Source organism: Haliotis cracherodii, unplaced genomic scaffold (assembly GCF_022045235.1).
Source record: "Haliotis cracherodii isolate W230 unplaced genomic scaffold, xgHalCrac1.p SCAF_1, whole genome shotgun sequence".
In the NCBI taxonomy this organism is placed as follows: Eukaryota; Metazoa; Mollusca; class Gastropoda; order Lepetellida; family Haliotidae; genus Haliotis; species Haliotis cracherodii.
The window spans coordinates 76,346,461-76,418,549 of record NW_027266264.1 but is presented as its reverse complement, the minus strand read 5'-3'; the positions used below and the strand labels follow the sequence as shown (position 1 = coordinate 76,418,549).

Sequence of the window (72,089 nt, the reverse complement as noted above, 5' to 3'; positions counted from 1 at the left end):
TTTCTGGCGTGCCCAAGGGACGCAACTCTGCACAGCGAATCGCGGCGCCTTAGACGACTGGGCCACCCGTGCCCCCTGTAACGTAAAATACAGCGTTAATAGGGACAGCCTGAATACCCCGTAAAACACAAAACAACTGATACTTACAGAGTGTGTTGATTAGACTGGATCTAAACGTGAAGAGAGGCGACAGCAGTGATAGCTGGCACTTGAAAACAAGACGCTTATATACACCTGTATTCGGTCCACACCCGGAACTGACTAATTACTAGTATATTATCTAATGTAGCACCAATTTGCAACACCTTTTAAGAATTATTGCTGATATGAATTCTGTTATTCTATGCCTCCAGGGACTATGTCCAATGCAATGTATGTATGTAGGTGCGGGTGAGTGATTAGGGAAGTAATTACATCACTGACAAATGACCCGTGATGAAATTGCGTCGATAGGCGTAGATTCGTCTGTTTAAGTATCGCTATAGATCAGCATTACCAGTGTTTTTCTATTCAGTCTTCCTTTGGTAACATAATTCATCACAGGCCATTTCTGACAAGAACAATTCTATCACAATAACCAAGTTAACGGTATTAGTATAATATTGAGACGAAATTATGCGATTCTTTTCACCTCTGAGATGCTTAGTCCATAAAGTAATATTTCCAAAACAAAGGTGATCTCAAACAAACATAGAAAGCAGGTTACCTTCCGAACAATCCTACTTCCATCCACTTTACCTCCATTCTTTCCTTTTACATGACTGTGTTTGATATGCAGGGCTTTCATTATTTTCCCCATTTCTAGGAATCGGCTTGGGATGAGTCGCTGTTGCTGCGCTGTTGCTGCGCTGTTGATCCTTATATTTAATATTCATCTCACCTCTGACATTTAAATAATGATTCGCTGACTTTCATCGCATCTGCTTCTAAACATAAATAAATCTCAAAAACATACTTATACTACAAAGAAAACTATTCTGAGGACAGTTACTAATGATGTCATCATCTTTTCTTTCTATGTATATATACATGTTTGTGAACGCCCTCTGCTAAAACATTCTTGAAATTAAAAAACAACAAGGAGTCGCCATATGTTTTATGCATAGCTTATGGCATACATTTATTAACAACATTGACAAACGAGCATGCTACTCGGCATTTTCATACAGGCATCCAAGCCCTATATGTTTTCTATCAATTCATTTCTTTACAGTTTACAATCTGGATGATAACTGCAAGTTATAATTAGTTTTAATGTCCTAATGCTCTATGACTACTGTCATCAAGAAGAATGTGTGCACATTTGATGTTGACGTGTCAGCTGTGACTTTTCACGCACACCTCTAAGAACATGGGGAAATAACCTGTGGAAATTGTCCCTGCTCAAGGACAGATCTCAGAGTACATCATGAGGTAGTGTGATCTTCAAATGGAACATGCATTTCATAGTTGGTATACTGTGTGACGGTAAAATGCACATTTCGTCCTGGAAGAAATGTATTATTGGATAAAATGAAACAACATCGAATCTCTGAAAGGGTCTTTGGATACTGAAAAAGAGGAGTGTGCTGTGGAAAGTATGGCTAGTGAATGAGTGGGTAAGTAAAGAGGATACGGGAAAAGGATAACTTTAGTAAGGTGTCAAAAACTACAGAATGGGTTGACTATGCAGCTACGGAATAGTACGACTGTATGGGGGGCACATTCTAAATGGTGCGACTGTCCGTTCGTGTCACAAATAAATACCTGTCAAGTTGTTTACAACCTTCCCAAGATTTTCTTTCCGATGACACGACGCGTAATAATAATCCTTACTTTTACAAAGAATGTCGTCCATTGCATTTTTCTGGATTTCTTCCTTGACAGAGTGTGTTGTTACAGTATATAGCTGAAAAAGGACACCGATCTTCATCCATGACGGCTATTTCGGGCTTGGACAAGTATATTCATCAATATTTGCGAAACACAGGATGTCAAAGCATTCACCGAGTTTGAAAGTTTTGGATTTCCTCCTTCCTTCCTTCCTTAGATTGATAGAACTATTTTACCCATCACTAATTGGAAATATATCCTCATGTCTCCTTGCCCGTCCGACGACATGAACAAAGGAGCGAACGTAAGGAAAGTGACAAAACCATAGCATAGTCCGTTGGACGATTCCGACCCGATCAAAGCATGTGTTTGTGAATCACTGTTAATTAGTTATGATCCCAAGGTAGTTCGCGAAAAAGTCAGCGTATCCTGCCCCACACGTGGCATCAATCACAAACACATAACTCTTGCCAATCATTTCAACGTTTACCTTTCCCATTGACCATGTTATGTTTGCAGAATACTGAATGAAAAATAATCGTGTGGGCAGCCGCTTTCGAAGAGAAGATGTGGCATTCAGTAAAGACTGTACAAGCCATGATTGAAAGATATTGTGTAAATTTGGGATGCTTATTAAATATGCCCCCCCCCCCCCCCCCCTCCACGCCAGTAATTATTAACGACCAAGGCCTTTTAGTAAATACACCTGTGTTTGAAGTAGTGCTGAGTGTATACACGGATAGTTTGCAGAAAGTGCCATTCGCTGCAGAATTGTTGTTGCTGTGCTGAGTATCCTGTGGTAGGAAATTGAGCAGGGATAGTCATAGTCCACTATGTGCATGTTGGACTGAATGTACGGAAGTGAACATTATTATAAAGCTGATCAATGTCATTGAGCAATATACAGTATAAGAACCCGGAAGTTCATATTGTGTACAATCAGCTTTCACGTGCGAATTAAGGGCATTTTTCAGAGGAATCCAGTGTCCTATGCTTGTCGTAAGCGCCGACTAATGGGGACCAGATAATAAATGTGTGTGTGTTTCTGTGTATGACTGGACCGATTGTGGTTCATCGTGCCCCATGGACCTGTGTCTCTATTATTTTGAAACTGCCGGATTGTAGTTTGACAATAGATGAATGCAGCGTTAAACAACACTCGCTCACTCACACCCATTCATTCGCTGATACTAGTAAACGAGTAAACATGTTTGTCTTTTATTTGGATAATTTGTAAGTCACTGTACCAATGCAACTCACTTAATAACAAGTGTATTCTTATGCAAAAAAGCCCAACTATATTATGAATGAAAACCAGACATTGTTTTGATGATTGTATTTTATGTGACATAATTTAAACCGGATACAATAAATAATGTGCATATTGATGATGCCGATGAATTGTGACTCGGGAGCGACATTCTTAGTAGTATCCAATACCTGCAACAAAAAGAAGAGGTTTTTGTATAAGAAGATATTCCGTGCAAAGGCATTTCTTACATGTTGTAATCATTTATATATCGCCTCATACCGATAGGATAGATATGTTGCATGTTGCAAATCAAAGCAGAAAATAAATTAGGTGTAATTAAGTTACTTAATATCTGTCAAAGTATAAATTATATTTGAGGGTCAACAATATTCTCGGCATGATTATATTGGCATTTACCTTTTCCGAAGCCTCCAATTCCTCCGTAGAGTCCCCCCATTCCGTAGCCTCCGTATAGCCCACCCATTCCGTAGCCTCCGTACAGACCACCCATTCCGTAGCCTCCGTACAGTCCTCCCATTCCGTAGCCTCCGTACAGACCTCCCATACCGTAGCCTCCGTACAGACCACCCATTCCCAAGCCTCCGTACAGACCTCCCTTTCCGATGCCTCCGTGCAGACCATAGCCAATAGGCTCAGCAAAGGCAGCGACAGCCAGACAGGCAACAAGGGCGATAACTTTCATCATTTTGGAAGGCTGAAAAGGAGTTTTTCATTCATTTTTAAAGTCTTCTTAGACTTGGTACCGTTTTCTATGAGAAAATCACATTTTGTACCAACTGTGGTCGCTATTTTACACTCTTAATAATGTAATCAATATTACAAATAGTAATCAGTAAAAGTGTTGAAATGTTATCACAGCAATAACTGCTGACTAACAGGCATAACACTGTAACGTAAAAGTGAGTGAGTGAGTGAGTTGGGTTTATCGCCGCTTTTAACAGTATTCCAGTTATATCACGGCGTGTCAGCTTAATGTGGGAGGAAAGCCCGAAGTGATGCAGGTCTCAGACGTTTACCACTTCGGTGAAACCCACGTGCACGGGTATGGTGCTGACAAACCTAGAAACATAATCGGGGCGAACCGGGATTCGAACCCACAATCATAGGTTTCTGGCGTGCCCAAGGGACGCAACTCTGCACAGCGAATCGCGGCGCCTTAGACGACTGGGCCACCCGTGCCCCCTGTAACGTAAAATACAGCGTTAATAGGGACAGCCTGAATACCCCGTAAAACACAAAACAACTGATACTTACAGAGTGTGTTGATTAGACTGGATCTAAACGTGAAGAGAGGCGACAGCAGTGATAGCTGGCACTTGAAAACAAGACGCTTATATACACCTGTATTCGGTCCACACCCGGAACTGACTAATTACTAGTATATTATCTAATGTAGCACCAATTTGCAACACCTTTTAAGAATTATTGCTGATATGAATTCTGTTATTCTATGCCTCCAGGGACTATGTCCAATGCAATGTATGTATGTAGGTGCGGGTGAGTGATTAGGGAAGTAATTACATCACTGACAAATGACCCGTGATGAAATTGCGTCGATAGGCGTAGATTCGTCTGTTTAAGTATCGCTATAGATCAGCATTACCAGTGTTTTTCTATTCAGTCTTCCTTTGGTAACATAATTCATCACAGGCCATTTCTGACAAGAACAATTCTATCACAATAACCAAGTTAACGGTATTAGTATAATATTGAGACGAAATTATGCGATTCTTTTCACCTCTGAGATGCTTAGTCCATAAAGTAATATTTCCAAAACAAAGGTGATCTCAAACAAACATAGAAAGCAGGTTACCTTCCGAACAATCCTACTTCCATCCACTTTACCTCCATTCTTTCCTTTTACATGACTGTGTTTGATATGCAGGGCTTTCATTATTTTCCCCATTTCTAGGAATCGGCTTGGGATGAGTCGCTGTTGCTGCGCTGTTGATCCTTATATTTAATATTCATCTCACCTCTGACATTTAAATAATGATTCGCTGAGTTTCATCGCATCTGCTTCTAATCATAAATAAATCTCAAAAACATACTTATACTACAAAGAAAACTATTCTGAGGACAGTTACTAATGATGTCATCATCTTTTCTTTCTATGTATATATACATGTTTGTGAACGCCCTCTGCTAAAACATTCTTGAAATTAAAAAACAACAAGGAGTCGCCATTTGTTTTATGCATAGCTTATGGCATACATTTATTAACAACATTGACAAACGAGCATGCTACTCGGCATTTTCATACAGGCATCCAAGCCCTATATGTTTTCTATCAATTCATTTCTTTACAGTTTACAATCTGGATGATAACTGCAAGTTATAATTAGTTTTAATGTCCTAATGCTCTATGACTACTGTCATCAAGAAGAATGTGTCGCATTCATAGTTGGTATACTGTGTGACGGTAAAATGCACATTTCGTCCTGGAAGAAATGTATTATTGGATAAAATGAAACAACATCGAATCTCTGAAAGGGTCTTTGGATACTGAAAAAGAGGAGTGTGCTGTGGAAAGTATGGCTAGTGAATGAGTGGGTAAGTAAAGAGGATACGGGAAAAGGATAACTTTAGTAAGGTGTCAAAAACTACAGAATGGGTTGACTATGCAGCTACGGAATAGTACGACTGTATGGGGGGCACATTCTAAATGGTGCGACTGTCCGTTCGTGTCACAAATAAATACCTGTCAAGTTGTTTACAACCTTCCCAAGATTTTCTTTCCGATGACACGACGCGTAATAATAATCCTTACTTTTACAAAGAATGTCGTCCATTGCATTTTTCTGGATTTCTTCCTTGACAGAGTGTGTTGTTACAGTATATAGCTGAAAAAGGACACCGATCTTCATCCATGACGGCTATTTCGGGCTTGGACAAGTATATTCATCAATATTTGCGAAACACAGGATGTCAAAGCATTCACCGAGTTTGAAAGTTTTGGATTTCCTCCTTCCTTCCTTCCTTAGATTGATAGAACTATTTTACCCATCACTAATTGGAAATATATCCTCATGTCTCCTTGCCCGTCCGACGACATGAACAAAGGAGCGAACGTAAGGAAAGTGACAAAACCATAGCATAGTCCGTTGGACGATTCCGACCCGATCAAAGCATGTGTTTGTGAATCACTGTTAATTAGTTATGATCCCAAGGTAGTTCGCGAAAAAGTCAGCGTATCCTGCCCCACACGTGGCATCAATCACAAACACATAACTCTTGCCAATCATTTCAACGTTTACCTTTCCCATTGACCATGTTATGTTTGCAGAATACTGAATGAAAAATAATCGTGTGGGCAGCCGCTTTCGAAGAGAAGATGTGGCATTCAGTAAAGACTGTACAAGCCATGATTGAAAGATATTGTGTAACTTTGGGATGCTTATTAAATATGCGCCCCCCCCCCCCCCCCCCCCCCCCCCCCTCCACGCCAGTAATTATTAACGACCAAGGCCTTTTAGTAAATACACCTGTGTTTGAAGTAGTGCTGAGTGTATACACGGATAGTTTGCAGAAAGTGCCATTCGCTGCAGAATTGTTGTTGCTGTGCTGAGTATCCTGTGGTAGGAAATTGAGCAGGGATAGTCATAGTCCACTATGTGCATGTTGGACTGAATGTACGGAAGTGAACATTATTATAAAGCTGATCAATGTCATTGAGCAATATACAGTATAAGAACCCGGAAGTTCATATTGTGTACAATCAGCTTTCACGTGCGAATTAAGGGCATTTTTCAGAGGAATCCAGTGTCCTATGCTTGTCGTAAGCGCCGACTAATGGGGACCAGATAATAAATGTGTGTGTGTTTCTGTGTGTGACTGCACCGATTGTGGTTCATCGTGCCCCATGGACCTGTGTCTCTATTATTTTGAAACTGCCGGATTGTAGTTTGACAATAGATGAATGCAGCGTTAAACAACACTCGCTCACTCACACCCATTCATTCGCTGATACTAGTAAACGAGTAAACATGTTTGTCTTTTATTTGGATAATTTGTAAGTCACTGTACCAATGCAACTCACTTAATAACAAGTGTATTCTTATGCAAAAAAGCCCAACTATATTATGAATGAAAACCAGACATTGTTTTGATGATTGTATTTTATGTGACATAATTTAAACCGGATACAATAAATAATGTGCATATTGATGATGCCGATGAATTGTGACTCGGGAGCGACATTCTTAGTAGTATCCAATACCTGCAACAAAAAAAGGAGGTTTTTGTATAAGAAGATATTCCGTGCAAAGGCATTTCTTACATGTTGTAATCATTTATATATCGCCTCATACCGATAGGATAGATATGTTGCATGTTGCAAATCAAAGCAGAAAATAAATTAGGTGTAATTAAGTTACTTAATATCTGTCAAAGTATAAATTATATTTGAGGGTCAACAATATTCTCGGCATGATTATATTGGCATTTACCTTTTCCGAAGCCTCCAATTCCTCCGTAGAGTCCCCCCATTCCGTAGCCTCCGTATAGCCCACCCATTCCGTAGCCTCCGTACAGACCACCCATTCCGTAGCCTCCGTACAGTCCTCCCATTCCGTAGCCTCCGTACAGACCTCCCATACCGTAGCCTCCGTACAGACCACCCATTCCCAAGCCTCCGTACAGACCTCCCTTTCCGATGCCTCCGTGCAGACCATAGCCAATAGGCTCAGCAAAGGCAGCGACAGCCAGACAGGCAACAAGGGCGATAACTTTCATCATTTTGGAAGGCTGAAAAGGAGTTTTTCATTCATTTTTAAAGTCTTCTTAGACTTGGTACCGTTTTCTATGAGAAAATCACATTTTGTACCAACTGTGGTCGCTATTTTACACTCTTAATAATGTAATCAATATTACAAATAGTAATCAGTAAAAGTGTTGAAATGTTATCACAGCAATAACTGCTGACTAACAGGCATAACACTGTAACGTAAAAGTGAGTGAGTGAGTGAGTTGGGTTTATCGCCGCTTTTAACAGTATTCCAGTTATATCACGGCGTGTCAGCTTAATGTGGGAGGAAAGCCCGAAGTGATGCAGGTCTCAGACGTTTACCACTTCGGTGAAACCCACGTGCACGGGTATGGTGCTGACAAACCTAGAAACATAATCGGGGCGAACCGGGATTCGAACCCACAATCATAGGTTTCTGGCGTGCCCAAGGGACGCAACTCTGCACAGCGAATCGCGGCGCCTTAGACGACTGGGCCACCCGTGCCCCCTGTAACGTAAAATACAGCGTTAATAGGGACAGCCTGAATACCCCGTAAAACACAAAACAACTGATACTTACAGAGTGTGTTGATTAGACTGGATCTAAACGTGAAGAGAGGCGACAGCAGTGATAGCTGGCACTTGAAAACAAGACGCTTATATACACCTGTATTCGGTCCACACCCGGAACTGACTAATTACTAGTATATTATCTAATGTAGCACCAATTTGCAACACCTTTTAAGAATTATTGCTGATATGAATTCTGTTATTCTATGCCTCCAGGGACTATGTCCAATGCAATGTATGTATGTAGGTGCGGGTGAGTGATTAGGGAAGTAATTACATCACTGACAAATGACCCGTGATGAAATTGCGTCGATAGGCGTAGATTCGTCTGTTTAAGTATCGCTATAGATCAGCATTACCAGTGTTTTTCTATTCAGTCTTCCTTTGGTAACATAATTCATCACAGGCCATTTCTGACAAGAACAATTCTATCACAATAACCAAGTTAACGGTATTAGTATAATATTGAGACGAAATTATGCGATTCTTTTCACCTCTGAGATGCTTAGTCCATAAAGTAATATTTCCAAAACAAAGGTGATCTCAAACAAACATAGAAAGCAGGTTACCTTCCGAACAATCCTACTTCCATCCACTTTACCTCCATTCTTTCCTTTTACATGACTGTGTTTGATATGCAGGGCTTTCATTATTTTCCCCATTTCTAGGAATCGGCTTGGGATGAGTCGCTGTTGCTGCGCTGTTGATCCTTATATTTAATATTCATCTCACCTCTGACATTTAAATAATGATTCGCTGAGTTTCTTCGCATCTGCTTCTAATCATAAATAAATCTCAAAAACATACTTATACTACAAAGAAAACTATTCTGAGGACAGTTACTAATGATGTCATCATCTTTTCTTTCTATGTATATATACATGTTTGTGAACGCCCTCTGCTAAAACATTCTTGAAATTAAAAAACAACAAGGAGTCGCCATTTGTTTTATGCATAGCTTATGGCATACATTTATTAACAACATTGACAAACGAGCATGCTACTCGGCATTTTCATACAGGCATCCAAGCCCTATATGTTTTCTATCAATTCATTTCTTTACAGTTTACAATCTGGATGATAACTGCAAGTTATAATTAGTTTTAATGTCCTAATGCTCTATGACTACTGTCATCAAGAAGAATGTGTCGCATTCATAGTTGGTATACTGTGTGACGGTAAAATGCACATTTCGTCCTGGAAGAAATGTATTATTGGATAAAATGAAACAACATCGAATCTCTGAAAGGGTCTTTGGATACTGAAAAAGAGGAGTGTGCTGTGGAAAGTATGGCTAGTGAATGAGTGGGTAAGTAAAGAGGATACGGGAAAAGGATAACTTTAGTAAGGTGTCAAAAACTACAGAATGGGTTGACTATGCAGCTACGGAATAGTACGACTGTATGGGGGGCACATTCTAAATGGTGCGACTGTCCGTTCGTGTCACAAATAAATACCTGTCAAGTTGTTTACAACCTTCCCAAGATTTTCTTTCCGATGACACGACGCGTAATAATAATCCTTACTTTTACAAAGAATGTCGTCCATTGCATTTTTCTGGATTTCTTCCTTGACAGAGTGTGTTGTTACAGTATATAGCTGAAAAAGGACACCGATCTTCATCCATGACGGCTATTTCGGGCTTGGACAAGTATATTCATCAATATTTGCGAAACACAGGATGTCAAAGCATTCACCGAGTTTGAAAGTTTTGGATTTCCTCCTTCCTTCCTTCCTTAGATTGATAGAACTATTTTACCCATCACTAATTGGAAATATATCCTCATGTCTCCTTGCCCGTCCGACGACATGAACAAAGGAGCGAACGTAAGGAAAGTGACAAAACCATAGCATAGTCCGTTGGACGATTCCGACCCGATCAAAGCATGTGTTTGTGAATCACTGTTAATTAGTTATGATCCCAAGGTAGTTCGCGAAAAAGTCAGCGTATCCTGCCCCACACGTGGCATCAATCACAAACACATAACTCTTGCCAATCATTTCAACGTTTACCTTTCCCATTGACCATGTTATGTTTGCAGAATACTGAATGAAAAATAATCGTGTGGGCAGCCGCTTTCGAAGAGAAGATGTGGCATTCAGTAAAGACTGTACAAGCCATGATTGAAAGATATTGTGTAACTTTGGGATGCTTATTAAATATGCGCCCCCCCCCCCCCCCCCCTCCACGCCAGTAATTATTAACGACCAAGGCCTTTTAGTAAATACACCTGTGTTTGAAGTAGTGCTGAGTGTATACACGGATAGTTTGCAGAAAGTGCCATTCGCTGCAGAATTGTTGTTGCTGTGCTGAGTATCCTGTGGTAGGAAATTGAGCAGGGATAGTCATAGTCCACTATGTGCATGTTGGACTGAATGTACGGAAGTGAACATTATTATAAAGCTGATCAATGTCATTGAGCAATATACAGTATAAGAACCCGGAAGTTCATATTGTGTACAATCAGCTTTCACGTGCGAATTAAGGGCATTTTTCAGAGGAATCCAGTGTCCTATGCTTGTCGTAAGCGCCGACTAATGGGGACCAGATAATAAATGTGTGTGTGTTTCTGTGTGTGACTGCACCGATTGTGGTTCATCGTGCCCCATGGACCTGTGTCTCTATTATTTTGAAACTGCCGGATTGTAGTTTGACAATAGATGAATGCAGCGTTAAACAACACTCGCTCACTCACACCCATTCATTCGCTGATACTAGTAAACGAGTAAACATGTTTGTCTTTTATTTGGATAATTTGTAAGTCACTGTACCAATGCAACTCACTTAATAACAAGTGTATTCTTATGCAAAAAAGCCCAACTATATTATGAATGAAAACCAGACATTGTTTTGATGATTGTATTTTATGTGACATAATTTAAACCGGATACAATAAATAATGTGCATATTGATGATGCCGATGAATTGTGACTCGGGAGCGACATTCTTAGTAGTATCCAATACCTGCAACAAAAAGAAGAGGTTTTTGTATAAGAAGATATTCCGTGCAAAGGCATTTCTTACATGTTGTAATCATTTATATATCGCCTCATACCGATAGGATAGATATGTTGCATGTTGCAAATCAAAGCAGAAAATAAATTAGGTGTAATTAAGTTACTTAATATCTGTCAAAGTATAAATTATATTTGAGGGTCAACAATATTCTCGGCATGATTATATTGGCATTTACCTTTTCCGAAGCCTCCAATTCCTCCGTAGAGTCCTCCCATTCCGTAGCCTCCGTATAGACCACCCATTCCGTAGCCTCCGTACAGACCACCCATTCCGTAGCCTCCGTACAGTCCTCCCATTCCGTAGCCTCCGTACAGACCTCCCATACCGTAGCCTCCGTACAGACCACCCATTCCCAAGCCTCCGTACAGACCTCCCTTTCCGATGCCTCCGTGCAGACCATAGCCAATAGGCTCAGCAAAGGCAGCGACAGCCAGACAGGCAACAAGGGCGATAACTTTCATCATTTTGGAAGACTGAAAAGGAGTTTTTCATTCATTATTAAAGTCTTCTTAGACTTGGTACCGTTTTCTATGAGAAAATCACATTTTGTACCAACTGTGGTCGCTATTTTACACTCTTAATAATGTAATCAATATTACAAATAGTAATCAGTAAAAGTGTTGAAATGTTATCACAGCAATAACTGCTGACTAACAGGCATAACACTGTAACGTAAAAGTGAGTGAGTGAGTGAGTTGGGTTTATCGCCGCTTTTAACAGTATTCCAGTTATATCACGGCGTGTCAGCTTAATGTGGGAGGAAAGCCCGAAGTGATGCAGGTCTCAGACGTTTACCACTTCGGTGAAACCCACGTGCACGGGTATGGTGCTGACAAACCTAGAAACATAATCGGGGCGAACCGGGATTCGAACCCACAATCATAGGTTTCTGGCGTGCCCAAGGGACGCAACTCTGCACAGCGAATCGCGGCGCCTTAGACGACTGGGCCACCCGTGCCCCCTGTAACGTAAAATACAGCGTTAATAGGGACAGCCTGAATACCCCGTAAAACACAAAACAACTGATACTTACAGAGTGTGTTGATTAGACTGGATCTAAACGCGAAGAGAGGCGACAGCAGTGATAGCTGGCCCTTGAAAACAAGACGCTTATATACACCTGTATTCGGTCCACATCCGGAACTGACTAATTACTAGTATATTATCTAATGTAGCACCAATTTGCAACACCTTTTAAGAATTATTGCTGATATGAATTCTGTTATTCTATGCCTCCAGGGACTATGTCCAATGCAATGTATGTGTGTAGGTGCGGGTGAGTGATTAGGGAAGTAATTACATCACTGACAAATGACCCGTGATGAAATTGCGTCGATAGGCGTGGATTCGTCTGTATAAGTATCGCTATAGATCAGCATTACCAGTGTTTTTCTATTCAGTCTTCCTTTGGCAACATAATTCATCACAGGCCATTTCTGACAAGAACAATTCTATCACAATAACCAAGTTAACGGTATTAGTATAATATTGAGACGAAATTATGCGATTCTTTTCACCTCTGAGATGCTTAGTCCATAAAGTAATATTTCCAAAACAAAGGTGATCTCAAACAAACATAGAAAGCAGGTTACCTTCCGAACAATCCTACTTCCATCCACTTTACCTCCGTTCTTTCCTTTTACATGACTGTGTTTGATATGCAGGGCTTTCATTATTTTCCCCATTTCTAGGAATCGGCTTGGGATGAGTCGCTGTTGCTGCGCTGTTGATCCTTATATTTAATATTCATCTCACCTCTGACATTTAAATAATGATTCGCTGACTTTCATCGCATCTGCTTCTAATCATAAATAAATCTCAAAAACATACTTATACTACAAAGAAAACTATTCTGAGGACAGTTACTAATGATGTCATCATCTTTTCTTTCTATGTATATATACATGTTTGTGAACGCCCTCTGCTAAAACATTCTTGAAATTATTAAACAACAAGGAGTCGCCATATGTTTTATGCATAGCTTATGGCATACATTTATTAACAACATTGACAAACGAGCATGCTACTCGGCATTTTCATTCAGGCATCCAAGCCCTATATGTTTTCTATCAATTCATTTCTTTACAGTTTACAATCTGGATGATAACTGCAAGTTATAATTAGTTTTAATGTCCTAATGCTCTATGACTACTGTCATCAAGAAGAATGTGTGCACATTTGATGTTGACGTGTCAGCTGTGACTTTTCACGCACACCTCTAAGAACATGGGGAAATAACCTGTGGAAATTGTCCCTGCTCAAGGACAGATCTCAATGTACATCATGACGTAGTGTGATCTTCAAATGGAACATGCATTTCATAGTTGGTATACTGTGTGACGGTAAAATGCACATTTCGTCCTGGAAGAAATGTATTATTGGATAAAATGAAACAACATCGAATCTCTGAAAGGGTCTTTGGATACTGAAAAAGAGGAGTGTGCTGTGGAAAGTATGGCTAGTGAATGAGTGGGTAAGTAAAGAGGATACGGGAAAAGGATAACTTTAGTAAGGTGTCAAAAACTACAGAATGGGTTGACTATGCAGCTACGGAATAGTACGACTGTATGGGGGGCACATTCTAAATGGTGCGACTGTCCGTTCGTGTCACAGATAAATACCTGTCAAGTTGTTTACAACCTTCCCAAGATTTTCTTTCCGATGACACGACGCGTAATAATAATCCTTACTTTTACAAAGAATGTCGTCCATTGCATTTTTCTGGATTTCTTCCTTGACAGAGTGTGTTGTTACAGTATATAGCTGAAAAAGGACCCCGATCTTCATCCATGACGGCTATTCGGGCTTGGACAAGTATGTTCATCAATATTTGCGAAACACAGGGTGTCAAAGCATTCACCGAGTTTGAAAGTTTTGGATTTCCTCCTTCCTTCCTTCCTTCCTTAGATTGATAGAACTATTTTACCCATCACTAATTGGAAATATATCCTCATGTCTCCTTGCCCTTCCGACGACATGAACAAAGGAGCGAACGTAAGAAAAGTGACAAAACCATAGCATAGTCCGTTGGACGATTCCGACCCGATCAAAGCATGTGTTTGTGAATCACTGTTAATTAGTTATGATCCCAAGGTAGTTCGCGAAAAAGTCAGCGTATCCTGCCCCACACGTGGCATCAATCACAAACACATAACTCTTGCCAATCATTTCAACGTTTACCTTTCCCATTGACCATGTTATGTTTGCAGAATACTGAATGAAAAATAATCGTGTGGGCAGCCGCTTTCGAAGAGAAGATGTGGCATTCAGTAAAGACTGTACAAGCCATGATTGGAAGATATTGTGTAAATTTGGGATGCTTATTAAATATGCTCCCCCCCCCCCCCCCCCCCACGCCAGTAATTATTAACGACCAAGCCCTTTTAGTAAATACACCTGTGTTTGAAGTAGTGCTTAGTGTATACACGGATACTTTGCAGAAAGTGCCATTCGCTGCAGAATTGTTGTTGCTGTGCTGAGTATCCTGTGGTCGGAAATTGAGCAGGGATAGTCATAGTCCACTATGTGCATGTTGGATTGAATGTACGGAAGTGAACATTATTATAAAGCTGATCAATGTCATTGAGCAATATACAGTATAAGAACCCGGAAGTTCATATTGTGTACAATCAGCTTTCACGTGCGAATTAAGGGCATTTTTCAGAGGAATCCAGTGTCCTATGCTTGTCGTAAGCGCCGACTAATGGGGACCAGATAATAAATGTGTGTGTGTTTCTGTGTGTGACTGGACCGATTGTGGTTCATCGTGCCCCATGGACCTGTGTCTCTATTATTTTGAAACTGCCGGATTGTAGTTTGACAATAGATGAATGCAGCGTTAAACAACACTCGCTCACTCACACCCATTCATTCGCTGATACTAGTAAACGAGTAAACATGTTTCTCTTTCATTTGGATAATTCGTAAGTCACTGTACCAATGCAACTCACTTAATAACAAGTGTATTCTTATGCAAAAAAGCCCAACTATATTATGAATGAAAACCAGACATTGTTTTGATGATTGTATTTTATGTGACATAATTTAAACCGGATACAATAAATAATGTGCATATTGATGATGCCGATGAATTGTGACTCTGGAGCGACATTCTTAGTAGTATCCAATACCTGCAACAAAAAGAAGAGGTTTTTGTATAAGAAGATATTCCGTGCAAAGGCATTTCTTACATGTTGTAATCATTTATATATCGGCTCATACCGATAGGATAGATATGTTGCATGTTGCAAATCAAAGCAGAAAATAAATTAGGTGTAATTCAGTTACTTAATATCTGTCAAAGTATAAATTATATTTGAGGGTCAACAATATTCTCGGCATGATTATATTGGCATTTACCTTTTCCGAAGCCTCCAATTCCTCCGTAGAGTCCTCCCATTCCGTAGCCTCCGTATAGACCACCCATTCCGTAGCCTCCGTACAGACCACCCATTCCGTAGCCTCCGTACAGTCCTCCCATTCCGTATCCTCCGTACAGACCTCCCATACCGTAGCCTCCGTACAGACCACCCATTCCCAAGCCTCCGTACAGACCTCCCTTTCCGATGCCTCCGTGCAGACCATAGCCAATAGGCTCAGCAAAGGCAGCGACAGCCAGACAGGCAACAAGGGCGATAACTTTCATCATTTTGGAAGGCTGAAAAGGAGTTTTTCATTCATTATTAAAGTCTTCTTAGACTTGGTACCGTTTTCTATGAGAAAATCACATTTTGTACCAACTGTGGTCGCTATTTTACACTCTTAATAATGTAATCAATATTACAAATAGTAATCAGTAAAAGTGTTGAAATGTTATCACAGCAATAACTGCTGACTAACAGGCATAACACTGTAACGTAAAAGTGAGTGAGTGAGTGAGTTGGGTTTAACGCCGCTTTTAACAGTATTCCAGTTATATCACGGCGTGTCAGCTTAATGTGGGAGGAAAGCCCGAAGTGATGCAGGTCTCAGACGTTTACCACTTCGGTGAAACCCACGTGCACGGGTATGGTGCTGACAAACCTAGAAACATAATCGGGGCGAACCGGGATTCGAACCCACAATCATAGGTTTCTGGCGTGCCCAAGGGACGCAACTCTGCACAGCGAATCGCGGCGCCTTAGACGACTGGGCCACCCGTGCCCCCTGTAACGTAAAATACAGCGTTAATAGGGACAGCCTGAATACCTAGTAAAACACAAAACAACTGATGCTTACAGAGTGTGTTGATTGGACTGGATCTAAACGTGAAGAGAGGCGACAGCAGTGATAGCTGGCACTTGAAAACAAGACGCTTATATACACCTGTATTCGGTCCACACCCGGAACTGACTAATTACTAGTATATTATCTAATGTAGCACCAATTTGCAACACCTTTTAAGAATTATTGCTGATATGAATTCTGTTATTCTATGCCTCCAGGGACTATGTCCAATGCAATGTATGTGTGTAGGTGCGGGTGAATGATTAGGGAAGTAATTACATCACTGACAAATGACCCGTGATGAAATTGCGTCGATAGGCGTAGATTTGTCTAACACGTCCTATTTTTATTGTGGAAACCCAAAAGTCCAGAGACTCTACGGTCTTTTCCCAGTCTCGGTCAAAGGAATTTACAAAAATAAGCATGCTGTTTTCATGGGAACATACTAAAAAAAAAAGATTGAAAAAAAAGAGTTGAAAAACTCAATATTTACTGCAATCATGGGCAGGCCCATGGGCGAGAATATTTTCCTTTACTGTTTTTGTTTCAAGTATCAAACACAAAATTTAACTTTTTAACTTTGTTCAACGATTTTATAGCGATATTGAAATAGTTCGCACATGGGCGAGACAAAGGTTTGACCCATGGGCGAGAATAGTTTCCATTACACAAAACTTATGTGTTTGTTTCGCAAATATATTTTAATGCATTCCTTCACATATCATGACACAAAATTTAACTCATTTTAACTTAATTCAGCGATTTAATAGCGATATTGAAATAGTTCGCCCATGGGCGAGAAAAAGGTTTTGCCCATGGGGAGAATATTTTCCTTTGCACAAAACTCATGTTTTTGTTTCGCAAATACTTCACTTGTATTCCATCAAGTGTCATGAAACAAAATTTAACTCATTTCAACGATTTAATTCAACGATTTTATAGCGATATTGAAATAGTTCGCCTATGGGCGAGAAAAATGTTTGGCCCATGGGCGAGCATATTTTCCTTTGCTCAACAGTTTTAGTTTCGCAAATACATTATGGGATTATAAGCATGACACATGATTCAACTCATTTTAACTTAATTCAACTAATTTTTGGCGTTATTAAAATATTTCGCCCATGTTTTCGTCAGTCCCTTTAAAGAATTAACTAATTGCTTACAAAGTATATTGTATCATGTGAAACACATTTTGTATTATATCATTACATTACTATTTTAAAAGGGCCTTTGGTTGGATGTTTCCTTTGCAGAATTTTTACAAATTTCACCTTTCTTCATATTGCAACGATCTTTAATGAACCCGGCCTTATCTCTCAAAACGTTTTGACAGTTTATCATACAATATCATGCGCGTGTGCACCAATTCATTGGCGTTATTTTTCAACGAATTAAAGTTTAGTTTGTTTCTATTTCACTTCCCATTTTATGTCTCGTTGATACATCACACTGGGAAATCAAGTGACAATAGATATGCAATATACAGGTACAGGTGCGCGTATTTTAATGGGAAAAAACCCGATTCGTCTTTCTGAACGTCTAGCTGAGTATCGCACATTCTAACGAAATCTCGAAATAATTATTTCATTATATGCGGTGCAATGTTTACAGGCGATTGAGTAAATATTATGACACTAAAGCAACTTTTAAATGCATTGTCACTTTTGGTATGAAATTGGTAACAGTTCAGAAAAACAGCCTTCTTATGATAATTCTCATATTCTCATTAGTACGTTGTATCTAATTACAGTATCGGCATTATTTACAGGTGATTCTGAAATATCTGCTCTCGGCCAATTACGATCTACCACACCACGCGCGAATAAACAGTTGTGCAGGTGTTGTTGTGGGCAAATACCTAGCCTGTATATGTAAAATTTTTTTGGTGGATACATGTATTACATATTTTCGTTGATATGTGGATATATTAAGCACAAAGACAAAAAAAAGTTTATGAAAGATGAATTAGTGCCTTGATATATTCAACGAGATGTGTATCATCGTTTAATGGGTCATTCAATAAAAGCATGTTTGGAGGAGATATCAAAGGGAGCCGCCCAATATACACAGTGTCGTCCGGTGAACTACCACCCCACCCTGTCCGTAAGAGTTATGTAATCGGTACACAAATATATTTGATGCGGTGTCAGTGTGGAAGGAGTTTGAATTACGTCCGCCACTGGCCAGAGAGGTAATCCTCAAAGTATAGTAACAATCAACATGGTCAATGCCGTACTAATTACCAATCGACGCACGTAACAACGACTGTCAATCTGTCTGCTACAGCTACCATACCATCATCCCTGTCACAACTGGCATATCAACGGCTTATTCAAAATATTAATTGTAGAAACGTCGTTGAGAGACTAACGTATGTCGTAAACAGTCCTCATATTTGATAAAAAAAACTAAATACGTAAACTGGGAATTCAACTGGATGTTATCTTCCTTATATCAGCTAACAGCCCTGTTTGTAAAAATATGTACTAGACATAAGATTTATAGACTAATAAAATCAATTGTAAGACCGCATAGACCATAAAACCGAATTAAATATGTCTTGGTATCATCGCTTGTGTATTAGATGATGGTAATGACCTGAAATGTTTTAACGTTAGATTAGGAAGGAGAGACATTAAAGTGTTTTATAATACTTGGGAACATCAGCAATAAGATGTAGCAACATAAACATGCATGGAATGGAATAGGGAAAATGGTGAAAGGAAATTGAAAAGGATTTTAATACAAAAATATTGAATTAAATAACTTGCCTGAACACAAGGGGTACCCAAACTTGTTTGACAGTTATTCGGGTGTTGTAGACTGTCGAATTGGACTCATGCGTGTACGTAGGGTACACATATCTATTGCAAGTTTTAGTACTCATACACTTTCTCTTTTTGTGTTGATACGGAATGGGTGGTCTATACGGAGGCTACGGAATGGGTGGTCTATACGGAGGCTACGGAATGGGTGGTCTATACGGAGGCTACGGAATGGGAACAGTCTACGGAGGAATTGGAGGTTTCGGAAAAGGTAAATGCCAATTAAATCATGCCGAGAATATTGTTGACCCTAAAATATATCTTATACTTTGACAGATATTAAGTAACTTAATTACACCTAATTTATTTTCTGCTTTGATTTGCTACATGCAACATATCTATCCTATCGGTATGTTATGCCTGTTAGTCAGCAGTTATTGCTGTGATAACATTTCAACACTTTTACTGATTACTATTTGTAATATTGATTACATTATTAAGAGTGTAAAATAGCGACCACAGTTGGTACAAAATGTGATTTTCTCATAGAAAACGGTACCAAGTCTAAGAAGACTTTAATAATGAACGAAAAACTCCTTTTCAGCCTTCCAAAATGATGAAAGTTATCGCCCTTGTTGCCTGTCTGGCTGTCGCTGCCTTTGCTGAGCCTATTGGCTATGGTCTGCACGGAGGCATCGGAAAGGGAGGTCTGTACGGAGGCTTGGGAATGGGTGGTCTGTACGGAGGATACGGAATGGGAGGACTGTACGGAGGCTACGGAATGGGTGGTCTATACGGAGGCTACGGAATGGGTGGTCTATACGGAGGCTACGGAATGGGAGGACTCTACGGAGGAATTGGAGGTTTCGGAAAAGGTAAATGCCAATATAATCATGCCGAGAATATTGTTGACCCTCAAATATAATTTATACTTTGACAGATATCAAGTAACTTAATTACTCCTAATTTATTTTCTGCTTTGATTTGCAACATGCAACAAATCTATCCTATCGGTATGAGGCGATATATAAATGATTACAACATGTAAGAAATGCCTTTGCTCGGAATATCTTCTTATACAAAAACCTCTTCTTTTTGTTGCAGGTATTGGATATGGCTACTACTAAGAATGTCGCTCCAGTCACAATTCATCGGCATCATCAATATGCACATTATTTATTGTATCCGGTTTGAATTATGTCACATAAAATACAATCATCAAAACAATGTCTGGTTTTCATTCATAATATAGTTGGGCTTTTTTGCATAAGAATACACTTGTTATTAAGTGAGTTGCATTGGTACAGTGACTTACGAATTATCCAAATGAAAGAGAAACATGTTTACTCGTTTACTAGTATCAGCGAATGAATGGGTGTGAGTGAGCGAGTGTTGTTTAACGCTGCATTCATCTATTGTCAAACTACAATCCGGCAGTTTCAAAATAATAGAGACACAGGTCCATGGGGCACGATGAACCACAATCGGTCCAGTCACACACAGAAACACACACACATTTATTATCTGGTCCCCATTAGTCGGCGCTTACGACAAGCATAGGACACTGGATTCCTCTGAAAAATGCCCTTAATTCGCACGCGAAAGCTGATTGTACACAATATGAACTTCCGGGTTCTTATACTGTATATTGCTCAATGACATTGATCAGCTTTATAATAATGTTCACTTCCGTACATTCAATCCAACATGCACATAGTGGACTAAGACTATCCCTGCTCAATTTCCGACCACAGGATACTCAGCACAGCAACAACAATTCTGCAGCGAATGGCACTGTTGAGTCCCGTATACCCTCGAAATAGACCCCGAGTTCTGCGTACCAAAAGGGGTTGGCAGCCTCTATATAGCGAGAGAAAGCTTTTGTATTGCGGGGGAACGCGAAAATCAGTGTGAGGGAAAGTGATGGTATCGCGAGAGAAGCTGTTGTTTTACCATGGCAGCTTGGAGCTTCCAAAGTGCATGCACTCGTCCGGGCAGTTTGTTTCATCATGGGTCATTCTCTGAAACAAACAAATAATCCATCAAATAAATCAAGCTGTACATACTCGATTATTTTACAGACCGCCGTTATATAGCTGGAATATTGCTGAGTGCGGCGTTAAACAACAAACAAACAAACAAACAAACAATATTGAGGAGCCTGGGATTTTTGGTTCTGGGTCTGCTGTGTCTCTATTCAAATTGTTTGTTCTTCATGTCGAGCGATATTCCAGCAGCTCCAGCTTTAATTTGGTGTCTACATTCCGAGTCTGTCCGAGATCCCGCCTGCAAGAACGGAGACTGCAAGACGCATCCCTGATTTGAGGAGGATATCGGACCAGACTGTCAGGAACCATCTTCGTGAGGCTGGAATCAGACCCAGAAGACCAGTTATCGTCCCTGTTTTGCAACAGATCCATCGACAGCGACGCTTGCGTTGGTGCCATACCTTACAGCCTTGGAATTTGAGAAACTTGAAACGAGTGTGGTTTAGCGATGAATCACGATTTCTTCTTCACCGGCGAGATGGAAGACAACGTGATTATCGTCTTCGAAATGAGCGTTTTACCCCACATTGTGTACGTGAATTCGATAATTTCGATCGTGTCATGGAGTGTGTGTGTGTGTGTGTGTGTGTGCGTGCGTGCGTGCGTGCGTGCGTGCGTGCGTGTGTGTGGCATATCCTACACCACTATATCTGACTTGGTTGTGGTTTAGGGAAATTTGACAGCAAATCGCAACATGAATCAAATTCTTCAACCCCATCTTCTTTCAATCATTGACCGCCAGAGGGAGCTGTTTCAACAGGACAACGCTCCACCGCACATAGCTCGTGTCACGGTAGACTACCTTCATAATGCCAACATCAACGATTTGCCCTGGCCGTCGAGATCTCCAGATCTTAACCTAATCGAACGCCTCTGGGATGAACTCTATCGACGTGTACGTCAACGTCAGAACACGCTGCAGACATTCCCACAACTGACCAATGCGTTACAAGCAGAAAGGCGTAGAATTCCGCATGACAGAATTCCTACACTTATCCAGTGTCAGTGCCGAGGAGATGCTGCCCAGTTCAACGCAACCTTGCGGCCTTATTTGACATGACAATGAACAGTTGTCAATGCCTTTGTACAATGACAACATGTGACTATCGAGATGCAAATTCTAGTATTTGTATCTATGATATTTAATTAATTATATCGACTTTATTAGGTACAATAAATTTACTAAAAGTCTACCTGTGCGTTATATATTTTTGATTAATGTATTCTACAGTATAATACATGACCTTCGTCAAAAACATAGACTGTGGATGTAAATCAATTTTATATTACTTGGTTGTTATCGTTTCCAGACGTACATGTACCTCGCTAACAATCAATAAGTACAGTCAACAAACACTGATCGATAACTGTTGTGTTATATCGATTTGATAAGAGCCCTCTTGGAATGAACCTCGCACGGACGCACGAACGCACATCCCCTGAAAATCATAGCCGCTACAACCTCAGTTACAAACAAATTCACAAACATTTAATATATAGTCAGCAGTATAAAGTCATTACAGAAACCATCAATGACTCCAATAACACAATGTGGAACTCGTTATCTTTCAGACTGTATTTTACACAATATGTTACACCATTGATTCATGGATCAAATGTACATTTTCTTCATTGAATACACGGATACAAGCTGCCAACTCTCAATCAGCAGCTGGTGGAAACTCAGTCGTAGTCATCATGATTAACTATTAGAATTATTGTCAATTTATCAATTCTTTCGTTGCATAAGTCAGGTTGAGAGGGGAACACTAGGCGACTTGGGGCGCCGACAGCCATGTTGATAGGTGGACGCTAGGCCTTGAGGTAAGTCACAGAAAGGGCATCACTTCCATTATAGGACAAACTGGTACAAGTACATCCTAATGCTACTGCTGGTGCGGATAAACTTTGCGGTCGATGCAGCAAGTACATAATGGCCTTTGCTTATTGACTTTATAACTGTTTTATTTACTGACTTTACCCGTCATTGTATATACCTCTGATATATGTCATGTCACATGTACTGTTTGTTCATTTATATTGATTATGAAAATATGAAGTACATTTGTCAAACATATTGAACATATTCTAAGAAAATATTGAACATTTGACTTAACAAACAGGAGGTGAGTACATTATATTGATGTAAACAGCTTGCATCCATCCATGTGTGTACTGTGTAAGGCATGTCACACGACTCTCGGTGGGTTTGACATCACTTTTAACAGTATTCTAGTAATATAACGGCGCGTCAGCTTAATGTAGGAAGAAAGCCTGTTAATGTAGGATCTCAGTTGTTTACCACTTCGGTGAAACCCACGAGCAGGGGTATGGTGCCGACAAACCTAGAAACATAATCGGGGCGAACCGGGATTCGAACCCACAATCATAGGTTTCTGGCGTGCCCCCCCCCCCCCCCCCCCCCCCCCCCCCCCCCCCCCAGTGGAGCAGTGAGCGAGGGAGGGAGTAAATGTTACCTTATTGATGCAGCTATCGTATATATGTAAATAATCGAATCAGGGCTAGGCAACATAGTTTTCGAGAGCATGTGCAACCTCATTTGTGTCGGCTCTCGACTAGCATGGAGTTCAGTTGGCGTGATTAGGAATCGTGTTACTTGAACATGAAAACTATTTGGGTATACATCTCAATCTGCAGATACGGAAGACAACTGCAGAATGAGGTGGTGTGGTCGACTGCTGTGGAGAATAGAGAGTTCAAGACGAAGTCGACAACGATTTGCCGCCGTTGTCGTCGCGGGACTGGTGGCTCTGTTTATCGTGTTCCGTTCAAAGGGTACGTTGATATCTAGAACAGTCGTACATACGCTGGCTGTAGTTACATTTAATGTAGGAATGTTTCAGGCACAGTGAGCAATGTATCACACATACTACTCAAAACAAGTTAAACATTCTTTCAAATGACTATACCAGTAATTAATTAAGAATCAACTCCAATTTGTTTCTTCGTTTGTTCGAAGTATAAAAGTAAAAAAGCGATGTATACACTAAGCTTTTTTTTTTTGCATTCAGCAATATTCCAGTTATATGACGGCGGTCTGTAAATAATCGAGTCTGGACCAGACAATCAGTCTTTGACATCATGAACATCGATCCACGCAGTTGGGATCGATGACATGCATCAACCAAGTCAGCGATCCTGACCACCCGATCCCGTTAGTCGCCTCTTAACGACAAGACACTAAGCACATAACTCCATTAACGAATTTACCTATTGCAGTAACTTATTATAAATAATAAAACAATAATAACTCCTCATACTGCTATATAATGATTAACGCAAAAACAACTGTAGCCAGTACGAAATTATTAACATTATTCTGCAACACAAGCCACGCCCATTCTCTTATCCGGGTGTTCTTTAACTTCTTTTGAGCGGTATATATATACCGCCGGACTGCAAATAAATCATGCCTGAGCAAGTGCCAGAACTTAAGTTATCAAACTATTCTCGGATCAAACAAGTCAGTCTTATAATTCTTATAGTTTATGCCAAAAATGCCTCTTAAATGCAGATCTGTTAATCATCCAAAACTGGCTTCCATGGCTGAGAAATTGAAATGAAACTGTAACACATTGTGACGTAGTCGGTACCATGATGTCACAATCAAATGACATCACTAGTCTTTCGGCCACTGATGCTGGTTGGCTGTACTTTTACACCCCAAACACTAGTTATTAAAGTTTATAAACTGAAAAATATGGAAGACCGATTTTGTATGATAAACAGTATCTCATCCTTTCTTTTGATATCAAATTTATCAACACTAGTCGATATATTTGATATAAAAGACACTCGGGTGATATTGTCTATGTGGGCATAATGAAACACCAGGAGATAAAGGAACAAATTAGAGAGTCACATTTCGTATGTTAATCAATTCGATATAGCATAGCTTTTTAAATATCACCTTAATATTAAGTAGGTTTTTACTGCTTTTTATTCTAATTACGTTGCTATTCAACGTAGTTATTTACTACATGCATTTACCTTATTTCCAGACCCGTCAACAACTCAATTTACCCGGTTGAGTAAGATGCAGATTAATCAACATAAACTGCTGTTCAAAGAGCTGAAAACAAAAGAAATTATCCAGGTTTGTAAGTACTGAGAGAGTTTGACGTTCGCTGCAATAATCTAGTCATATCATGGCGGAGAATAAGAATAAGCTTTCCACCCATAAGAGTTGCAGCTTTTTATAATTTGCTTGTTTTGTTTATTGTTTAACGCCGCATATATCTGGGCAGCCTGTAAATATTTTCTAAATCAGTGACTGATATTATGAACAAGCATTGGTGGCAAAGTCTTAGGCGTTGAACACAAGCATGGGTAATGTACTTGGAAACCAAGAAACATTATTGAGGCGAACCGGGAATCGACAACCACAATAGGACTATGAGGCAATCTCATGAGATTGGATTATGAGGTTAACGTATCTGGCACGCCTAAGGGACGCAACTGTGCACATGGAATTGCGCCGCATTCGACGTCATTTTGAAATTATGTGACCTTTATATATCAGTTGTTATGTAATAATTAAATACATATAATTTGTTTTTAGAGGTCCACAGAGACATCTCTATACAATGAACGTCAAGAACAGGCCCGAAGCGTCTGTGAATCACGGAACACATCAAGCTCATCGTTCTCAATGACAACGTTCGTATCCAGTTCCTGGTTTGCGGAGGAATACAAACTCTTGTATTGTTTAGTTCCAAAAGTCGGATGCACGTTCTGGAAACGAACCTTACAAGTGTTGCGGCGACACGCTCGTGGCCTGAAAACACCGTATAAACTGTTGTACGAGGAGTGTTCTAGCGGAAGAGTCATTGCCATACAAAACATCATGGAGGCTATTGCTAAAGGTGATAACCTCACAGACATAATTTCCCAAAGATATACAAAGTTCATGTTTACAAGAGATCCATTTCAAAGATTATTTTCGGCCTACATTGATAAATTCCTTACGCCGAATATGTTATTCTGGAATATTGGGAAAGTTATTGTAGAGGACATTCGCGGGGTTCCACAGAAAAACGGTTGGTACGGACACGATGTGTCATTTTCAGAATTTATTGACTACGTTCTAACAACAGAGGATAAATACCTAGATAGTCATTTCAAACCCGCGTCCCAGATATGTGACGTTTGCAATGTCAAGTTTGATGTCATTGGGAAAATGGAGACGTTTAAAACGGATGTGTTCCACATCATCAGCAAAGTGAATGCATCGAACAGGCTCGTCTTTAAAGATTTCAAATTGGAGGCAACAATTGACTCAATTCTGGATGTAACTGGAAAGACTTTTCAATACAGAGAATATCTCGAGAGATATATGCCATTTCATGACATTTTACGTAGAATATGGAGGCGATTTAAAATTGCAAATATCTTGGATTTAAAAGAACAGTTTCCTTTTTCTGAACCGGAGAGTAGAACTGTTACAATGGAGAATTTCGCAGATATGGTAGTGACATTACACAAAACGTCCTCGAAACGCAACAGAGGGAGTAGGACTGCAGCTTATATTCAGGCATATCGGCAGTTAACGGAATCTTCTCTTGACAAACTGAGAACACTGTTTAACCTCGATTTCGAATTGTTTGGCTATGACATCACGGGACCTCATCTTGACGCACTGGAGAGCGAGCTGAAGGATAGGTCTGCTTTAGATTATGATTATTATGACATTTTAAGTGGATAAATTGGTAATCATCACGATAAATAAATACATAACCTATCGATGTCTTAAGAAAGGGAAAGGGGAATGACGTTTAACCCGATCACATTCCGCCTCAGTGTGGCCAGTCATACTTCCGCTTTCTTAATATGGGATGAATCTGGTATTAAAGTCAACATTCGGCGGATCCTGGCAGTTAAGGGGGAACAACTTATCACAGCCGGTCGCGACAACTGCGACCATTGGTAAGTCGTGATATCCGGTGATACTGACATAAAAAAGACAGAAGCAATAATACCTTTCGAGCTTTATTAATACAACAAAATGCGTATTCAAAGATAATTAAAAATAATCCAAGGGATTTGACATTAAAACGTTGCACCACAAGCACATGTTAGCACATTGTCAACATCATTAAGGATTAAAGGTGTTCTTGAAACAGAAATTATGATAATAAATACTACTTTTGAAATAAAGGTATCATCATACGCTTTTAGGCAGTTCCTTTAATAATTAAAATGGCAAGGTCTGAATTGATTTTCTAGCGTTCATGGGTATGCTTTGACCAAGGGCATTGACTTGAATGCCAACCATATTTTGAGGGAATGTTTTAGGTAAGTTTTGTCTATAAGAATTCCATCAAACTGGGCGCTAGTTATTATATGGAATGCTCGTAATGCTCATCTTCCTGAGGCAAGGGCGTTAACTGAACTGTTTCCACCCTTGCCGAATTAGGCTGGAATAGCGCCACCAGAAACTATTCCCTTCTTTGTCCCTCCAACTGACCAATCAGATTCCATCTCTCACATCACTTGCATTTGCTTCAAAGAAAATAAGCAGCGCCACGTCAAGACGATCTGATCGATAATCAAGATATATATTGTAATAAAACGGGTCTTACAAGGCGAAGTGCATCAAAGCACCTTGGTTAAAAACATGAAAAGATTTGCAAACTACCTGTCGACGCCCAGTTGACGGTACACATGCTTTGCAAATCCTGCAGTCGAAGGACATCTGCACCCTGAAATCCATGTTGTACACGAACCGGGTGTCTAGTTCGTTTCGCGATTTTGATTGGACTATGCATAGACTCATTAGTCCAGCCAAACTGTAACCCCGGAATTCCAGCCTAATTCGGCAAGGGTGGAAACAGGACGTTTATAGGGTTTACTCCCTTGCCCCGAGGATGGTACTGCTAGCAAGTTATGGTTTGATCGCGACAGGTTTAGAATATTTTCCTTTTACGTGGAACATATTGGTACTGACAAGCATCATAACGATACCTAAACGTACTTTCAGTACTAAATGCCACAATGTAAAACACTTGACAGGGGGGCAAGCATGTTTTTGAAACATTTTTCTTCACTTGGGAGCTGGGATAAAACATTCTATGCCGTCTTTGTAAAACGCAATTGGTCTCATGAGAAGAATTCCTTCATGAATAAACAAAACTGAACAGTAAAACACTTTGCACATTTAAAAAATCAACAAAAACATCACATGCAGTTCTCCACCTCTAGATGAAGGACAAGTGAATCTCGTCATTATTGGCGAGTGGATGGAAACGAGCAAATGTATGAATAAAACAACAACCTGACAAGAATAAACTGTTTAAACTGATCACTATGCCACACATAGGTCTATCAACACCCATATGGACACATATGGATATTCAAAAAATACAACGTGCGTTTTTAAATGTAAAGATTAATCCATTCATCAGATAATGAATAAAAGGCCCAATACATTCTTCCTCTGCAAGTTAATGTTCAAAAACATACTTAACAAATGTGATTAAAATGCTAATACTGGCATTCTGACAATGTCAGTGTATGTTTTCCAAAAGAAGATACTATTATACATAAGACAATATAACAGAAATAAAATCTTTGCAAGAGGTGAGGGGAAATGGGGTTAAATGAATGCTACAAAATTATTGCACTTAGCAATGTGCATGCAGGTGAGTTTGTGGACGCTTGGACTAGTCCGGGCTTATGCCAGTTATTATAGTGCTATCCCACTGACATTCCATGCCACAGTTTAACATTGATAACAAGGTAACAACAAGCACCATATTTTAGGGCGGTCAGGTGGCCTAGTGGTTAAAGCGTTCGCTTGTCACGCCGAAGACCCAGGCTCCATTCACGACATGGGTGCAATGTGTGAAGCCCATTTCTGGTGTCCCCCGCCGTGATATTGCTGGAATATTGCTAAAAGCAGCGTAAAACCATACTCACTCACTCACTCACTCACCATATTTTAACGTCTTTTGGTATGACGCGTTCAGGGGATCGAACCTCCGACCTTCACATCTCCTGGCAGATGCTCTACCACTAGTACATAGAAGTGGGGCGCCTATGACGACTACATCACCATACCCCTCACTTGGACCTCCTCTGAAACTCTGTCAGAAAATTCAAGTATCACTTAGAATGATAGCACCATTACATACATACGTATGAATCTGTTGAATATCCTTACTATATTGTTACTCATTGAGCTGAGTATTTGTTCATATGGAAAGTTTAGTTGTGAATTCATGGACGCTTAATTCCTAGGAGACAGTTTAGAATCACTGGGTTTTACTCGGGTGTGAAAATATGCTTTCCACCACTTAATATGCAGCTATACCTTTTCCATTTGGTTTTGTGTGTTTTTTCGTATTATAGAGTCAGATCTGAACTATGTTCCCTTTTTAGATGGAAAATAGTTGTATATTCGTGTTTGATTTGCTTTCAAACTCTGCTTCTTTACAGGTTCTTTGCTAATTGTGTTTTTACTTTTCTTAGCAGGCTTTCGCATAATTCCGGAAATTGTCCTTTTCCTTGCAGTTCCAGAGAGCGTCACACCCTCAACATCTGAATCAGAATCTGAATCAAGCACAATAACAGACGTGTTAGAATTTCCATCAATGTTAGGTACAGCCTCATCCTCTGAGGTGGAATTGGTTTCTTCTGCTGCAAGAGCAGCTTCAGCTGGGTCACTGTCCAGGTCAAGAGCCAGGTCCGGGGCCGAGTCACTGCTTCTCACTAACATAACATCATCACTGGCTGCACTTCGGGGGTCGGACTCAGGATCCTCTAGCCCCACTGGCATGGGTTTCAAGTGCTGTCTTACCCCATTGCTCAGAGTGCTACCACTGTCAGAGTCATGACTATCACTTACAATAATGACCACTTCTTCCTCTTCAACATCATCATTATCAGAGAACAAATCCTCAGATATCAAGGAATGACACTCTTCTTCATCCCTGGAGCTGCTGACCACTTCAGCGGATTTATTTCGCCCAATACTTTTGGACCTTTGATTGTTATCTCTACTATCTTGCGAGTCATTTGAATTTCCCTTGGAAATATCCCCTTCCTCAGTGTCTTGCTGGAAAGATGTTACTTCACCATCTACAGCTGCTTGACTAGACACCTGCCTCTGTTGTTGATTGTCATCTACAGCTGCTTGACTAGACACCTGCCTCTGTTGTTGATCGTCATCTACAGCTGTTTGACTGGACACCTGCCTCTGTTGTTGATCGTCATCTATAGCTGTTTTACTGGACACCTGCCTCTGTTGTTGATTGTCATCTACAGCTGTTTGACTGGACACCTGCCTCTGTTGTTGATCGTCATCTATAGCTGTTTTACTGGACACCTGCCTCTGTTGTTGATCGTCATCTATAGCTGTTTGACTAGACACCTGCCTCTGTTGTTGATCGTCATCTACAGCTGTTTGACTGGACACCTGCCTCTGATGTTGATCTTCATCTACAGCTGCTTGACTAGACACCTGCCTCTGTTGTTGATCGTCATCTACAGCTGTTTGACTGGACACCTGCCTCTGATGTTGATCGTCATCTACAGCTGTTTGACTGGACACCTGCCCCTGATGTTGATCGTCATCTACAACGGTCTGACCAGACACACACCTCTGTTGTTGAGATGAGTCCAGTTTTTCTTTCTGAATAGACTGTGATGTCAATCTTGTTGTATCAAAGTCAATTTTCTTCTTGCACTTGTTGACATTTTCCTTCTGCCAACTGTAACCAGGTTTCAAAGGAGTGTCTTCATTTTGTCTTTCATCTTCGGATTTCTTCCTTAGGGGTCCTGGCTTCAACAGCATATCTCTGATACTTGACTGGTTGCCAGGAGTAACAGGAACCTTCTTCTTAGCTTTACAAACAAAATAAACATATGAATGGTAATAATACATAGTGTGTAATCATAGCAGAGTTCTGTTTTGCCTTGTCACAGAGTCCTACTCATATTGAGAATACATGATGTTGTGTTGTTTTTTTATTCTGTTAATTTCAATATCAAGAGAGCAATGTACACCTTATATTGTTCCAAGGATATTAGTTCTCTAAGCGAGGTCTAAGTATAATATGAAACTCACTGATTATTAGTAAGAAAAACTCATAGCACCAACAGCTTGTTGCCATGGTTACTCTACACACCTAATTCCTCCACAAAACGTGAGACATGTTCTGGGCATCTTGTCTGAAACAAGTTCTCTTCCACATCAATAGTGTAGAACTCTCCTGTGGTCCAGCGGTCATCATCTACCAGACATGGACATGAAGTTGACATGATATTGTCATGACATTGTTAAGAAAGGATACAACATGGATAATCTGCATGGTAATCTAAAATCGAGTATGTACAAGCATCAAATCTGGCCACTGCTTTGCTTAGTAAGACAACAGCCATTTGCAACTAGTCCCGTCCTGAAGCTACAACGGTTACACAATCAACATCTGTCAACCAAAACCTTGAGGAACCGCTTGAGACCAGCAGGAAAGACGTCCCAGAGTTATCAAACACCTCCTAGGGGCAGACTACCTTCAGCGTTCTGTTTGACATGGTGTTTAGCTCAATGGGCACATAATCTGACAGCATGATGGAAAATCCATTGTTGGATGAAAGCAGGTCCCTGCTCCATGTCACGGATGGACAACTGAGGTTTTGGAGGCACAGGAATAGAGCCATACCACACAGGAACCTCAGACCAACTGTCCCTTATACAGGAGGCTCGGTAATAACATGGGGGTGTATCTCACATGATTGCAAGCTGGGCCCGGTCACCATACAAGGCAACCTCAAAGGTTACCAGTACATCCCAGTTCTGGAACAAGTTGTCCACCATTTCAACAAACACCAACTCGCCTCAAGACCACAGTCCATCATGGATGACCACACCACACCCTGATGTTCCCAGGCATTACAGTCCACTGAACCTTTGAACCATACGTGTCATCTACAGAAATCAGAAATAGCCGCTCAAAATCATTATAAGAAGACTGCATCTCCTCACTAAAAAGGGACATTGGTTTGAAGTGAAGACATCAGTGGTGGCCGAACTACAATATACAGGTTTCGTTTTGTCAGAGGGCTGTTCTTACAGATCACGTACATTTATCCGAGCTCATTTTGTCGGTAATTTCATTCCAGCACATGTTTCATTTGTCATTGAAAATATCCTGGGGGTGCTTAACTTTTCTCAAGGTGTATATAAGGTTGTCTACTCTTTACATCCCAGCTTACCTAACTTTGACCAAACTGTCTGATAGCAATCCACAAAGTTCCTCTGACAAGCCTTCTGTATGCTGAAATATTCAACAATGAGAACTAATAAATGATGAATGTCGGACGTTTCAGAGAAAAATTATTTATATCCATGAATATACAAACATGTACCAGAACATTAATGCACAAAATGATGGACAAATCAAGTTCAGATTGTCACTAGAAAGACATAAGAACACAACATGGCCATACCAGATGTTTCTTGTTTCATCATGATTTACAGATGAGCTTGCCCAACAGTTGTAAAGAAGTAAATTATATCAAAATCCTGTACTTCATGACTGTTTATTATAAATATTTTATTGTTTGTATTTATGTTATTTAACTTCAAGAGTCAAATCAGCACTGACCATGCTTTGTGTAACCTCCAGCATCTCACACTTGTGTCTGCCTTTAGTTCGTCTCTTACCTGATTGGCTTAAATCCTGACCAATCAAATTCCTCCCTCAGGTGCATATATGCCAATACTGGGATCATTGTTGTGATCACCTTGGCGCTATCCATGTGAAGTAAGTTCTTCAATGATTGGCATAACCTTTCCAAACACGGACGCTGCTGGTTAACGGACGTTGTCATCATCATCCTCCGCTCCTGGCTGACTTCAGTGAACTCCCTCACAACCTGAACACAGAGAACATAGCTGCCAATGACCCTGTCAGGGAATCATTCCAAACTCGATAGCATTAATCTCCGAACCATACCTTCCACCTTCCTCCGGATCCACTGCTCCTCATTTTCTAAAAGCAGCATAGATTATGTCCTGCATGTCTCCTCATCCTCCAAATGCAGCATATGTTCTGCACTTCTCCTCATCTTCCAAATGCAGCATATGTTCTGCATTTCTCCTAATCATCCATACGCAGCATATGTTCTGCACTTCTACTCCTCTAAATGCAGCATATGTTCTGCACTTATCCTACTCATCCAAATGCAGCATATGTTCAGCACTTATCCTACTCCTCCAAATGCAGCATTTGTTCTGCACTTCCTCTCCTCCAAATGCAGCATATGTTCTGCACTTATCTTACTCCTCCACATGCAGCATATGTTCTACACTTATCCTCATCCTCCATACACAGCATATGTTCTGCACTTGTTATCCACTTCCAAACCAAGGTGGTTTACATTTATAAGTGTTCTTCGCTTCTTGTTATCCCTGATTTGTTGTACTTCTTATCAAAGTGCAGAACATACATATATATATACGCCAGGGCTTATGGATATCTAAACAAGTAGGAGTTGAACAAGGGTATCCTCATTCACAACAACATGACGCAAATTAAACATAGTGATACCAATTAGGATTTTAAAGTAAAACTGTAAAACCAAACCAAAATGACACCTCTTAACCTTTGGCTGCTAGGACCTGCACTCTATAAACTAGACACGGATGTTTTGACACCTACGTTTTCACTGAGCTCTGTAAATGTTGTGTCCTCCAGGGCCTTGTCTCGCACTCTCAGTTCCTCTCCATATGGATTTATCTCCCTTTGTTGGTGGTGCCACGTGCAGTCACATGGCACTCCGCTATCAGGCTGGCACTCACACTCTGTCTGGCACACTTCACATCCTTTACTGTGGTGAATTGTTACCGTTCCTGAATAAACATAAACACATTTCAGTGAAATTGTCTGCCACGAAAAAAACAACAAATTTTCTCAAGATGTTTCTAAAAAAACCTCATATTTAGACTTATATTTTTAATTAAGAAAATGTCTGGTTTTGTTGCTGTAGCTGAAAAAATATAAGTCTCCAAACATAATCCCAGCCCGTACAGTCGGGTGTTTCCTTTACCTCACCTGTGTGACGACACCTGGAGCAGTGGGTCTCTCCTTTGGTACAGTCAGGTGTTTGATTCATCTCACCTGTATGACGACACCTAGAGCAGTGGGTCTCTCTCTCTTGGTACAGTCAGGTGTTTTCTTCACCTCACCTGTATGACAACACCTTGAGCAGTGGGTCTCTCTCTTGGTACAGTCAAGTGATTTCTTCACCTCACCTGTATGACAACGCCTTGAGCAGTGGGTCTCTCTCTCTTGGTACAGTCAGGTGTTTGATTCATCTCACCTGTATGACAACACCTTGAGCAGTGGGTCTCTCTCTCTTGGTACAGTCAGATGTTTTCTTCAACTCACCTGTATGACAACACCTTGAGCAGTGGGTCTCTCTCTTGGTACAGTCAAGTGATTTCTTCATCTCAGCAAGATCTAGTAGACTACGGTTGTCTTTCCATCCAAGGATTCTGGAACAGATTCACAGTCCAATACATCATGAAGCAGATGAATTGGGAGTTATACTTGCTTTGAACAATATTTTGTAACATCATGACATGAGATAACGCGCAAGGTTATAGTGCCAACAGGCCATCTGTGGTGAGTCTCCGAACAGCAGATTCTGGCAAGTCTGTCTTCCCGAGCCTAGGGAATAAATAAAAACAAGAGTTTTCCACTAACGTGGCTATATCCCCCACCCCTGTTGCAGAATTTATGACATAATTAAATCTAAACAAACCCTAACCTTTTTTAACGGAGGTGGAACTTGTCATGGAAATTGTGAAAAAAAGAAGAGTTTGGAACCTAAGTCCATCTTGCTGCCATGGAAACGTAAAAAGTAAAAAATTCTAAAAATTCTTAATAGCAAAACGCACCACTTCAGCATGTACCTGACAGACTTTCAAAGTTTGATGAAAAAATATTGAACGGTTTATGAGTTATGCTCCAGAAACGAACCCTACCCTCACAGAACCTAAGTCCATCTTGTTGCCATGGAAACGTAAAAAATAAAAATGTCTAAAATTTCTAAATAGCAAAAGGCACCAGTTTAGCGTGTACCTGACAGACTTTCAAAGTTTGATGAAAAAATATTGAACGGTTTATGAGTTATGCTCCGGAAACGAACCCTACCCTCACAGAACCTATGTCCATCTTGCTGCCTTGGAAACGTAAAAAATAAAAATGTCTAAAATTTCTAAATAGCAAAAGGCACCAGTTTAGCATGTATCTGACAGACTTTCAAAGTTTGATGAAAAAATATTGAACGGTTTATGAGTTATGCTCCAGAAACGAACCCTACCCTCACAGAACCTAAGTCCATCTTGTTGCCATGGAAACGTAAAAAATAAAAATGTCTAAAATTTCTAAATAGCAAAAGGCACCAGTTTAGCGTGTACCTGACAGACTTTCAAAGTTTGATGAAAAAATATTGAACGGTTTATGAGTTATGCTCCGGAAACGAACCCTACTCTCACAGAACCTATGTCCATCTTGCTGCCTTGGAAACGTAAAAAATAAAAATGTCTAAAATTTCTAAATAGCAAAAGGCACCAGTTTAGCATGTATCTGACAGACTTTCAAAGTTTGATGAAAAAATATTGAACGGTTTATGAGTTATGCTCCAGAAACGAACCCTACCCTCACAGAACCTAAGTCCATCTTGTTGCCAAGGAAACGTAAAAAATAAAAATGTCTAAAATTTCTAAATAGCAAAAGGCACCAGTTTCGCATGTTCTTAACGGACCTGCAAAGTTTGATGAAAAAATATTGAACGGTTTCTGAGTTATGCTCCGGAAACGAAATGTGACGGACGGACGGACGGAGCCCGTTTCATATATACTCCGCCAATTTTGTTGGGCGGGGGATAAAAATTAACCCAACTCAAGTCTAGAATGATTTGGCAAGTCTAGACTGCCTCAGCACTGAAATTAAGCATTTTTCATGGCTCCATTTGGATTTTTTTTATTTTGTAGATATATTTATAAATAGGATAACTTAATTACTGGGACTAAATGTTGGTCTAGATCCTGTCATGCACAGCCAATTTGAGCAGCCCAGACAATAGGGCCACTTGCTCTCCACAGAACCTATGACAACATGGACTGCTGGCAGATCAGTCTTACAAACCACTTGTCAAGACTGACCAGGTAGCTTAATGTGTACAAGGGTAAAAAAGTCACACTTCATATTTTCTTTCCCTTTTAAACTTTAGTACATTGCTATTGGTTCAAGAAAGTAACATTTCACACCAACCTATCAAAGTACAAACAAATTGTTGGCAGATCTGAATTCAAAATTTAATTTAAAATCATTAGAAAGCCGATGAAGTCCATCTTCATCCCAATGAAACATCAAAACACTTGGAATCTTCCACAAAGAGTGAGTGAATGAGTTGGGTTTAACGCCGCTTCTAACAGTATTCCAGTTATATCACAGCGCGTCAGCTTAATGTGGGAGGAAAGCCCGAAGTGATGCAGGTCTCAGACATTTACCGCCGTCATATAACTGGAATATTGCTGAGTGCAGCGTTAAACAACAAACAAACAAAAACAAACAAACATGATATGAATAACTTAATTTTTTGGCCAAGACTTGATTATGTAGTCTGCCATCGTACTGCAGGAATGTTGCTCAAAGCGGTGTTAAACCACTCGCAGTGGCATAAAGAAACACAGTGTGCGAGGGAGTGAATGAGTGAACTGGGTTTAATGCTTCGAAATACATCCTGTCACCAGAGAAGCAGGTCCCACTGGCTGCTACTTGCTGAAACCAGTGAGGACGTGTATCACCTTGGGTATGGTACAGAAGAGAGCAAAACAAGTACACTTTTCTGCTAATTTTATTATACTGGTTCCAGTTCATTATTCTTTCATCAATCCCATAGAAGATTCTTGTGTATCATCCAAAACTGACTCCCACAGGAGATATAGCTTGGGTGAGATAGATAGATATATCGCTGTAAAGAAATTATATCACAATGTTTTGCAGACCGTTGTGACATCATTGGTTACCATGACGTCACAAACAAATGACATCACTAATGGCTCTGCTACTGAAGCTGTTAGCAGTACATTTTACACTTAAGACACTGCTTATTACTGTCTGCAAACTGAAAAAGTTGGAAGAATGAAGTTGGATGATAAATAAAATCTCTATTTATTGTTCAAAATCATTCAGCAATACTCCTGCTGTATGAGGCAGTCTGTAACCATTGAGTCTGGACCAGACAATCCAGTGATTGATATTATGAGAAACAATTCACGCCACTGGGGTATAAACTCCATCACTCAACTGTGTCATCGAGCCTGGCCGCCCAATCTATTCAGTCACCTCTTATGACCAACACAGTTCGCTTGGGGACATTTCTAACCTGGAGTCCCCAAGAAGATGAGGTAACAGAAACACATGGTAATTGTCACACCACTGTCATAACACCTCACCCAAAGAACAAATAGCTATGCAAAGTGATATATATGCTGTTACCATGGTTAACAAACTGTACAACACACCTGTGGAGTATGTCTTCGTCTTCCGTGCAGTGCCGCCTCATCTCATCGAACAATGTCCTGATCTGTTCCGGCCCCACCCCCTTCACCCCGCCCTCATTGTAGTCACACCCAGACAACAGGGCGAAGCCAATCAGACTCCTCCTTGTGTGGCCGCGCTCCCCTTCAATATCAGCCATGCTCACTCTCACAGCTGAAGTGTCCTGGGAACCAGATTGTGAATGAGTGGATGTTATCTTATGTTCCAGTCAGTAATAGTCATGCTATATCAGGTTTGCATATATTTTCATTGGAACTATAACATTTTTAATGACATTTTCATTGGGTGTCACTTTAGTCTTTGCGAGACAAAACCCCTTTAAAACACCTTGGTTTGTAATTTAAAGGGGTTAAATTATTTTCATGGCCATTAATTATGTACTGTTTTAAATAAGTGAGTTTTACGGTATATAATACCATTAAAAACAACAGAACTCCCAACATTAAATTCATAAATTAATGGTATTTTAACTCCTTGAATTTGGTGTTATAATAATGTTATGTTTAATGGTTATGTTTCAGGGTATTATGCCCTTAAATTTGCTTTGCATTAAGTAGATTTTAAGGGTATTTTAATAGTATTTTATGTGGTATTTCAGTGGTACCAGTCAATGGTAGGTTAATGGCGTTTTCATGACTTGACAAGTTGGCTATTGTTATACACCTATTAAGAATCTTGATGTGTTAATCAATAGGCCTATCATGTGAAGAAACAATATATTTGAATGCTGTAACAATAGAAAATGGACAAAAAAAAGTTTGGTCAGCTCACATGACTGACACTGACCTCAAATATATACTCGTCACAATGTCAATACCATTAACCTGCCACATCATCAATATTGACTTCTATCTCTGAATTGGTTGGATTGTTATTGGATAATATCAGAAGTCATGTAGTGTGTCAAGTGTCTGTGCTTTAAGGTTAAAGCATATCAAGTAAGCAAACTTACTGATTTATCAAATTTCCTCATGATGACCCCTGCTCCGTACAAGAAGGCATCACCATCATCAGTCAACACAGCATCAACACGCTGGACAATCAGGGAAATACAATATCACAACAACAAAAAAGGACAAAAAAAAATGCAACTGGACAATTAGTAAGTTTAAATCTCAAAAATGTCAGAAATTTCAGAAATAATTATTTGCTTTTGCAGTTTACTAATGAGCCAAAAGCAAAATCAAGAGTCTTGTAGACAAAAAAAACTCACATTCATCTTAACCTCATTTTCTTGTGTATTCATGAATAAATATTTCATCTGAAACTGCATATTGAAATTATTGAATATGTTGAAGGAGACAGAGTGAGCTACTGAACCTGTGTAGAGTTGAGATAGGCACACATCTTCTCTGCTTCCCCTGGACTGTGGATGACTGGCAGACCGAGACTCTCTAGCAGCTCAACCACCTGGAAATCATTGCAGACCGAGAGTTTCAAGCAGCTGAACTATTTGGAAATCATTGCAGACCGAGAGTTTCAAGCAGCTGAACTATTTGGAAATCATTGCAGACCGAGAGTTTCAAGCAGCTCAACTACCTGGAAATCATTGCAGACCGAGAGTTTCAAGCAGCTCAACTACCTGGAAATCATTGCAGACCGAGAGTTTCAAGCAGCTCAACTACCTGGAAATCATTGCAAACCAAGAGTTTCAAGCAGCTCAACTACCTGGAAATCATTGCAGACCGAGAGTTTCAAGCAGCTCAACTACCTGGAAATCATTGCAGACCGAGAGTTTCAAGCAGCTGAATTATTTTGAAATCATTGCAGACCAAGACTTTCAATATCAGTCGGGGGACATCAGAAATGGGCTTCACACATTGTAGCCATGTCGAGAATCGAACCCGGGTCTTCAGCGTGATGATCGAACGCTTTAACCACTAGGCCACCCGGCCGCCCCTTATTCAAATAGAAATATAGACAGCAATCTCTTCAAACACCAGCCTCTAATAGGCATAATAATCAGAACCAGATGGCGGAGCAAGTTGCTCCATGTTACCCAGCGTTAGCACAGAGAAATAGCCATCCACGGTGAGTAGTAAATTCACTGTTGTTGTCATACCACTTTAGTCGTCTCCTTGTAGTGTGACCTGTCTGAGGAACTTCCGGCTTTGGTTGCTCTTGACAACCCGCGCACAGTTTGGCGTTTGTGAAGACACACCTGCTTGAGCCTGGGAACCTCACCATCCAGCACAAACACCAGCTTCACCCCGTACTTCAACAGCTCAATTGTCCGGTAGAAGATGGTTCTATTCATAAAATGAAAATCTTTTTTAAGAAAATGTTGGGTTTACATAAAATTCTATCAAAAGAAATAGTGTTGAAATAATAGCTCAAACACAAACCGGAAAGTCTGAACCTGTCATTCAGCCTCTTTTTCAACATATTACTCACTCTTAATCTTTAGATTGCAGAATTTCATGCACGCTGTGACTTCTCAGCCAGCCTGCTGAATTGCCTCCAGCACAAAGAGATGCAACCACAACAATATAATTTCAAATGTAGGACATGTATAAGGCTAACCAGCCAATCAGAAAGTTGACTATTCTCAGCTTTTGGGGCTAGTGCATAAAGGCACAGATTGGACACCTGAAGCAGATTGTCCATGAAATGTACAATGTGAACACATCCTACCTGATCATGAAGAAGCGTGGAGACTGTTTGACTGCAGTGCTAGCAGACCTGGCCTGACATATCCACGCACTGAGGTCTACTGCAAGGGTCATCCCTGCTGCCTCGGACAGAGACTGCGCGGTTCCCAATCCGGACAAAAATGGCCACAGTCCTGTTACGCCCATCTTTCTGGATCAGCTTGGCACAATGTAAATAAAAAAGATAATCATGATATATATGTGATCCTGCTAAGTAGAGACATTTTCTTCTGTCTGAACTATCAATTGTCATAATAGGGAGCAAGGCCATATTACCCTTAGGGAAGTACAGATTCTCATACTTTTTTGTGTTGAGTCCCAGTCGAATCCTGGATGGGATTTAACCCAAAAAAGTATTTACACTTGTCTGAGGGGTACTCAAAGTACGTGATCTAGACTGCCAGTTGTTGGACTTTCATTTATATGGAAGCCTCAGTGCCTGAGTGGGTTAGATCGCTGACTTTGTGTGCTGGTGATTAGGTGCCTCACCCTGGCAAGAGTGGGTTCGAATCCTGGATGGGACTCAACCCCAAAAAGCATGAGAATCTGTACTTTACTGAGAAAGTGTTATCCCAGATAAAACATTTGTTATAAGTTCCTATACATGGAACGTTATACATGCAATGATACATTAATACATCTAATAAGCGCCCACTGCGATATTTGCTAATATATTGGCTAGAGAACAATCCCAATTAGCCCAGCTTCCGATTGATCAATGTACACAAGGCTTTTTTACTAGCTTATAATACACACTCGTGTGTTATATGCACCCTTAATTATGGGCAATTAAGTTCTGGAAAAATATATCTGTCGTATATAAACATTTCAGGCTGTCTGCACAAACCACAAATTTTTTCCATCAACTCTGTTTTTTTCACCAATATAATATAATAAGAGCCCCCTATTTCTAATTTTGAGAGCGTCCTGTGCGCTTATTACGTCGAATACAGTATGTGTTTTTATGAGTAGGTTTTGTTGTAGGATTGGCAAGTAATGTAACGTCCAGGTCAGTGCCGTGATGGGGTTCAGAGACCAACATTCTATACTTCGTCAGCTACAGTGTCAGTGTGTACCTCTGGAATCTGTGTTCCTGCACGCTCTGTGTTTCACGTAGATTCTACAATATAAACTGAGGACTGCATACATAGGCTATAGAATAATTTATATACGCGGCTTTGAATATAGTTGTCGACTGTGCAAACGTAGACTGTACAAATGTGATTGATTTATGTGTTGCCAGAAACGATACATTATTTCTTGGCGATATTTACTAACTGTATACAACAGGGATGCATGCCTAACATTTTATTATTGCCACAGGTTACCAGATAACTGAAAAATATCACTTTCGCAGTTTTTGTCAACTTGCAAGAATTACTGTTGCATAAATCATCATACAAATATTTCCTAGTGCAAAGGAATTATAAATACCTGCTGTCCCCGATTTCTGGTACACAATGCTCTGTACACTTATTATTAGTCATAAAACAATATCTTGTATCGGCATAGTTTTCCGCATGCTGAAGCGTCAGCTGTGACGTAAGCTCCCTTCCGCGACCTGTTTGGGTGAATCTTGAATGTTAGACAGAGCACGCGCTGTATTGAGCTCGATGGAATGAGACTTCCGTGTAAACAAGTCTGCCAAGGGACGGAATGCATCTCAGGGAAAGAAAGCACTCGTAAAATATCAACAGGAACTGACAATATAATTAAATGTTTATTTATTGATGTCTATAAAGCATCAATACTGCTTTTAACTTGTCTACAGACAGTCATGTCCTCGGGCGTCGTTACTGGATCTGATGATGGTGGGTTAGACTCTGGACTGCATTCCCCCTGATTAGACCCTTGGTGTGTCAGCACATGATACCCATCCCATCCTCACTGTTTTTATTGAACATACTGTGTAGTCAATGAAGAGCTAAGTTGCTTGTTGATTTGTAACTGTGCTAAAATCAATATTTGACACCTCCTGCTCTTCAGTCAGTATGTGCTACGACTAACCTAGCTATAAATTTAAAACACAGTAAGTTCATCTCTCAAGTAACTCACAACAATAGTCATGCCCTACCAGATGGGATATTTCATTGTTCATACAGCTCACTCACCAAGGTGGTCAAACACCTCATGTGATCCAGTATGACCGTTTATTACACAGTATGATCCAGTATAATCCAGTGTGACCCAGTAAAATTCTGTATGATCCAGTGTGATGCTGTATGATCCAGTATGATGTTGTATGATCCAGTGTGACCCAGTATGATGCAGTATGATTTTGCATGATCCAGTGATGCTGTATGATCCACTGAGGATGATTCTGAATGATCCTGTATGAGTCTGTATGACACAGGACAAGCAGATGTTTAGAATCCTCATTGGCGTCCCAGGAGAGACCATCTTCCCAGTAACCTACACTTGTCAACTAACATAGATTGGTCGGTCAGACTTGGTGACAGAGTTGATTCTGTTTGGCCCAGTCTTGACATTCACAGACCGCGGAAACAGAGCTGGAATTTTGCTGACTCTGTGTAAAACAACAAACTACTCATGTTGCACAATATGACAGCCCTGTGCATGGTTGTTGTATCTCTCTCAGTGATGGTCATTTGTTCCTGGTCTGGAACACCAGTCTGATTCTAAACAGGACACAGACGACCCAACAAGCTCAGGGATACAGAGCAAGACTCTCACATGTTGACAAACACCTTGGGATCTGGACATGGGAACATTTATTCAATGTCAACTTCTTGTGTACATAATGACAAGACAATGTTAACTTCAAATATTTATTCATTTTCACTTTTTCTGGTTGAATACATGGTAATATTTCTAATATTTAACAAACATATCTGAAAGCATGCTGTGAATATTACTAAGATATAGTACACAACAATGTCAAACTATTATTGCACAGTAAGGAGAGCATCTCAATTCTATTCATGACAACAACATAATCAGTGTATATATATGAGATAATGAGTTTGGATTAACACCCTTTGAAGAGTGTTTCACTTATTTCATGGCATGCCGGCTTGATGTGGGAGGAAGCTCGAACTCGTGAACATCTCAGACGTTTACCACTTTGGTGAAACCAAGGGACACGGGTTTGGTCTGATGAACCTACAAACATCAGGGAGAATTGGGATTCAAACCCCTGATAATGGGTGTCTGTCTGAGGGACTTAACTCGGTAGAGAAAATTGTGTCACCATGGTCAGCTGGGCCAACCATGCCATACAAAAAAATAATGAGCTGCAAGAAAATTAACTGCCATTTATAAGGAGCACATAAAATGTATCAGAAAAATTCATAAAACAGAGAAAAGGACGTCAGTCTTCAGGCTGGAGATACCCCCCTCCTTCCCACCGACCTAATGAACACAAGGGCGTGACATTTGTATACCATACTTGAGGGGTATGGTACCCTTTTCTTGAGCAATTTGTTATGATTCATAACGATGAGAAATCTACATATGGTCATTTAAATATGACAGTTCTATTGTCCCCCCCCAAAGTTATAGATTTGAACTTTGTCTAGGGCATGGTCTTTATTAAAAAATTATAGTTTTTTTCTAAATTTCTATTTTACTGATCAAAGAATGTTTTATCAACAATCTCATTTTCTCCATCCACAACTAAGGAATTGGCAGCCTTGAACTCCTTGCACTGTCTGAGCACTTCAACTATTGTAAGTCTATTTTAAGGAATAGGAGTTACAGCTGTCTCAGCGTTTCAAGTGTGGAAGACACACAAACACATACCATACCGCACACACGCACGCACAATCACGTAACTCACTCAAAGGTTGGATTCATATGCATTTTCTAAAATTACTTCAATGAGTAAAATTACTTCTTGAATATTGAATATTTTAAGAATGATTTTATATAATGAACAGATTATTACCCTTGATTGTTTCTGTATCTTAAATATCATATTAGGAATAAAACTATTTACTAGGCCCACAAAAGGCTCTCACAAGACAAAACTTATTTCTGATATAGGACGTCTCTGATACGGAACACTCACTCAGCTAATAGCCTCAATTTACACACTTACAAACAAATGACATAGACAACTCCTCAAGCAGGACAGGCTGACCTGGCAATATATCACATGATGAGATTCTAACTAATACTCCAAGCATTCATGTAAAACGCAGCAAATATTCATTTTAAACAAACATAAAAAACATGTACCCTCCTTTCATGTCCGAACTCAGACACATTCATTCAATAACAGTTAAATTTGGTTCACACCTAAATTCAAATGGTTTGCAATCTGGAATATAAAATTCATTTCCAGTAAATACACTCAAAATAATGTGTATTTGATTAAATGACATAAATGGCAAACAAGGACAGATCTTTAATGTGTTAAATGTTTAAAGCATGCTATACTATCACATACAATTATGATTAATATCACAAATACATATTTTTATATCAAATAAACAAATATAGTGTCCCCTCTTAATGATTTTAGCAGACACATTTAAATGAATTTGTACACAATTAAAACCAGATTATTATCAAATCGTAAAATTAATGAAACGAAACATCGTTTGGTAATATTAAGAGACCAGCTATGAACAACAAAACACTAGACTAGTTCCGCTTATCACGAACTGAACTAACAGAAACACAATGAACTGCAGATCTCACAACGTACAAAAACAAACTCACCAGATCAGTGTGATGTAGTACATCAATACACAGGATTCATAGTGCCATACAAAATATTACAAATATACAATACCATGAACTACCAGAGATCTGGTTGCTGATACATTAATAAAGAAGTGCCAATCTTAAATCACATCACTTGTGACACAATTGTAGATGAATGTACTTGTACACTCCCAAGGCCCTCTATATGATTTAAACATGTCTTAAACATCCTCCATATGATGTAAACATGTCTTAAACATCCTCCATATAAAGTAAACCTGTCTTACAGGTCCTCCATATGATGGAAGTACGTCCTACATGTCTCTCTGATGCAAACATGTCTTACAGGTCCTCTTTGAAGTAACTTTCCGAGGCAAAAACATTGTAGCTAAAAATAGTATCATATGCTGATAATAAAAGTATCGAATTTCAGAAAGAATTGTTGAAATAACAAAGGGGCTAATAAAAAAACAACAGCTTCCCCACAAAACAACAAAGTAAGTGAGGTAAAATGGCAGTTCATAAAATACTGCAGCATTGTGGTGGTTGAGAACACCATGAGAACATACCAGTGTGTGACAGACATACCACACAACACTTCACACTTCATGTATAGGAACACACAATGCCATTTCAGACAGTGGTCCAATGTAGCAAATGTCAAATGATAAAGTGTTATCCCAAATATAACATTTGTTACATTTGACCACTTTGGACAGGACTCAAACCAAAAAAGTACTAGAATCTGTACTTTACTGAGAAAGTGTTATCCCAGATATAACATTTGTTACATGTATAGGGGTAAATGTTGGGGGCTTTGTTTCTGTTGCAACATTACTGCAATGTGCAAAAACACTATTGCATTTTAGGGGAATAATGGCCTGATGGCAGGGGTATTGTGAAAGCATGGTAAGAACCATTCATTACCACTTGCCCCTTTCCGTAACCTGCAAGAAGACTCGTCCCCCCTATTGATGAATGGTATGTGCCAAAATAAGACAAACCAATCAGAATGCATGTATGACTTCCAAGTACTTATGTCAAAGAATCACTCAGGAATAATTTTTGATTTTACATACACGTATGTCTAGCATCTAAAAATATACAGCTAAATATGTTTAATCATACTGTATAAATACCGTAAATCCTGATGTGTTTTAAATAGCATCTGGAATATAAATGACATGGTGGAAATATATTATGCAACGAGTTGACAATTCTTTTAAAACTATGCCCGTTAATTTAAATTTGCGTTTGGATGGAACCCAGTCTCAAATATTGCCACGAGAGGGGCACGAGTCGTTATTCGGCTTCTCCCAGAATAACGCGAGTTTGTCACGAATGGGTAAGTGAGTGACCGAGTGAGTGAGTATTTAACGCCGTTTTCTAGCAATATTCCAGCAATATCAAGGTGGGAGACACCTGAAATGGGCTTCACACATTGTACCCATGTCGGGAATCGAACCTGGGTCTTCGGTGTGACGACCGGAAGCTTTAACCACTAGGCTACCCGACCGCCCCACGAATGGGTAAGAACGCCTCATTTAATTTCCTTTACTGGACATGTTCCCAAAGCTAAAAATACCCACCATGCCTTGGGTTCAGATGTTAGGAGCTTAGGGAGTGTCCTCCAATGAAGACTTTACATGTATGTTAGAATAAAAGTAATGGAAATATGTAATGACTATATTTTTAAAGTATTTAATTCACATCCATCACCAACATCAGTATTGTAGCATGACATTGATGATCACGAACTATTGATGTTTTGAATGTGTCATTGATGTATTGACGCAATGAAGAGAAAGATTGATCAAATGTTACATCCATAACAAGCACTATAGAAAAACAGGTGATCTTGCACAGACATAATTTATCAAAATAGCATTTTCTCAAAATGATTGAAAGACTTGAATATTTGACGTAACACCATTATTTGAAGAATGTATACCTCAGTTCACATGACAATTTAATCAGGATTTCCAAAAAACAAAGGTATGTCTTATTTCTATATTCATATAAAATACGAGCTCCCTTGAGTCCCCTTCTAAATCCCCGGGACCTGCCACTGAAGCTTGTAACAAGTACCGTGAAGACTCTTTTGACTTAATACCAGAAGTCAAACTCAAGACTCTTCTGACCCATCACTCCAGCAGATGTTTCCATACTTTCTTACATTCACGGGTCTCTTTAACATTGCATCTTAAAATTTACAATCAAGAATGTAAAACTCAGCATTAAAGCCTCTTTGTCTTTCTTGGTCCTGATATTACTGCTATACAAGTTGATCCGACAAAACTATTACATTATATATAACTATACTACTCAAAACAAGTTAAAGAACACCCATAATTGGAAGGCTGCATGATGCAATAGCCATGACAGATTAACTATAGTCACATGAAAAAAAATCGGGTGTTAAACTTCATTTTGAGTAGTATATATCAACATGACTTGGGAACGTTTCAATAATATTTTGGGAATTGTTACTGACATTTGCTAAAGAGTGAAGACATTTGCTTTGCACAGGTCTAAATAAATCCATAAAAACAGGGACAAATAGCGGCCTCTGATCAGGTCCAGATAAATCCCTGAAGACTTAGGCATAAATACCGGCTTCTGAGCAGGTCTAAATAAATTCATGAAGACTTAGGGATAAACAAAGGCCTCTGCCCAGGTCTACATATATCCATGAAGACTTAGGAATAAATACCTGCCACTGCCAAGGTCTAGATAAATCCCTGAAGACTTAGGAATAAATACCGGCCTCTGCCCATGTCTACATAAATCCATGAAGACTTAGGAATAAATACCTGCCTCTGCCCATGTCTACATAAATCCATGAAGACTTAGGAATAAATACCTGCCTCTGCCCAGGTCTAGATAAATCCATGAAGACTTAGGAATAAATACCGGCCACTGCCAATGTCTACATATATCCATGAAGACTTAGGAATAAATACCTGCCTCTGCCCAGGTCTAGATAAATCCATGAAGACTTAGGAATAAATACCGGCCTCTGCCCATGTCTACATCAATCCCTGAAGACTTAGGAATAAATACCGGCCTCTGCCCTGGTCTACATAAATCCCTGAAGACTTTGGGATAAATACCGGCCTCTGCAAAGGTCTACGTAAGTCCATGATGTATGTTCTACTTCATCATGAGTATTTCCATTGGTCCTCTGCAGGTTGGTGGTAGGGGTAGCTCTGTGGTGGTGGTGGGTTGGGAGCAGCTGAAGCCTGGGGGAATCCTGCAGGGCGACCTGCGGGGGGTGCCGATGGGGCCCCAGGTCCAGACAGCACAGACATCTGGATACATTCAGAGTAGCTTGGAGGTGCTGGGGACAAAGGTATGAAGTAAAAATAAAATATTCCTCCTATTTACCACACACTGAATACTCACATCCAAAAAACCCAAAACATTTGATACTGTTATCTACATCTGTTATTGAATTTACCCAACGTTTGTGATCCTGTATTATTTCATCACTGCTAGCATGGCTGATCATTTGTCCAGATTGAACTACATTTGTTGTATTATGGGGTTTGTATAAATTCATTGCTTCAAAGGAGTTAAAAACTGTAAATTCCTGATTATCTACCCAATTTATGTCCATTCTATAATGATAAGTACACTGGACCAAGTTGTTGCGACAGCTTTGTTTAATACCTGATTACAGTGACACAATGCTTAAAATAGCTATCCAATCAAATTACATCCATGACCAAGGAAATTCTGATTAGACTGATGGAGGTGGAGATGTCACTTTCAAAACAATTCTTTGGTGGTCCAGATTGTCATCATTAATCATACATATCACTTAACAAAATAATCACTACATGCATAAGATGTTCAAAAAAGGTCTGCAGAAAAAGGAAAACATACTTCACAAATAACCTTCGCTGTGACCTTGACCTAAAACATGTAGGTCACTCACATTTACAACTTGTGGCCCCCACCCAAAGGATGAAAGGTAATAACTTTCATTGACATATAGTAAATGATTCTTGATATGTAATGTAAAAACAATCTTTTCTTAAAGCTATGACCTTGATGATGACCTTGTCCCTTGACATGAGTGGTCATGGTGTCAACACAATGTCCAGGGCTATATACATGATATATGACACAAATCACTTAACAAAAAAATCACTACATGCATAAGACGTCCCAAAAAGGTTTGCAGAAAAAGGAAAACATATTTCACAAATAACCTTCGCTGTGTCCTTGACCTAAACCTTTTTAACACCAGATGTGATATCCTGGATTTAAATGTTTTTGTTAAGATCTGGGAGAAAGATTATGATGTTATTCTTTCCTTTTTACTTGGTGGATGTCCAATAGAATGTTTATGGAACTAGAAAGAGATGTGTGGGCAGGAGTAATGATATAGTAATAAAGAATATCTATCTATCATACATGACATGTCTGGGACGTTCAAGCACCACATGGTTTCAAAAACAAGGTGCTGCCAAAACCTTAAAGCCTTCTCATCCACATCAAAAAGTTTGGTAAATTCAATCAAGTCAATATATCTAAGAAGTTCTGTGTACAAATTAGGACAAAAGAGGTAATAATGAATAAAAAGGAAATTTGTGTTATCTTACGTGGTTGATCATCAACAGGTGGCGCAGTGGGAGGGACTGGCTGGTGCATTATGGGAGGTCTTGGAACACCCGAGTAGCCCTGATGGTAGCCCGTCTCAGAGATCCCTCCCTTCTCAGGATAGCCAGCCGGGAGTAAAGGCCGGCGTTCTGGTACTCCACCACTACATGCTGTTAAGTCAACTTGCTCGTAGACAAAGGTTTGAGGCAGGGGTTGTGTCATCACTGGCAGAGGACCAGTGGCAAATGGCATGCCGGTGTCACCAATAAAAATCTCCGTTGATGTACTGACTTGATCACAATTACAGCCAGAGACTTCAGCTTGCATCTAAAATGACAGGTACATGTCAGTGTATATTCACAAACATTTCTACATCTTATAACATATTATTCCCCAATTGGTTCATAAAATGGTCCGAATTAATTATTTCATGACATATTATGATAAGGGTTTATTTAAGAACAGAGCGTCAACAGGGTTGATTTTAGCATTATTGAAATGTTTATTAATACATGTATGCCCAGAATGAATTAATGATCCGATTTTCATCCCAACGTTCCTCACCACAAAACAGCCTGCTTCTTATAACCATGACCCTCTACCTACACACACAGATAATCTCCTTGTTTCCTTGTATTTTCTTACTTATTCCTTAACATACCGTCCTTTTGTAAATGTGACAGTCGATGTCTATAATCAGGCAATATGTATATAGACTGAAAATTTCACTCAGGCAATGCACATTTTGCTTGAAAAATGAGACTGGATTTTAGACGCGAACACCCATACCAAATAAGCACAAGCACGCATGCATTACAATCATAATCATGTTTTTGTTTGTTTGTTTTTTAAGTAATCTGACTTTGGCTTGTACAGCCCATTTTCCCTGTGGTCTGGCAAGTGTATACTGGACTTATTTGCTGTAGAAGCAGATCACATGACAACTAGCTCTAAACTACATGTGCTGTAGGGCTGGGACGAGTCCATATTTACTACCCAGGTACCCGACCCCCTATTACCTGACCCTACCCAGGTATGCACTGTAGGTCTCAAGAGTTGGGAACAAAATGTATAATTGGGAATAGTTTAACTGTAGCCCTGGCAAAAACTGTTCAGATACATGTATGAAACCAGAGATCATGTAGATAAATGGTCTCTTATGAAACGATCAAAGCATGCGTACACTGAAGTTGACTAAAGCTTTATCTTTACTAAAACATATACAAGTCAAAAGGAATGTGAAAGAAGATCAGAAAGAAATGTGAACATTAGCGACTTGTAGTGTAACCACTGAGCTATAGTGAGTTTTTGTCATTAAACAATATGTCAGGTGACTAACCACGGGTCCGGGTAGTACTGTGGGTACCCAGGTCGTACTTCTGACCCACCTGACCCGAGTCCCTGAGTTACCCTTCCCAGCCCTAATGTGCTGTGTGTCCGGTACACACCATGTTGGACAAAATTTCTGTATTCAGCTTCACGTTTGGTGAACCCAAATATTTCAGGGCCCTGTTCCACAAAGTGATCTCAGTGCCACGAGGATTGTACGCCTATGTTAAACAATGGGAACTACGATCACCTTAATTTGGTGAATGCAAATATTCAGGACCCTGTTCCACAAAAAGATCTTAGTGCTACGGGGATTGTACGCCTATGTTAAACAATGGGAGCTACGATCACCTTAATTTGGTGAATGCAAATATTCAGGACCCTGTTCCACAAAGAGATCTCAGTGCCACGAGGATTGTACGCCTATGTTAAACAATGGGAGCTACGATCACCTTAATTTGGTGAATGCAAATATTCAGGACCCTGTTCCACAAAGAGATCTCAGTGCCACGAGGATTGTACGCCTATGTTAAACAATGGGAGCTACGATCACCTTAATTTGGTGAATGCAAATATTCAGGACCCAGTTCCCCAAAGAGATCTTAGTGCTATGACAATTGGAAGCCTTTATTAAACTATGGAAACTAAGACGACATACTGGGTGAAATGGCGTCGCTGTGGACATGGTGGAGGCAGAGCAACAGTAGATGTTTGGTTTGACTGGAGTATGTTACTATACAAATGTCCCTGTAAGCAACAGAAGGTGTGGTTATGTAATGTTTCAAGGATCATTCCTGTGGCAAGAGACACAGTGGTTTGTGGATGTTTAGGATAAGCCAACACCAGATTTTGTCCCAGGGTATAATATTCCGTAACCTCACAAGTTTCACCGTTAAAAGATAGGAAATTGATGTGGATGTGCCATTTTGATTGACAGCAAGGATAGAACAATGCTACCGAGGATATGTTAGATCACGAAAGTCGGGGAGGTAGTCTGAAAACTTCATGTCAGCCCATTATGACATAACTCAAAAAGGGTAAAGTACTGTTGGTGCCAGACATATTGATCTATTAGTGAAGCATCTTAGAATATATTTTACAGTACTATGCTGGTGCCCAAGACGGATACCGCGTTCAACAACAGATAAAGGAGCAAATACTTACATGCAGTTTATAAATGACCCTGATACATGTATTAAGGGATGGTAGGAGTCTTGACGGCAGGAGTTGGTCTCCAAGTGTAATGTCTGGTCTCCAGACGTCATCCATCCCCGCCTCCACCTTGCGGGAGTATTCGTTCAGTTTCACAGATTCCTCATCCCAGGTATGTCCCCCAACAGCATATTCAATTTTCTAAAAAAAAAAGAATTGAAAATTTCACAATAAATTGTATACTTATCCTTATTCACACTATGCATTTCTTCCATCCTTCTCCTTTTGATCAACAACTTTTAACGCTTCATCAAAGCTTTCAATCATGCCTGGCGAATTGATGTGTGCTAAGATGAAGAGAAGTACCGATCGACAACATCCACAAGAGGATCTCCAAACTGATACTGAGACATGACGTGCTCAAAGCAGAGGTGAGCAGGTAAGGGTTTGGGACACCGCCGAAACGGACGCACCTTGTGGTGACTTCAGTGTTGAAGACCTGTGCATCTACAGATGAGCTGCTTCACCCTCCCATGGGTACTCAGTCTGAGAACCCGCCTTGTAATAAAGGTAAACAAAGGAGTGACGTTCCTATGTTGATATAATGTGAACAGAATACGGAGTACAGTAAACTACGGTTATAACCAACTCAAAGGGGCCACTAATTTGGGTTTGTTATGACCGTAATTTGTTATCAACATATACAGCATATATGCAGCCAAAAACCAGTTCGTTATATCCGCCAGTTCGTTACAAGCGTAGTTTAGTGTACTGGGTTGCTGAAGAGGGTATACAATATCGTTATCTGTGCTGCTGTCAACTGTTGTGTCAGGACCAAAGGACCAAACTGGTGAAGGCCCTGGACGTCGGTAACTGAGATGTCATGTAGACAGTAGGAAGCAAAGACTGTGTCAGACATCCAAAAACAACCTTCCATAAAGGCGGATAACGTGCAGTTGCTGTGTAGGGACATAATGCAGGCGACAGGAGGCAGTCCAGTGAAGGTATAGGCATGAAGTATCACAGAACCAGAAGGAGACCATGGTACAGATGACTTTAGTGGTGGTCGCCATGGATAGTGGACTGAAGAGTCTGTTCTGGGAGCCTTGTAGCGTCTCAGAAGCCTTGAGATAAATATGGAGAGATCTCACCGGAACCGAGAAGATATCTTCATGGTCATCAGGGTTTAAGATGTATGCCAAAGAGGGGATGTGAACAGCCAATCTGGTTGACAAGGTAGAAACAATTTTATGGATAACAGCTTCTTTAAAACTGTAAAAAGCGACGTTTCGGTGTAGATCCTTACACTGTTGTCAAGCAAGACTGAATGAGGGACATAGTACAGAATATATATAGTAGGTGGAGGATTAACAGTAACAACAATTGCATACATGAGTGGGATAACATAGGTAGGTGTTGACAACAAAGGGACAATACTTTCACAACACGATGGACAGAGAACCAATGGGACATGAAGCCAATTAAACAGGATAAGTGATTATTACTTGATGAGTTCATAGTAGGCGGATGGGATGAAATAGCCTTGATCTCTGTTGATTGATGGCTTGTGGCGGCGAATGTGGACTGCATTTGTTAGTTTTCTTTTAGTGAAATCATGGAGGTTGTTGGATGTATAAGTTTAAGACCAACAAATGGATATGCACAACACAATTAATTTGATTGAGGTTTGAGGACAGGTGAGTGGAAAGAACAACAAAACACACACTTACCTTACTGAACTTAATCTGAGCAAGAACACTGGATTGCGTGTTGTTCGTTATCTCAATCACTGGTTGGATTGTTTCTCTCCTTTCATACCCTTTCTTCGGTAAAGAAATCTTAAAACTGTAAAATCCGTCTTTGCAACACAAGCAGCAGTTGGAGTCTTCACATGTTTCCTCATATGGAACCTGAAGCAACAAAATATAAATAAACCAAAGGGCCGTTCACAACATACTTTGACTTGTCATGCTGATTAACTTACAGAACTTTTGACAGCAGAACAAGAAAAGGTGACAAATAAACATGATAAATGAAGAACATAAAAGTAATTTGTTGAGGACATCATAGATGGGACTTAATTATGAATGACCTTAATATTGTATGGTAGGTCGAAGAGTTTTTCGCTATCAATTATAGTAGCTTATATCCAATAGATAAATACAGGAATGTCACAGACAAACAGACAAATAGCCCCATGATAAAGCATGCTGATAAAGCATACATATATTTTTACAGGAGCTTCCATAACAAATTATGAATACTGCGGAAGTTCGTCGTACACACACAGAGATCCCCACCCCTACTCCCTGCCGCACACACAGAGAGACCCCCAACGCCCACCCCCGCCACACACAGACACACACACAGAGATCCCCAACCCTTACCCCCGCCGTACACAAACAGGGACTGGCCTTTATCATGTTTATAGGCATGTTAGGAATATGATAAGTGTTTTATCCTAAAGTATGAATTGTAATTACCAAGGCAATCTCATGCTGATTCAAGTCAAAGAAGCCGTGTATGTTGAAATCTTTCCGACATTTGATGTCATTTCCATATGGCCTCTGGTCTATAGAGGCCTCTATCCAGTAGGCGATGAAGCCATGTTCACCTCGGAAGGAGGAAGGCATTGCAGTGGAGATTTCAAATTTGAAAGGAAGTTGATGCTCTCCTGGAAGTAGAATTCCGTGTTCTCTACAATCTGAAATAAATGACAAACAAACACATAAGTCCTTAAGTCCTTATTCCAGTCCTGTAAGATCCCCCATGATTCAAACTGATTCATGCTATCCTGGGGAATGTAGACTTGCTACACTTACTGAGGTGGCACCATGACATATACAGTGCTGTGGCTACAACCAGGGGGTTGATACTGTAAATCTGGAAACCTTTGCCAATTTTGTCAAACACTGGCCTCAACTGAATCTGGAAACCTTTGCCAATTTTGTCAAACACTGGCCTCAACTGAATCTGGAAACCTTTGCCAATTTTGTCAAACACTGACCTCAACTGAATCTGGAAACCTTTGCCAATTTTGTCAAACACTGACCTCAATTGAATCTGGAAAGTTTTGCCAATTTTGTCAAACACTAACCTCAACTAAATCTGGAAAGTTTTGCCAATTTTGTCAAACACTAACCTCAACTGAACCTGGAAAGTTTTGCGACCCTGTGGATGAGATCACGAAAGATCAAAGCTACTTCTGCATGTGTTATTAATGATAAGTAGCAAGCACATTATACCGGGAAACGTGGATGACAAGGGAGTAGCAATCGTATTATCCATGCAATCCTAAATCCGAAAATTCTTTCACTGCAGGGATACTTTTTTTACTAAACCATCAGGGGTATTTCCAAATAACGACATCTGATGAGCTCCCACCTTGTCTGTTTTAGGTTGAAGATATTAATTAACATGCACCCTTTGTCATATCAAAATCTTCATAGATTACCGGTAACCAATCAATGTTCAGAAATGTGTATAGATATTGCCTCAAAGTTTATTTAAGTTGTCCTTACAGACGGTAGCCCAGTCTCTTGTCATAAGTACCAAGCAGTATGATGAAATGGCAACTCAGTGTTAGTCAGCATGGTCAGTGGTTTTTAAGGTAGAGATGCATGTGTTATAGTTGACAAGCGATGTAGCGTGTTTATCTGATGGTATAGACTGGCTGGTGTATATCTGGACTACTCAGTGTTATGTAAGCAACTTGATGAGTTGTGGCAGATTAGTTTGTTTGTTTGTTGTTTAACGCCACACTTACCAATATTCTAGCTATATGACGGCGGTCTGTAAATAATTAAGTCTGGACCAGGCACTCCAGTGATTGATATCATGAGCATCGATCCACGCAATTGAGATAGGATGACATGCGTCAACCAAGTCAGCGAGCCTAACCAGATTAGTGAACATTCCTGATTGGACTACTGACAGTGAGTGACATTACAGAATCAGGATGTGAGGGATTATTGGATTACTCATACACCAACTTCCCGAGGCAAGTGAGTTAACTGACTATAAAAGTCCAGTTTCCACCCTTGCCGAACTAGGCTGGTATTATGGAGTTACATTTTGGCTGGACTAACGAGTCTATGCATAGTCCAATCAAAATCCCGCACCGAAATCGAAATCCGGTTCGTACAGTGTCATGCAAATATCGGTCGACTGCAGGATTTGCAAAGCATGTGCACCGCTAACTCGTTGTCAACAGATATTTTCTAAACCTTTTCATGTTTTTAATCAAGGTGCTCACGTGATTTGATGCACTTCGCGATGCAAGACTTGTTATATCACAATATAGATCTTGATTATCGATCAGATAGCCTTGACTGGGCGCCACCGTTTTGTTTGAAACAAATGCTAGTGATACGAGAGGTTGAATCTGATTGGTCAAAAGGAGAAACTTAGAAAGGACATAACTCGTAATAGCCACTGAAGGTGCTACGATCGACCCCACGAATTCCAGCCTAGTTCGGCAAGGGAGGAAACTGGACTTTTAAATTCAGTTAACTCTCTTGCCTCGGGAAGATGCTCATACACCTGCCTGGTTGACAATGAGCATGATGATGAGTAATCCAATAATCCCTCACATCCTGATTCTGTAATGACACAGTGTCACTCAGTGTCAGTAGTCCAATCAGGAATGTTCACTAGGCTACCCGACCGCCCCCGCAAATATCATAATTACAACCAAAAAAAATATATGTATCTAATCATCAGGCAGTTACCTTGTTCAAGGAATGTATCTGTGAAAATCCACATGAAGGAACAATATCACATGCAACTGTCTGGTTGGCAATGAGCATGATGATGAGTGGAAGCATACAAGAGAAATATGCCTCCTTACATTTTAGTCTGTTGTTGATCTACAGTAATAACTGCACCATGCAACTACTGCAAGAGTCACTCGCAGTTTTCGCAACACTTTCCAGCTAGAAACCTTCCAGATTTACAACTTATTAAGCCTATGATTATGATGAGCAATGTACTATGTTGTTTGGGTACAAAGGCACCAAGCCTGACCATCAGATCCATGACAGTCACCTTGGTTACGAGGGACTTTCTACTATTTTTCTTCCTATCTTTGTAGTTTAACCCAGCACTCAGCTATATTCCAGCTATATCATGTATATGATGGCGGTCTTTGAATAATTGAGTCCGGGCCAGAAAATCCAGCAATTGACATGGGGGCATCTTAGGGGGAGCTGAGGAGAGGTATAGTTATTGCCAAAGCTCTCTGTCATACTATTGTTTGTCTGTTGTTTAACACCACACTCAGCAATATTCCAGCTATCAGACAGAGGTCTGATAATAATCAGGACTGGGCCAGACAATCCAGTGACTGACTTCATGAACATCGATCTACATAATGGTAATTGTAATCACCACCTGATTCTGTTTGTTGCCTGAGCATGAGTTGCTGAAGACCAATTCTAACCAGGATCATCGCAGGGCCTCTATCATACATCATCATAATCATAATGAACAATAATCACCTAACAGTTGAAGTTTCGGCAATACAATTAAGTCCCTTTCCTCATGGTGGTCATAGGTCTTCATTTTTTCCTGGACTCCTTGAAATGTATCGTCTAAAAGCAGGAACATATTTTCGCCATCAAAATGCCCTTCAGAAACACACAAAAGTCCTCTTGCAGACAGAAATATCCCTGCAAGAAGAAACAAATTGAACAACAGTCATTAGTTCTTGAAACAGTCTAATGTCGTATTAAAGCAGTTCAATTATAACGAGTGAGTGAGTTGGGTTTAATGCCGCTTTTACCATTATTCCAGTTACATCACAGCGTGTCAGCTTCATGTGGGAGGAAAGCACGAAGTGATGCAGGTCTCAGTTGTTTAACATTATTCCAGTTACATCATGGCGTGTCAGCTTAACATGCTTAATGTGGGAGGAAAGCCGGAAGTGATGCAGGTCTCAGTTGTTTACCACTTCAGTGAAACCCACAAGCACGGGTATGGTGCTGACAAGCCTAGAAACATAATTGGGGCGAACCAGGTTTCAAATCATAGGTTTCTGGCATGCCCAAGGGATGCAACTCTGCACAGTGAATCGCGGTGCCTTAGACGACTGGGCCACCTGTGTCCCCTCAATTATAACTATGTTGATAACCAGGTTATTGACTTCAAAGAAATTTTTTTTTAGAAGATATAATACATGCTTCATTTTACTTATACTACCATTGCATAATCATCAACAGGATGAAGACCGCCTCTATGGACTAGTGGTAGAGCGTCCGCATGGAGAGTGGAAGGTCGGATGTTTGATCCCAGGGTGTGTAATACCAAAAGACATTAAAACATGGTACTTGTTGTTACCCTGTCTGGCACTCGGCATTAAGGGGCTAAACCAATGACAGGTCAGCTTGGAGTCAGTATACTGTGTCTGAGTGGTGTATTCATGTTAAACTGCAGCATGGTATCTCAGTGGGCTAGCACTATAAAATTGGCATCAGTCTGGACTAGTACAAGCAGCCACACACACACGTGCATGCATGTTGCTAAATAAGTGCAAAATTCTTGAACGCAATGTTAAATACCATTTCACCCACCACCTCAGCAGAACTTAACATGGCACAATTATTCTATCTTGCACTTCACATCATTTTACTGAAACTGTGTTAAATTGCTCTTCATGTAAAGAGTAAAAATATGATGTCAAGCCTATAAAGCTTCTATTTTTATTACTTTACATGAAAAAACCCTGAGAAGTTGCAGACCTGTTAACCAGCAACCCTTAAACATGAGAACTAAGGAATTGAATTTCTTATTCACCATTGAACATCTAAACTGCACACTCAGTAAGTGACATTGTTTATGATTGTGCACTCAGCAGTGATACATCCACAAGGAGTTGCTAGTTATGCTAATGTGCTTGAAAACCCGACTTCTTAGTTAATAATGATAAGGTCACTGAATCAGTATGCTCTCGAAAGTCATTCTCAGCTCCCTGGGGATAATACAACACAAGGCGCCTCTTAGGCACTGGAAGGTTAAAGTGACAGTACGTTCACAGATCTGTGTGTTTTTAAATCATGCGTGAAATAATTTTTCAAGTGTGATGTCACATGCCCCAAGCCAAACCAATAGAGCTCTTCTCAGTGCAGCCTACAATGCAAGCGCTGTGCAGAGTAAACTGGCTTAACTTCAGATGGGTGGTTACAAAATACTAATTGCCAGCTTGATTAGATCAGAAGCGAGTGTTTCTCAAAGCCTAGATTACAATATAATGATGCCTCGGACATGAGTGAGTGAGTGAGGTTTTACGCCACTTTTAGCAATATTCCAGCAATATCACGGCGGCGGACACCAGAAATGGGCTTCACACATTGTACCAAGTCGGGAATCGAACCCGGATCTTCGGCGTGAAGTGCTAACGCTTTAACCACTAAGCTACCCAACCGCCCCTCGGCCATATGAAGCCGAATAACTCTCTTTGTCCCACCCAGAGTTCCTTCGGCCAACCTAGAAAGCTAGCAATATGGTCACTTTGATGCGTAGAGCTATATTGTCATACACCTCACTGTCGCAATTGTAGTAGTATGTCTATGTAATTATGCATCACCATATGTAAAACACACTGAATGACTTGCATTAGACATGTTAGACTTGTCTCGTCATATTTCAGAATAAGTGTGTTTGTTTTAAAGCAAGAGAAAAGTCTGGTTACAGAACATTCTGTTGCGAAATAAGGTGACCAGAGACGAGTATGCTCGGGGTCATCGGCTACTGTTTACAGACAAAGCTTCAGTATGGTCGACGTCCAGTCTCTTTAACAGTCACATTACCATAATATCCTACCAGGTAACATTTGTTGCTAGGTGAACATAGGCTAATTCAGAAAATGTCATTTACCTAAGAAAACATGTATCATGTGTTTCAGAGCACAGAATCACTTTGCTTTCGAAGCATCTGTGCTACTCACTTTCAATGTCTCTCATATGCATTACAATAATGTTGGTTTGGTTCCAAATTTAGTTTCACATGGCAAAATGTTTATGTAAACCAGCTCCACCAAGAGATAAAAATTACAGTAAGGGAATCGTTGTGCTGTGTGAGGCCAGACGAAAGCAAGGATGGGGTCCTACGGTATGACGAAAGCAAAGATGGGGTCCTACGGTAAGACGAAAGCAAGGATGGGGTCCTACGGTAAGACAAAAGCAAGGATGGGGTCCTACGGTAAGACAAAAGCAAGGATGGGGTCCTACGGTAAGACAAAAGCAAGGATGGGGTCCTACAGTCAAGACGAAAGCAGGGATGGGGTCCTACGGTAAGACGAAAGCAAGGATGGGGTCCTACAGTCAAGACGAAAGCAGGGATGGGGTCCTACGGTAAGACGAAAGCAAGGATGGGGTCCTACGGTCAAGACGAAAGCAAGGATGGGGTCCTACGGTCAAGACGAAAGCAAGGATGGGGTCCTACGGTCAAGATGAAAGCAAGGATGGGGTCCCACGGTCAAGACGAAAGCAAGGATTGTGTCCTACGGTCAAGACGAAAGCAAGGATGGGGTACTACGGTCAAGATGAAAGCAAGGATGGGGTCCTACGGAAAGACGAAAAGCAAGGATGGGGTCCTACGGTCAAGACGAAAGCAAGGATGGGGTCCTACGGTAAGACGAAAGCAAGGATGGGGTACTACGGTCAAGACGAAAGCAAGGATGGGGTCCTACGGTAAGACAAAAGCAAGGATGGGGTCCTACGGTCAAGATGAAAGCAAGGATGGGGTCCTATGGTAAGACGAAAAGCAAGTATGGGGTCCTACGGTCAAGACGAAAGCAAGGATAGGGTCCTACGGTCAAGCTGAAAGCAAGGATGGGGTCCTACGGTCAAGACGAAAGCAAGGATGGGGTCCTATGGTAAGACGAAAGCAAGGATGGGGTACTACGGTCAAGATGAAAGCAAGGATGGGGTCCTACGGTCAAGACGAAAGCAAGGATGGGGTCCTATGGTAAGACGAAAGCAAGGATGGGGTCCTACGGTCAAGATGAAAGCAAGGATGGGGTCCTACGGTCAAGACGAAAGCAAGGATGGGGTCCTACGGTCAAGACGAAAGCAAGGATGGGGTCCAACGGTAAGACGAAAGCAAGGATGGGGTACTGCGGTCAAGACGAAATCAATGATGGGGTGCTACGGTAAGACGAAAGCAAGGATGGGGTACTACGGTCAAGATGAAAGCAAGGATGGGGTCCTACGGAAAGACGAAAAGCAAGGATGGGGTCCTACGGTCAAGACGAAAGCAAGGATGGGGTCCTACGGTCAAGACGAAAGCAAGGATGGGGTCCAAAGGTAAGACGAAAGCAAGGATGGGGTACTACGGTCAAGACGAAAGCAAGGATGGGGTCCTACGGTAAGACGAGAGCAAGGATGGGGTCCTACGGTAAGACGAAAGCAAGGATGGGGTCCTATGGTCAAAATGAAAGCAAGGATGGGGTCCTACGGTAAGACGAAAAGCAAGGATGGGGTCCTACGGTCAAGACAAAAGCAAGGATGGGGTCCTACGGTCAAGACGAAAGCAAGGATGGGGTTCAACGGTAAGACGAAAGCAAGGATGGGGTACTGCGGTCAAGACGAAATCAAGGATGGGGTGCTACGGTAAGACGAAAGCAGGGATGGGGTCCTACGGTCAAGACATGACCCAACATCGGGGGTCTCAGTTTGGGAGTGGCCTAAGTCATGCCGCAGTAACAGCTGGTCACCCACAGTTTAATCGAGTACGATTTAAGAAGCATGCAAGTTAGTGTTTGATCCTGTCAAGCTTATTTCATCCCCTTCTCATTATAATGTTGGATATACAATTTCTATGGGGAGGGACCGTCAAAATATGTCCCCGTAGATTACCGTTGCATCGTAGTGATTCTGAGACCGTTACTCGCACTACCCCTTCCACAGAACCTCCGGGCTTGACCACATCGATGAGGGGTCTTTGAAATGGGTTCGTATTCCATACATCTTGGAGACAGTCGGTGTTCAGGGTGATCTGAAAATTATCTGCGTGAACTGTATAAGCCATCGTCACAAATTCAACAGGACCGCATCGCACATATCAACAAAACAGAGAACATGTCAGATATGAACTCCGCGTACGGCTCAAGCTCCTCACAGCGATATCCCGTCCGCAGAGCTCTCTACACTACCAAGAGTGAAACGAAGGTGTCTACCGCTGCAAGGAGCTGGGAAATGTTGCAATCACAAGATATCGGCACTTTCCGTGATCATTCGGAAATGCCCAAACAGGCAGGACCGTACTTACCCTCTTAGGACTTACCCCATTTGTCAGATACTTAATTCACAAATCCCACGGTTGGATTCCCGCACTATCCAAAGCTTATTACCCAGGAGGTAAAATGGATTAGTCCTAATCATACTCCATTTGTCACACACCTGAGAATATGAGACTAATAATAATTGTCACTGTCTAAAACATGCTCTTCTCTTGTATTTATATGAAAATAGATTTAATTTCTGCCTTTCAGCATCATTAATAACATATTAAATCATAATCATTTTCGTTATGCTCCTCATTTTGGATGTTACTAGTACAAAGTTCATTTTGCTTTAAACGCATTTTTGTTTGTTTATTATAAAACAAAACACTTTAAAAAATCTGTACATTATGAAATGTGTGACGTATTCAACTTGTTCAACCGCTTGGTAATCAATGTGTATATAAATAACGCTCTATGTTAGTCAGCTTTACATAACCAGACGGCAACTTACAACAGAAGTAACTCTGAGATTAATTCTAACAAATTAAGATTTATGCGGTAATGGTATTTGATGTTGATTTCGTATGTTTTCACTTTTTATATAAATTCCTATAGTGCAAACTCTGCTGCTGAGTATTTTTTTATATACGTTGATTAACATAGGCAACAATACTTATGCCAAAACAAATAAATGTATTGATGAAAACAAGTGTCACTATTGATACCTTTGGTAGAATCACCCAATCTTCTTCTTGCTGAAGAACACCTGTAACTCAGTCAGCTTTCCGCAAAGCTGCCATGTTTGCGACAAATCAGATATCCCTGTCCGTGCATGCATAATTTAGTATTAAAACATCTAAGCATATCAATTAAATTTATACGGGCAGAAAATAACATATAAACTTACTGTACCAGAGTAGATGAATTACTTACCCATCACCTTCCTATGCACACACTATGCCTAATGCTATATTTGGGATAAATCTTTAATGGTAAAGTACAAATCCTTGTACCTTTTTGGGTTGGGTCTCATATGTTTAGGACCATTTCTACCCCACTGTCTAATTGGGGAACCGTCTCTCTCTCTCTCTCTCTGGACGAAGCGTTCTAAAATCACCCATCGTGTACGGCAGACTTTCTCTCCACACACACGGAAGTTAAAGCTGGGGCAAGTTTGCAAAAATCGTTTCAGTGTAGCATTTTCCTATATTTTTCAAGTTCATAGCATTTGTACCAACACATTTCAATGGTGTAAAAGTCTAGATAAAAAGTCAGGCACTTTTCAATGGTGTAAAAGTATAGATAAAAAGTCAGGCACTTTTCAATGGTGTAAAAGTATAGATATAAAGTCAGGCACTTTTCAATGGTGTAAAAGTATAGATAAAAAGTCAGGCACTTTTCAATGGTGTAAAAGTCTAGATATAAAGTCAGGCACTTTTCAATGGTGTAAAAGTATAGATATAAAGTCAGGCACTTTTCAATGCTGTAAAAGTATAGATAAAAAGTCAGACACTTTTCAATGCTGTAAAAGTCTAGATATAAAGACAGGCACTTTTCAATGGTGTAAAAGTATAGATATAAAGTCAGGCACTTTTCAATGCTGTAAAAGTATAGATATAAAGTCAGGCACTTTTCAATGGTGTAAAAGTCTAGATATAAAGTCAGGCACTTTTCAATGGTGTAAAAGTATAGATATAAAGTCAGGCACTTTTCAATGGTGTAAAAGTCTAGATATAAAGTCAGGCACTTTTCAATGCTGTAAAAGTCTAGATATAAAGTCAGGCACTTTTCAATGCTGTAAAAGTCTAGATATAAAGTCAGGCACTTTTCAATGCTGTAAAAGTCTAGATATAAAGTCAGGCACTTTTCAATGCTGTAAAAGTCTAGATATAAAGTCAGGCACTTTTCAATGCTGTAAAAGTATAGGTATAAAGTCAGGCACACGCAAACACGTTGGTTCCATCGGGGGCTAAAAACGAAATTATTTTCATGTAATGGCAGATGGCTGTCGCTTTTAAAATGTCAGCGGATTAAATATTCCCCGAAAGTCAGTTGCAGTTTTGTGTTATGATCAAATATAAACAGAGCATGGTAAACATTACTCACCCATCTTAAAATCTTAAACAAATACTGTTAAAAAAATAAATGTTTCTGAAACAGGTACTGAAAGGATTCTGCTAGTTCAGCCATTCAACATTCATAACATAGCAAAATATAGAACATATAAGTTAGGTCCCACGACAACACCAATGCCAAATATTGACATATTTTGAGTAAAAAACACTTTCGAGAGGATTGATAGCCATTAATGAGTTTCTAGATGTGGCTGCTCTTGTGGTCATCGGATCGGAATTCTGTGAGTTATTTGAGAGACATTACAACTAGAATCATTCCTACATTCAGCTTAAAAATGTCTGAATCCATTCTTTTTCATAGGTCACGTAAACCCACAAACACAGTTTTTTTTGGTCTACATACAACAACGAAAACTCAAGGCAAAGCAGTGGCTAAGGAATGCCATTCATATGGTAACAACAAACCTACCTAACACTGATTCATTTGGTTAGCCATAGTAGTCAATGGTTGTTTGTTTAGACTTGTGAATAAACTGAATTTGGCTTAAATCTATCAAATTTCAAAACTGTCGAAGAATATATGTTTTAACAACTGACTTGAACCATAATGCCATCATTGAATTTGACATCTCACACGACAATTTTGAATTAGGAATTTAATCCCTTAAAAAGGTGGTTTGTTTGTTTGACCAATGTTAATTAACGCTGCATTCAGCATTATTCCAGCTATATCTCGGTCTGTAAATAATCGAGTCTGGACCAGACAATACAGTGAGCCTGACCGCCCGATCCCGTTAGTCGCCTCTTACGGCAAGCATGGGTTGCTGAAGACCTATTCTAATTCGGATTTTCACGGGTCTTATAAAACGAAAGGCTACTATGCTTGTCGTAATAGTCGACTAACGGGATCGGGTGGTCAGGCTCGCTGACTTGGCTGATGCATGTCATCGTATCCCAATTTCATGGATCGGTGCTCATGATGTCAAGCACTGGATTGTCTGGCCCAGACTCGATTATTTACAAACCGCCGTCATATAGCTGGAATATTGTTGAGTGCGGCGTTAAACAACCAACCAAACCAAAACCAAAAACGGTTTTATAGAGATGTTTACCACTTTGGTGAAATACACAAACACAAACTGACCCGTTACTAATGTACAGTTATTTAGTGCATTGTCAGTGTCCCCAGTGGAATAAACCTCTATCGTATCAACCAAGAAATGTACTCATTACAAGGACAGTGAAAGTCCACCCAAGCAAAGTTCTATACATATAAATGGAAGTTTTCACAGTATTAGACTTCCAAATGTATCACAAGACACAATATTCAGTCTAAGAAGCTACACTACACAAGTAGATTCTCGGAAAGCCTTCACCGGCTTTCTCCATTGATACAGGAAGTCATACAACTTCTGTATTATCTCATCTTCCCGAGGCAAGGGCGTAAACTGACTATAAAACTCCAGTTTCCACCCTTGCCGAACTAGGCTGGAACTCCGGACTTACATTTTGGCTGGACTTACTATGCATGGTCCTATCAACATCGTGTAATGGACTAGACTTCTGGTTCGTAAGCAATATCGATTTCAACGTGCAGATTTCTGTCGACTGCAGGATATGCAAAGCATGTGTACCGCACACTGGGCGTCGACAGATATTTTGCAAAACTTTTCATGTTTTTATTCACGGTGCTCAAGTGATATGGGGAGCACGGGTCGCCCAGTCGTCTAAGGCGCCGCAATTCGCTGTGTGGAGTTGCGTCCCTTGGGCACGCCAGAAACCTAAGATTGTGGGTTCGAATCCCGGTTCGCCCCGATTATGTTTCTAGGTTTGTCAGCACCATACCCGTGCTTGTGGGTTTCACCGAAGTGGTAAACGCCTGAGACCTGCATCATTTCGGGCTTTCCTCCCACAGTAAGCTGACACGCCGTAATGCATCATTTCGGGCTTTCCTCCCACAGTAAGCTGACACGCCGTAATGTAACTGGAATAATGTTAAAACGGCGTTAAACCCAACTCACTCACTCACTCAAGTTATTTGATGCACTTAGCGAGGTAAGACTCATTTAATCACAATTTAGACCTTGATTATCGATCAGTTCGCCCTTACCGGTCGCCGCCGTTTTGTTCGAAGCAAATGCAAATGATGTGAGAGATGAAATCTGATTGGTCATTTGGAGGGACATAGAAGGGACATAACCCGTAATAGCTACTTGTGGCGCTTAGATCGAGCCTGGAATTTCTAACCCAGTTCTGCAAGGGTGGAAACTGGACTTTTGTAGTCAGTTAGCGCCCTTGCCTAGGGAAGATGTTATTCCCCATACACTGCCAAAATCCACTGAGAAAGAGGAAGCTGCAAGAGACGAATCAAACACCTCGTGTCCAGGTGTGAATATTTAGAGTGAGTGAGTGAGTTTTGTTTAACGCCGCTGTGAATAGTATTTCAGTTATATCAAGGCGTATCAACATTGATTTGTGAGGAAATCCCAAAATGATGCAGGCCTTAGACGTTTACCACTTTTGTGCTGACAAACCTAGAAACATAACCAGGGCGCATCTGGCATTAGAACCCAAGATCTAAGGTTTCTGGTACCCTAAGGGACGCAACTTGTAGAGCGATTCCCAGCGCCGTAAACGACTGGGCCACCCGTGCTCGACAGAATGTGTTGCGACATACCTAGACTTTATGAATATCAGTTATGTCCTCACCTGGCAATGCTTACTGCAATAGGAACTATATGGAGGTGTGGTTTGTGGTTTTGGTCGTATAAATAACCATGTCGCGACCGGTTGTCTGATATTGACATTTATTTTCCAGCGACTCACTCATGCATTGTATGCCGTGCATATGGTTTATTTCTGTATCTAGAATACCAATCATGCTCATTGACTGTTATGTGTAGGAATCTAAAATAAAATATTAACAAGATTATTTTTATGAATGCATTGAACATTTTGGTGAGGTGAAAATCGAGGATCTGTATTTCAAAACCTGTGTTTATTGTGTTTAGGGGCGGTCGGGTAGCCTATTGGTTAAAGCGTTCGCTCGTCACGCCGAAGACCCGGGTTCGATTCCCGACATGGGTACAATGTGTGAAGCTCATTTCTGGTGTCCCCCGCCGTGATATTGCTGGAATATTGCTTAAAGCTTCGTAAAACCATACTCACTCACTCATTATTGTGTTTAACGCCACACTCGATAGTGCTCCAGACATATGGCGGTCTCTAAAACATCGAGCCAGGACAATATAATCGATTGATTGACATAATGAGGGGACATTGACCGTGTGCATGCGTGCGTTTGTGCGTGCGTTTGTGCGTGCGTTTGTGCGTGTGAAACTCCTACCTTCAAATCTACAGTCTTGTTAACTGAAACAGTTTCTTGTAAAGTTCAAGACAAAAGAAACCTCACACTCAGGGAAACCTCTGATCCTTGTTACTGTAGCGCCGACCCGTGAAGATCGTGAAGAGTGGAATAGGTCTTCAGCAACCCATGCTTGCCGTGAAGGCGACTATGCTTGTCGTAAGAGGCGATTTACGATATCGGGTGGTTAGACTCGCTGACTTGGTTGATGCTAGTCAGTGTATTCCAATTGTGTGGATCGATGCTCAATATCAATCACTGGACCGCCGTCATATACCTGGAATATTGCTGAGTGCGGCGTTAAACAAAACAACAACAACAAACAAACAACAAAACACAATATTGTAGCGCAATTTTAACATCGTTATAATAAATCTGGCCGTATAAGTATAGGCACACCAAGGCAATTATTCATTCTATATAATAAATAACATATTTGAAGCAAATGGGCATCTTCATAAATGCATGACTCATAGCGAAAGTGTATCATCTGGTGCTCCTGAATTAAGTTGCAACGTATCAAACTCAAGTGTAGGGGCTGACGAACGTGTTACAAATAAGCAAATCGACGACATTAATGGGATCAGTTTGGATTGAGTACAGTTGATCTTATCTGACACACTGAACAAACTGTCCGCAAGATGGCACCAGACCAGAAGCTGACCTGGCAGCACATACCACCTTTGACCATTTATCAGCAGAATCCTGAACTGTTACCGTGGATGGGGGCCGGGACTTTAAAACAGTGCATGGAAACATGGTGCCTCACTCAAACCAAAGTACAATTGGGTGACGTAAGTTGGCAAAATCATGGCTTCCATTTTCTGGGATGGTAAGGTGATACTCATGATTGACCACATGCAACGAGGTTTTGTTTGTTTGTTGTTTAACGCCGCACTCAGCAATATTACAGCTATATGACGATGGTCTGTAAATCATAGAGTCTGGACCAGACAATCCAGTCATTGACATCATGAGCATCGATCCACGCAATTGGGATAGGATGACAGCGAGCCTGACCACCCGATCCCGTTAGTCGCCTCGTACGACAAGCATAGTTGCCTATTACGGCAAGCATGGGTTGCTGAAGACCCGGATCTTCACGATACACATGCAACGAGGTGAGATTACTGATGGACAATACTACGTTACAGAACTACGTCGCCTAAGATAGAGGGACGACATCGAGGAAAGCTCCGACGTCACAAGTGGCAGTGGTTGCAGCTGCAGATTGTAGCTTGAATAACCTCCCCATGCCCCTTACCCCCCTGACCTAGCACCCTCGGACATTTAGCTCTCCCCTTAACTCACGTCAGCTCTGTGCAGGCGTGCTGCTGCTGTAGGACAAGGTGCCTGTGCACACGTCACAAGTGACAATGGTTGCAGGTGCAGATTGTAGTTTAAATAACTTCCCCATGCCCCTTACTCCCCTGGGACGTTTAGCTCTTCCTCTTACTCGGAATACACCTGAGTGGTCGATTTGTTACCAGTAACGACCATACTGGACGAGGTGGAAAGCCGCCATCAAGGCCTCTTTGGGGAACGAAGATGAGGGCGAGGTGAGCTGGAATTGGAATCGCGTCCAAGATTATTGCACTTAAATATAGCGACGTGCGTGTGCGTGCGTGCGTGCGTGCGTGCGTGCGTGTGTGGCTGCTTGTACTAGTCCGGACTGAGGCCGATTTATATATATTACCATGCCGCAGTTCAACATGAATACCCCACTCAGACACAGTCTACTGACTCCGAGCCGACCAGTCCTTGTTTTAGCCCCTTAATGCCGAGCGCCAGACAGGGTAACAACAAGTATAATCTTTTAACGTCCATTGGTATGACGCGCCCGGGAATCGAACCCCGGACCTTCCGCTCTCCGGGCGGACGCACTACCACTAGGGAACTAAGATGAAGCCTACTAAGATGAAGACCAACACTGCTACAAAAAACAGCTTTATTTTCATATTGTGTCTCACAAAATATGACGACCACGTACAATTATTATAACCATTTCTAATATAAGAACCACGATTTAAACACTGTTACATCAAATGCTATTCAAGTTGAACAAACACCTCACAGGTGGTCTTAGTAATGGTTACACCCATAACAATATCATTTATAACTCTGATAATGTATGTTATACATGTTGGAGATAACTCGCGTCTCTGCAGCACGCCTGACTGTAAAACGATTTTCAATAAGACAATGCACAAACAGGACATGTACTGTATCCGTCCTGCAGAGACCACACACCTGCACCAAATATAAGCACATCTAGACATGTCTGGCTTAAGGACACGGATCGTATTTCACAACACACGATTACAGTGATTATCTTAACAAAGTATCGAAGACCGGGTTCAATTCCCCGCATGCGTAAACTTATGAAGCCCATTTCTGGTGTTCCCCGCCGTGATATTGCTGGAATATTGCTAAAAGCAGGGTTAACAGTACCCACTCACTCGCTCGTTGTCTCCTTAATCTGGCAAATCTCATAGATCATGTGTCAATACCTATGCGCCGATACCCAGCCAATCATTTTTAAGATTTAGAAGAGTAAAGCTTGAAGACGTATGTTTATATCGATGAATTTCCAGAAAATGAAACATGTCTGACGACGCCATTTGTCGATGCCACGTCGACAGGGCATCTTACAAACTAGTTTTCAAATTTGTTTTTCTTCAACACGCAGAACAAACACTTTCATTCCAAACCTTACCGACCTGTCCAAACCTAAAATGTCTTCATTTCCAAACATATATAAAGTGTTAATACGGGCATTTTACAGACTATCCTCAAATAATCAAAGCCATACATATCGGTGCAATCGAAATTAAATGCAATCCAAGTCCCACCACATCTGATGATATAAATAGACTGTTATTAACAACTAACATTTTTTGGGTGTCATCATGCATAAGTACATGTCTATGATATAGCCGGAACTGAACAACAGGCCCTGCTTTCAGCAGAGATTTGGGTTTGGTAGCTTGTATTTATACACTCAGTCACCACGCACGGAAAGTTTGGAATGGGCGTTCAATCTTGTCCAGTTTTAGTTTCAGGAATGTTTCCCTCCGACAAGAGACGCCATCTTTGTCTATGACAACCCTTTGTGAAGATTACAGAATTGTAAGCGATACCGACTTCTCCCAAAATATACCCCAGGATCTCTGTAGTATGCTGTTACCGAATATCATTGTGCAGGGTCGTATTGCATGGTTGTCGATGTCAACAGCACTTAATATACATAGGCCTCAACCGACCAGACAGGTTCTATTGAAGACAAGTGATAGTCTTAGGAATGAAGCACTAACGTATTCTATTGATGACAAGTCTAGTGCAGGCAACACACATATGACTGTCAATACCAAGGTCTAGTCCAGGCAACACACATATGACTGTCAATACCAAGGTCTAGACCAGACAACACACATATGACTGTCAATATGTAGGTCTAGTCCAGGCAACACACATATGACTGTCAAAACCAAGGTCTAGTCCAGGCAATACACATATGACTGTCAATACCAAGGTCTTGTCCAGGCAACACACATAGGACTGTTAATACCAATGTCTAGTCCAGGCAACACACGTAGGACTGTCAATACCAAGGTCTAGTCCAGGCAACACACATATGACTGTCAATACCAAGGTCTAGACCAGACAACACACATATGACTGTCAATATGTAGGTCTAGTCCAGGCAACACACATATGACTGTCAAAACCAAGGTCTAGTCCAGGCAATACACATATGACTGTCAATACCAAGGTCTTGTCCAGGCAACACACATAGGACTGTTAATACCAATGTCTAGTCCAGGCAACACACGTAGGACTGTCAATACCAAGGTCTAGTCCAGGCAACACACATATGACTGTCAATACCAAGGTCTAGACCAGGCAACACACATATGACTGTCAATACCAAGGTCTAGACCAGGCAACACATGTAGGACTGTCAATACCAAGGTCTAGTCCAGGCAACACACATATGACTGTCA

The 72,089-nt window shown here is 40.5% G+C and overlaps 4 protein-coding genes across 4 annotated transcripts; 1 reads left to right on the top strand and 3 right to left on the bottom strand.

Moving 5' to 3' along the window:
- Positions 1-11,329: 11,329 nt before the first annotated feature.
- LOC139457676 (shematrin-like protein 2) lies at positions 11,330-16,048 on the bottom strand. Its single transcript, XM_071239034.1, has 4 exons — positions 15,760-16,048; positions 12,993-13,132; positions 11,717-11,873; positions 11,330-11,346 (listed from the first exon to the last, which is right to left on the bottom strand). The coding sequence occupies exons 1-4, from the start codon at positions 16,046-16,048 to the stop codon at positions 11,330-11,332; spliced, it is 603 nt and encodes a 200-aa protein (XP_071095135.1).
- A 7,118-nt stretch (positions 16,049-23,166) lies between these two features.
- LOC139475895 (carbohydrate sulfotransferase 13-like) lies at positions 23,167-27,521 on the top strand. Its single transcript, XM_071259142.1, has 4 exons — positions 23,167-23,242; positions 24,077-24,214; positions 25,441-25,535; positions 26,001-27,521. Exons 2-4 carry the CDS (start codon positions 24,097-24,099, stop codon positions 27,141-27,143), a joined length of 1,356 nt encoding a protein of 451 aa, XP_071115243.1. The 5' UTR covers positions 23,167-23,242; positions 24,077-24,096; the 3' UTR covers positions 27,144-27,521.
- LOC139475987 (flap endonuclease GEN homolog 1-like) lies at positions 27,432-41,809 on the bottom strand. The gene is made up of 12 exons (XM_071259249.1): positions 41,741-41,809; positions 40,648-40,824; positions 40,076-40,262; positions 39,334-39,423; positions 38,966-39,046; positions 37,977-38,176; positions 34,831-34,937; positions 34,102-34,292; positions 33,105-33,316; positions 32,654-32,715; positions 31,567-31,671; positions 27,432-31,282 (listed from the first exon to the last, which is right to left on the bottom strand). Exons 2-12 carry the CDS (start codon positions 40,809-40,811, stop codon positions 29,802-29,804), a joined length of 2,880 nt encoding a protein of 959 aa, XP_071115350.1. The 5' UTR covers positions 40,812-40,824; positions 41,741-41,809; the 3' UTR covers positions 27,432-29,801.
- Positions 41,810-46,053: 4,244 nt separating this feature from the next.
- Positions 46,054-62,501, bottom strand: LOC139475805 (arrestin domain-containing protein 3-like). The gene is made up of 7 exons (XM_071259038.1): positions 62,279-62,501; positions 57,923-58,093; positions 54,908-55,128; positions 54,155-54,334; positions 52,437-52,625; positions 49,946-50,270; positions 46,054-48,675 (listed from the first exon to the last, which is right to left on the bottom strand). The coding sequence occupies exons 1-7, from the start codon at positions 62,448-62,450 to the stop codon at positions 48,497-48,499; spliced, it is 1,437 nt and encodes a 478-aa protein (XP_071115139.1). The 5' UTR covers positions 62,451-62,501; the 3' UTR covers positions 46,054-48,496.
- Positions 62,502-72,089: the final 9,588 nt, after the last annotated feature.

What these genes read in the sequence shown, in the direction of transcription:
- LOC139475895 (XM_071259142.1), top strand. Translation starts at nt 24,097, where the DNA reads ATGAGGTGGTGTGGTCGACTGCTGTGGAGAATAGAGAGTTCAAGACGA. An exon ending in TATCGTGTTCCGTTCAAAGG is followed by an intron (nt 24,215 to 25,440) that starts GTACGTTGATAT and finishes CCTTATTTCCAG; the next exon opens with ACCCGTCAACAACTCAATTT. An exon ending in AAACAAAAGAAATTATCCAG is followed by an intron (nt 25,536 to 26,000) that starts GTTTGTAAGTAC and finishes ATTTGTTTTTAG; the next exon opens with AGGTCCACAGAGACATCTCT.
- LOC139457676 (XM_071239034.1), bottom strand. Translation starts at nt 16,048, where the DNA reads ATGATGAAAGTTATCGCCCTTGTTGCCTGTCTGGCTGTCGCTGCCTTT. An exon ending in AATTGGAGGCTTCGGAAAAG is followed by an intron (nt 13,133 to 15,759) that starts GTAAATGCCAAT and finishes ATTAAATATAAG; the next exon opens with GATCAACAGCGCAGCAACAG. An exon ending in GAAGTAGGATTGTTCGGAAG is followed by an intron (nt 11,874 to 12,992) that starts GTAACCTGCTTT and finishes ACTCCTTTTCAG; the next exon opens with TCTTCCAAAATGATGAAAGT.
- LOC139475805 (XM_071259038.1), bottom strand. Translation starts at nt 62,450, where the DNA reads ATGGCTTATACAGTTCACGCAGATAATTTTCAGATCACCCTGAACACC. An exon ending in GCCGAAACTTCAACTGTTAG is followed by an intron (nt 55,129 to 57,922) that starts GTGATTATTGTT and finishes CATTTATTTCAG; the next exon opens with ATTGTAGAGAACACGGAATT. An exon ending in GGGTCATTTATAAACTGCAT is followed by an intron (nt 50,271 to 52,436) that starts GTAAGTATTTGC and finishes CTGTCATTTTAG; the next exon opens with ATGCAAGCTGAAGTCTCTGG.
- LOC139475987 (XM_071259249.1), bottom strand. Translation starts at nt 40,811, where the DNA reads ATGGGCGTAACAGGACTGTGGCCATTTTTGTCCGGATTGGGAACCGCG. An exon ending in GACGAAGACATACTCCACAG is followed by an intron (nt 34,938 to 37,976) that starts GTGTGTTGTACA and finishes AATCTGTTCCAG; the next exon opens with AATCCTTGGATGGAAAGACA. An exon ending in CTCAAGGTGTTGTCATACAG is followed by an intron (nt 34,293 to 34,830) that starts GTGAGTTGAAGA and finishes ATGTTTATTCAG; the next exon opens with GAACGGTAACAATTCACCAC.